The sequence below is a fragment of the Phaethon aethereus genome (genome assembly GCF_964289735.1).
Source record: "Phaethon aethereus genome assembly, chromosome: 2".
Lineage (NCBI taxonomy): Eukaryota > Metazoa > Chordata > Aves > Phaethontiformes > Phaethontidae > Phaethon > Phaethon aethereus.
The window spans coordinates 146,568,700-146,640,788 of NC_138582.1; the positions used below are offsets into that span (position 1 = coordinate 146,568,700).

At 38.9% G+C, this 72,089-nt stretch overlaps 3 protein-coding genes across 3 annotated transcripts; 1 reads left to right on the forward strand and 2 right to left on the reverse strand.

The window, feature by feature from the left end:
- Window positions 1-4,636: 4,636 nt before the first annotated feature.
- On the forward strand, window positions 4,637-5,041 carry FAM237B (family with sequence similarity 237 member B; the record flags this gene model as incomplete). Its single annotated transcript, XM_081996512.1, has 1 exon — window positions 4,637-5,041. One exon carries the CDS (start codon window positions 4,637-4,639, stop codon window positions 5,039-5,041), a length of 405 nt encoding a protein of 134 aa, XP_081852638.1.
- A 4,888-nt stretch (window positions 5,042-9,929) lies between these two features.
- CFAP69 (cilia and flagella associated protein 69) lies at window positions 9,930-40,017 on the reverse strand (the record flags this gene model as incomplete). The annotated part of the gene is given in 24 exon segments (XM_082014613.1): window positions 9,930-10,106; window positions 12,176-12,280; window positions 14,002-14,088; window positions 15,068-15,262; window positions 16,129-16,205; window positions 18,508-18,645; window positions 19,255-19,447; window positions 20,451-20,532; window positions 21,614-21,732; window positions 22,193-22,311; window positions 23,585-23,749; window positions 24,606-24,822; window positions 25,309-25,430; window positions 25,515-25,563; window positions 28,096-28,219; window positions 29,192-29,369; window positions 29,494-29,643; window positions 32,537-32,635; window positions 34,026-34,102; window positions 36,742-36,851; window positions 37,918-37,983; window positions 39,392-39,454; window positions 39,789-39,957; window positions 39,959-40,017. Coding segments are annotated over 24 exon segments (2,940 nt in total).
- Window positions 40,018-48,698: 8,681 nt separating this feature from the next.
- Window positions 48,699-60,856, reverse strand: STEAP2 (STEAP2 metalloreductase; the record flags this gene model as incomplete). The annotated part of the gene is made up of 4 exons (XM_082015226.1): window positions 60,207-60,856; window positions 57,999-58,526; window positions 56,167-56,331; window positions 48,699-48,983 (listed from the first exon to the last, which is right to left on the reverse strand). Exons 1-4 carry the CDS (start codon window positions 60,696-60,698, stop codon window positions 48,699-48,701), a joined length of 1,470 nt encoding a protein of 489 aa, XP_081871352.1. The 5' UTR covers window positions 60,699-60,856.
- Window positions 60,857-72,089: the final 11,233 nt, after the last annotated feature.

A 72,089-nucleotide genomic window follows, 5' to 3' on the forward strand; every position in this document is an offset into this window, starting at 1 on the left:
CAGTTGATTGATAGTGCATAAAACAAAAAAAGGAAGAAAAGCTTTTCTTAACTTGAAAACTTACTGGAAGCTGTTTTGATTAATGACATAAAGGAGCTTTCTTACAGGTAGGCTCTTTGTACAGCCTTCTTAACGCTTTGATCTCCTTGGTTATGAATGCTGCTTTAGAATTTCAAGGAGTAATTACATCTAATACCACTTTAGCTTCTTTCAATGATACCAAGAGTTCAGAGGTAAGTTAACTATTTTCCAGTCTTCCAGATGTTTTCTTCTATTTAGGTGTGTACGTTCAAATATGGCTTATTTTTTTGAAACGGTGTTTACTTTGCTTAGCTGGAAAGGCTTCCAGAAGACAGCTAGTTATCCTGCATGTTGTCATTTCAGAGCACATTTGTATTTGCCTTTAAGTACTGTATATATTGTTTTCATGACAGGAATTACTACATTTCCACTTGAAAGAACAGGTTGTTCCTGTCATGTTGTGTTCCACCAAAGCATGTTGTGAAACCCTAATAGACCAAATTTTACTGCATATTTGTCTTATGTTCTCATCAGCCATGCCTTCCTTTAGAGAGAGGAGGTTCTCTGGAACTGGAGCTATTAACAGTTTTACATGCTGAAGTGATTCAGACATCACGATTCTGGGTACATTATTTTTCTGCACAGAAAAATAAAGTTTAACGTACAGTCCTGAGCTGTTGGGTGACACTTGAATTTAAGAAAGGAGCAGCTGCAATTTAGTTGCATCAGCCCTCTCCTGATGCCAAGCAGACCATGTTCCTGCAGGCAACATCTCATGCAGCGGTTACCAATGTTGGTAACACATACCGTATACACACACATCCTCGAAGAGGGCTGTTGGTTTTGTGCGTAGGTTCAGCGGGGTTTGATTTCTACATGGACCCAGTGTTGCAGAGTGAAGGGATTTTCTGCCATGTGCCAGGTGCAGCATTTTCATTGTATGTTGAACATTAGCCTTGTGAAATTCCATGTCTTCAAAGAGAAGGAGTGAAGCTGTGAGGGAGCCCAAGTCTTGCCAATGCCTCAGATACCTGACATTTACTGTGAACCTTCGAACAGCCTTTACAAAGACTTAATTTCTGTGAGGCATTCACCAGACCGGTGACCTTTGGAGCACTTAAGTTGCCTGAATGCTACTTGCAGACAAAGTATTTGTCCCCACATTGTATTAGGATGTTTGGATAGGAAAAAGAAACTTGTCTTCTGCTTGAGCTTTCCATGCAAGTGTTTTCTTTCGGTTTTCAAATTTGGTTCTATAGAGTAACCCTGTTTACCACACCTCGTGCCATAGGTCTCCGAAACAATTTCCATTCATAGATCCTCATGCCATGCAGGACAGACTCTGATCTCTTAAGTTAATAGATGAGGAAATCACGCTGGTAAAAGCCCCAGGTCTGCAAGTTATTCTTTGTAAATGGTTGTCTAGACTAAAAGATGAAGTAAATCAAAAAACCCACTCCCGAGCACGTAGCGTGGGGCCACAGGAACCCGCAGCCTCCTCCTCTGGGCAAGAGCCATTTCCAGCCCACAGTAGATGAGGAGGGAGTAAAATGACTTCCTTCCACTATATGCAATAGGAAAAGGGCTGGGACATCCCTTATGCAGTGGTTCTCGGGGTAGGAACTCCTCTTCCCTTACACAGTGATGAGCTGCACTGAGACTTAGGCATGGTCCTTCACTTCAGTGTCTGATGAGACATCATAACCGGTGTGTCATAAGAACATGTATGGAAGAAATAATTAGAAATCTAAGTAATCTTCTTCATAAGCTTCTCTCCCTCAGAGGAAACGGAGCTTTTCTAAACATCTGCATGAGCCTGCTTCCTTAGCAGAGAAAATAACTGGCCAGAAACAAAACAACAGAATTCTGAGTCTTTAACCACTGGCACAGCTGGGCTGCTTCTGGCTGCAAGATGTGGCATGTGAACACCAGTGCGCAGCGGCCGGCGCTGGCATCACTTTCTGGAGGGGACATTGTCAAGTACAAATGGCATCGAAATCCTCGCTGGCAACCAAGTTATGGGAGATTTCCAAAAATAGTGTAAAACTGATCTCAAGTCAGGGAGTTTCTGCAAAAAGGGAACTGGGATAAGCGGATGCACATTGTGCCAATAAATTCTGGGCTGTATGTCCGTTTTTCATTATTTTGAAATGTTGTCTTTGATGGGTGCGTGTTCTGGTGGGCAGACAGGATTGCAGATGGAGACCTGGGTTCATAAAACGGGGAAAGTGTTCATGTTAACAGGTAATCACGTCAAGATTTGCTTTCCCTCCCTCCGGCAGCCCTCTGCCTCTCCCCTTCCCTCACCAAACACACCCACCCACCCATACAGACGCAGGCTCCCCTGGAGAGACCCCAGCCCAGGGCTCGGCGGGCGCTCGGTGCCTGCTGCAGAGAGAGGTGGGGCTGCCACAGCCACATCCCTCCCGCCTTCCCTCTGACCCGAGTTCACGCTGCTGCTGCTGCTGCTGCTTCGCCGGCAGCAGAGTCGTCCCTGTGCAGTGTAATCCCGACATCCTCGGAGCATCCAGCAGCTGTGGGCACTTGCAGCCCCCTCAGGAATTCCTTTCTTTTTCTCCAAGTGGCTGACTACCGTTGTTTCAAGGCTGCTGTTTTCCATCTCGTCACAGAAACACGGTAAGTGTAACTTCAGCTGTGGCTCTTCGGTTATTGCCTTTGTGAAAGTCATCTGTCATCTACTGAATAGCAAGAGTTACCAGTTCAAAGTCTCTGTGAGGCTTGTTGTGGTCTCTGCTCCTGCTCGAGGTGTTCAACTGAACCCTTGGCATTTTAGTTTTTAGCTAGATTAAAACATGAAATCCAAACAACTCAAAATGTTGGTGGCTTCCTGGCTGCTGTTTTCATACTTTGTAGCCAAATTGCTCGTGTGTCCTTCCTCTAAATGCTGGTGCCTCGGGAAGTGGAAGTAAGAAGAGAAGCATTTCCATCCCTGCTTGTTGGCTGGTGCCAGTTTTCTAACAACCCAAGGAAGAGACACTTTAATGCATATTCATAAACTCTCAGGATGCTGAGGCAGGTAATCCTGCTGCCTGCTGAAAATGGAGAGAGCAAGTGGAGTTTTAGAAAGGAGTTAGATTGGGGGGTATCTGTCTGTCTCATCCCCTTCAGTCCTGAAGGTGAGGTAAAGGAACACATGAGTTTAGGGACCCCAGATGGCTGCAGCAGTGTAATGGCACATTCAAACAAAAAAATCATCCCAGAACCACAGCAAAAGGGCCTATGTCAAGCTGTCCTGTTTTCTGACCCAGCTTGGTATGACTGTGAACTCCATGGTGTCACCTCAACTCTGTCTTCTTATAGACAGTTCACATATATGATGTATTATCCGTGGGTTATCTGCTCTTTAATTGCATCACTAAAAGTTGCAGAGAGGATGTCAGGGCATTAACACTTTGAAGACATCATAGACTAACTTTTCATATTGCCAGTGCCCAAAGATGTTCTGTGTGGGAGAGCACACTTGCAGTTCTGGCCAAGTTCCCAGTAAAATTTGCACAGTTGCACAAAACATCGCCTTGACTCTGCACAAAACCTCACATCATTTTGTAATTGTATTTTACATTTTGACTGGGGATCGGAAATGGTGGGAATGAGCATGGCACCAACTATTTGACATGGAGTTGATTTAGGACACCAAAATATGGGGCACTATCTGGGAGTCTTGACAGTCATCTTTTTCTTCAGACTTCTTCCTGTGTTTGCTTGTCTTTTTTTTTTGGTTTGTTCTCCCCTTTTTGTTTACTCTTCTCTTCCACTGCACTTTATTGTGACAGGAAGGACTGAGAAAAAAAATTATCAGGTATTTTAGTGATGTTCTGTCTAAATCTGCTTCGAGCATATGGAATATGCATCATAGGAAAACTGCAGCTTTCCAGAGGGAATCCATATATAATAATAACTACATATTCTGTAGCATTTGAAGTTCTCATTATGCCTCCTGTGTTATTACTCCTTCCATCTCCAGTTCTCCAGACAGTTTCTGTGTTTTGTATACATGCCAGAAATAACTGCCAAACGCTTGCTTGATTTTCTAACATTAAGCCAGAAAGGAGTATGCCTTTTTCTGGTCTTGCAGCAGCTACTGAATGAGTTCATAACCTGCCTATGCTTATCAAATACCGTGTAATGGTCTGGTTTACTGTTCCTTCGTTACCACTTTTCTGAGTTGGACTGCTCCATGAAAGACTGGTTATTTATAACTCTGTTACTTCTTTGCAATCGTTTAAAAGAGAATACTACTAGGATTCTTTCAGCATCTGCTATTAATCTGATTTTACTGATGATATAAGCACAGGAGTTTAAGGGAAGAAGTCTTGAGCCCAAGGAGCAGTTGTGACACAGGTTACGGTCACTTCAAACTTTCTGCTTCAGGTTTTCATGTTCTAAGCAGCATTAAGAATTTCTAGGTGCAAATCTAGCTCCAGCGTTAGGGTTCATTGACTGGTATTTGTTCCATGGTTTGAAAATAAATATTTTTCTGTATATATGCATAAATCATCTCTTGGGGTATCCTTGAAAGTTATAGGAGAATGAACTACATAATGGCAGAATCACTGTGATTTTGTACACTTTCTTTCAGATATCTTCTTGGAGTATGGAATCCATATGGAAACGAAGGTGGTATCTTCAGCTGGGCTGTATATTGATACTGAATTTGGTTTATGCCAATCTAGACTATCAAAAAGAGACTCCTCCAAGCCTGGGTCAGATTGACCATCAGTGCTGGGAGCTGTCGTCCCATGGGCTCGTGGAAATCAAGAAACTCAAGGTAGCAGATACCGTCATTGCTCTCTGGGACTTCATGATGTTCCTAAAGGAATCCCCTAAGCCCAAGCACAATGAACTCTTCAATGATTTAGCCCAGAACTTCTGGGATATGTATGTAGACTGTGTGCTCTCAAGATCCCATGGAATGGGCAGAAGACAATTAATGTCTCCCAAATATTCTTCCACATACTCACATAGAACTTTAGAAGGTAACTACAGGTTATGGTGTTAGTCTGTTATGTACTAACATTAAACTGAACCACTTGTTCCATCTTCGTCCTTGATTATTTAGACAACTCAGTATAGTAATTTCCAGTTTTCTGTCTCTATTTGTCGAAAGTATTTGCGTCTTTCAGTGGTAGCTACTTTCACAATACCTGAGTCAAAAATAGTTAGGGTACTACAAGTGTAAAAGATGTTGGGTAAGCATGTGCGAGTGTGTGGAAATGGATGTTGCATTCTCTGTTTGTCACTGTGTGCATATAAATTACATCACAACACTAAAAGTTTCCTGACATTTGGTCTTCAGTCTCAACTTGGGGGAATCAACCCTCTGTGGGAAGGGAAGCCCAAATCCCTGACTGCTTGAACCCTGTTCTTCCCATTAAAACTATTGACACATAGTGTGATCGCATAGTCACTGTGAATCATCAAACAGTGACAAATTCTGGTCATCATGGTTTGTGATGAACTGAGATCACATAGGTGATTGGCTTTATATCTTGTTATAATCCAATCCTAGATCTGTGTGCTTCCTTCCTCCTCGGCAATAAACATTTTTCTGATGTACCCAGTCAGATGTTCTAAGTTTCCATACTGAACATGGAGATCATCTAATCCTAGCATTCCTAAACATATTGCTTGGAAAATAACTACCTTTCTTTCATAATCTTGCAGGGTCTGCTTTCACCAACCCATTTTAGTCCAAAAGGGGAGAAAATGAAGATACCTCAGCAAGGCAACATCAAAATGAAGAAGCACAAAAGCACAGCATGTACTGTAGATGCTTAGACAAATCCATTGGCATGGTTCAACCTTTTTTTTCCCCTCTGTATAAAGTACTTAATCTGCTGAACTGATAGGTACATGGGCTCCCATACTGTCACTTTGGCTTTCCTGTCTTGCAGTCTACCAAGGTTGCCTTTTCCCCACTGCATGTGTGAATGCTTTTGTGTTTTGAGTCAACATCTTTGTTCTCTCAGGTAAACTTGTAAGTCTGAACCAGTGTCGTATTTTTGTAGAGGCTCATCTTTTCCAATAATTACCTTTTTTAAAAGTTAATTTTGATGGAAGCTCAATATATTTTTATATGTTAAGCAATGGAGAAAATGTCAACAAACATATTTTATACAGTGTCTTGCATATACAGTCAACTTTACTTTTAAGAATTGCAAAAAAGTGTGACATCAAGCTAGAGGGAAGGATTATGCTCATTGTAATGTTCTGTGCAGTCTAAACTTTGCATTTTGTCACTGCTTAGTCTCAGCTATGGATTAATTAAAGTATTTTTCTATGCAACAAGGTCTGAATAGTAGTCATTTTCTTGTCAGCATGTTATTTGCAAAGCCACTACTACATTACATTAAGAAACAGTAATTTACACAAGAATGCTCTTTATTTACACATTCTTACAGGTAAATAAGGTGATACAATCCGTCCCTGTCATAGCAGGGATCACAGCTGAGAAGAGACCCATGCATCAAGTGGTTTGAAAGAGAGAGAGACTGGCTTGACTACTGGTCCCATTGTAAGAAACCATCCAGCATGGGTAAACTAATTCCAGGAGATTAACCATCTAGTTAATCCATTTTCTTCTGAGTACAGAAAGCCTAAGAGCAAATGGGAACACTCAAAGATGCTGACTGTTCTCAGCTTTACTTCTTGGGAAATGCAGTTTGTTCAGTCCCTGTTGTGTTCTAGCCTTTTATGAGATCCCAGCTGGGTTTAATTATTGTAGGAAACAGTATACACAGTAACAGCATATAAACTTTCATAAGTAACAAGAAATCCATCCCACATAATGCCTAGCTCGTACACTGTTCGTAAAATATCCAAGAATTCTCATAGATTTTAAATGTTCATTTAGGTAAATACAGTATCGAACTGCGTCTTGTAAAATATTTCCCCTACAGTATTCTGGAGAGGGCACAAGTAGTGAGAAATTTCTCCTACCCATGAATATCGCTGCAAGTTCTTGATATGAAAAATATTTTAAATACACCTTTTCTTTTGAGCAGAGGGAGTCATGACACACTCAAACCCAGCAGTTTCAGGAATTGATACATCATGATGAGCAGCTATTTGAGAGCCATCATCTAATCTGTTCCAGCAATATCCAGTTTATAAAACTGTGTATTGTGTTGTATTGCATTTGCAACAAATAAAGTGTTTTAACTGTCATAAACCAGATAAATAAATTCCCCTTGTTCACACCTACAAATAATTTTATTCATCACCTACAGAAGTGCAAAACTATAATAACATTTTAAAGGTAATGTTTCCTGTATTAGTGATCTTTTAATTGAATGCCAGAGCAAGGTAGCCTATGCGGTTCTACAAGCTCCATCTTTCCTCAGATTTTGTTTTAATTCTCTAGGAGACAAAGGTGCTTAGCACCTGGCTCCAGAATGCTTGAACAATCTATGGCTATGGTCACCCTGCAGCATCTGCCAAAGGGGCAGGTGATTGTGTACAAAACAGGAACACAGAGCCGTAAGCGGCAGCAGCAAAACAAATTCCAGGTGGACGTACCCGTTTTGGCTATGAGAGTGCCATGGAAAGGCAGCTGGCTGCTCCTGGGGTCTCTGCAAGAGGGATTCACAGTGAGTGGGATGATCTTTTCCTCCAGCAGTACTCAGCACTCCTCCTCTTTCCATCCCTGGGTTGCAGCAGGAACAGCAAGTCCAGTTTTCTTGCATTCCCCCCGACAGCCAGACCATAGTTGATGTCTGGCTGGCTGTCAAAATCAAATGCTGTCTATGCTGCTGTGAAGCCTTGTGTTAGCGTTCACTGATGAGTATAAATGTGAGCATTTCAGGAAATTCTGTCTCCTTCCTTCTCCAGTCTTTATTAGAATTAATGAGCATTTGCAGCTACTTGCCTACAATGTCAGGGTGTCTGCACCAAGAGCACAGTGCAGCTGGGGGAGGAATGCTGTGGGGGCTCACTTTGTGCCTGATTTAAAGCTTTTACATAAGCATAAATATAAACTGATTTCTAGTTAAGAGATCTCTTATATCCATGTCTTGGCTACACTGTACTGCTGTAGCTTTTGCTTAGAAATTGGAAGGACTTACATGAGTCCTGTATGTTTTTTTTTAAAAAATGGGCCAGTGCCTTGCTGCCAGTAGTAATGAGTCACCCACACACTGACATGTACACAAGCATATAAAAAAATCTCTGAATTTCACAGTCTTTGTTCTCCTAGTTAAATATTTATTGCTTGGTTTTAATTGTGAAAAGACAATGGAGCATACTTTTTGTGGCTTCAGTGTGTAGATGTATTTTCACATTCTCTAAAACAGTAATAAAGCAGCATAGCTGCTGAAGAGTTTTCAGAGAAATATAAACATCAACAACTGAGCAAGACTTTACTTGACACAGAGGAGTTTAGTAAGATAATCTCTATATACCTTAGCTTACCTTTCTTGCTGGCAGGCAAGAAATACACATACAGGCTTGTTTAAGAAAACATACAAAAACTTTACGCAAATAATTTGGGGGAAAAAAAGTCATAATTAAACAAGATTATACTTAAAAATTATCAGTTAGCAAAGGGCCAGCATAAAAATTAAATTGAATTAGCATAACTCAATTTAATTTCTCTAGCTTTAAGTACTAGCTGTCTGTCTTACTCTACAATGTCATGTTTAACAGACCTGCTCATATGAAAATGCTTCTGATCTTTGGAAACTAAACATGTGGAAATTTCTCTAAAGTTTCAGTACCATTTCATATGGCTGTTTTATTTAAATATTTTCTTTGGGTTCTCCTCTTCATAGAATTTAGGTTGGCAATTTTTAAACAAAAATCTCTGCACTGCTGTTTTGTTACAGGGACAAACATTTTTTTGAGAAACGCTTATACGCATTCCCCCCATCCCTCTTTCAGGAAGTAAAAAAGGGAGTTGGAAGCTAAGTTCTACCTGTTTAGCTCAAATTTATTTCCATTTTTCAAGTTGGCACTTAACAAAGTGAAAGTTTGTACTTTTCTCAAAACATTGCTTACAGGCAAAAATGACAGACTTCGTGCCAGAGCTTGTGTGTCACAGAACCCCTTGCAACGTCACAGCAATTTATGCCATAGCACTGGATAGCACCTGGTTTTAAAATGAAGTAACAGCCTCAGGGAATCTTGCTTTACTGTAATATAGTAAATTCTGGCTTTGCCCAAGTTAGGAAAGGAGACAACCACTTAGAAACTGAGTCATCCACAAAAAGGTCTGCTGCTCACAAGTTTGTGTTGGTATTCTAGAGGTGCTAGAGTAGAAGAGGATGAGTTCTTATTGGAGACAATATGGGCAATAACCCAAGAAATAGTTAGAAGAATAAGATCAGTTAAAGAGCTGTAAGAAACCCATGAGGAGCAGGACATTTCAGCATGTCTCTCCAGTAGGCTCAGAGAAACTGTTGGCACAGACAAGCTTCTTAGTGAGTCTTTAGATTAAAACTGAGGGAATAGAAGTCAGAAGTCCTGATGCTAAAGGCAACAACTCAAGAAACAAAATGGACTCAGGAAAAAAAACACATGGGTATGGTATCCAGGAAAAAGAAGAACTGAATGTGTTTATGTAAAGGTTCATCACCCTGCTTAAAGAAAGATATGCTTAAACTGTAATATGCGGAATGTGTCAACAAGAGCTGGAAATCTAAACAGTGGAGCTACTGACAGTGGATGAGGGTAACCTAACACAAAATTAGACTCAACATACCTTTGTATCATACTGTACAGGGTACTTTATTAATAAATCATCCCCACGTTTATATTAGTTATGACAAAATGCAATTTTAGTCTCAAGATGTTCTATGCAATTCATCAAAGCATTACAAACAGATTTTATCTTGTATCTCAACTATACATACAGTTAACTAAAATATTAAAAGCACTGTTCAGAACGCTGTCTATTCTACAGGTACCGAATCCTTCTTGACTGAGTCTAACGTTTTAACTCCTTTGATCTTTTTTAAGGCTCCTTCACAAACAGGGGGCTTTCTAAGAGCAAGGTCTGTAACAGGCAGTGGCCCTCCAATTAATTGAGGAGGTGTACTTTCAACAGTTACTAAGCGACCAGATCCAATCTGAAAAACAAAATAAATGTATTGGTTGACATTGATGTTAGCATTTAAAATGAGACGAGAGTTAAATCATTAACTGCCTTTCAAAAATATTATTCAGCTGGTAGAGAGGCATGCTGAGATTTCCGTGGTCCACTCAAACTATCCTTTATACTAAATTCACAAATTGTTCTCATCAATACAAAGGAAAAGACAGAGTGTTTTTTCAGTAGGTACCTTTATGTACTCTGCTTTTGTGCCGTCATGTCTGATCTTATGAATAGAGGAAAAGAAAATCAAGCCTTTATTACAGTAGGAGTTTGTTGTCCAATGTTATTTGGATTTGTATATATCAGCCACAGTTTTTGTCCTCAGAATTTCACTATACATTAATACTTCAAAGAAAAAAAAGGTAGCAGACCCTGTTTCTCTCTGCTTCAAGAAAACTCCAAGACTGAGAGAGACATACACTTTGCAGTCTCATTACTACTTTTTATACTGAATAGGTATAGGCCTTTGAATAAAAATCCCTGAGTAACACCTCTATCTTCTAACCATGACCTACTAAAACAAATAATGTGACTCTTTGAGTGCATGTGGCTCACAGGTTTTATTACTTGACCTTGACTGGTTTGCAACAACCATATTAGCTTAATTTTCATCTCTTCTACTATGGGTGTTTGGCAGAGAGAAGGAAAGAAGATTGTTCCATGAAAAAAATTGCCAGCCATATCTGTCATTTGTAATCCTTCTAAGCAATGTACCCAAGGAATTTTATCTGATATTGCTGATGTGTTTGTTTTCTTAATACACTTATTTTGCAAAATGGACTAACTTTTACCTTGTTTTTGTCTACAGTTGTTGAAACATTGATTATGGAACCATGAAGATATTTTCTTGTTAAACCTTCTCCCTCCAAATAAATGAATAATCTTGGCTCGAGGTCCAAGTCTTTAAAATAAAATCTAACAATCTATTTCTCTCTACTAACAATTTCTAGAATACTTATGTTTAGATCTAAACTTATGAGATACTTTCTGCAAAATATTGCTGATTAGCAGTCTCCCTGATATACGCATGTAACTAAATAATTTTTCCAGCCCGCTTCATCTTGCATTCACAGATGTGTCCCTCCATATCTTTCAGAAGTTTAGGGCAAAGATAATTTGATAAAAATCCCAGTCCAGCACTCTGACACCATCCTCTTGCTTCCTATTAAGCTCCTCCTTTCTTCATCACATCAAACAGGAACTGCCTCTTTTCTTTTTGTAGGGTGCAGCCACCTTAGTTGTCACTAATCATTCATGGGCCAGAGAGCCCATGATAATACAATCTTTTGCCTTTGTGCAAGTTTGAAAACAGCACCTCATATTTTTTCTTCCTTGTTTCTCCTTACATGTAAGAGCAACTTATAAGCAGCCAGGAAGCTAGCCCTCCCCCTAAAATCCTCCTTAGCTGTGATGCTTAAACAGAAGTCATCCAGCTAGCTCAAAAGCAGTTACTAACTGGAATGGAGATTCTCCCACGTCTTACCCTAGCTTTTCGAAACTCAACATCTCAATAAGCTGTTACACCTGAGTAGGATCTTAACAATGGCTTTTATTTTCTCACACTTCAATTAACTAATAGAAATGAGAAAAAAATAGTATTTTCTGCAGATGCAACAAGTGGCTTATCTGCAGACAGTCAGGAACAGGTTTACTGACAAAGGACACCTCTACCAACATATTAGGGATCACATAGATTTACCAAACAATAAAGGATGGAGGTCTTGACCTCAGCAAGGTTTTCATGAAAGGCTGTCCCACAAGATGTACTTGTCAAGTTGCATAGGGACCATCTTGCCCACACTCTTTATGAGTAACTTCCAGATCTGAATCTCATTCTGAACAACTACCTGTTGTCTGAGGATACGTCAGAAGGGGAAGTGGTGCTTTGCAGGAGATACAGATTCTTTCTTACATACTTGGAGCTTGTCAACATAAACGTTATTAAAGAAAGAGTAAGCAGCAGCACATATACAGCCAGAATAAACCCCAAACCATTCACTACACATTAATGAAAATAAAACAGCGTCATTGGGGATTACTTACCGTTGTACCAAGGCCTTTAATATCAGTAGAATGAACTGCTCTGTTTTGAGTCTTTGATTTAGATCTGGAAGCCTCTATTGATTTTTCCTGAAGCCTTTTTGCTTTCTAAAGACAGTTGGAAAAAAGGCAAAATTGTTTTAATCAGAATGAGTTGTATCATTTGCACTTGTTAGAAAATAGACAAACAAAATGACAAAATGAATGAGGTGATAATTCTATTGGGCTTTAATTTTAAGTACCCTCCCTCTGGTTTGTGACACTCTCTTGTACTGGGGATCTGAAAACAGGATAAATGGGCATGGATTTACAAGGGTGAGAAGGGAATAATCACTTGCTGTGACCTGTGGGCTGTATTTTTTCCAATGTAGCCATACATGCTGTTAGCCTTCATCGCCACAAGAGCACACTGTTGCCTCATGTTCAGCTTGTCACCCCGTACAAAGTACACATCTACATAGCCAGTCAGTCCCCATGCTGTACTGATGCATGACAACCTTAATACGTCCCAGATGCATGACTTCACATTTTCTTTTCCTGAATTGCATAAGCTTTTGGTCAGCCCATCCCTCTAGCTTGTCAAGGTCCTTCTGAATAGCCATCCTACCTTCCAGCATATGGATTGCTTCTTCAAGCTCAGTGTCATGCATGAACGTGATAAGGTTGCATGCTGATCCAATGTACAAGTCATTAATGAAAATGTTAAACAGTATCAACCCTAAAATTAACTTTGAGGAATATAACTCAAAACTGACTGCTAATGACTAACCACTGTCCTTTGAGTCCATCAGTCCAGCCAGTTTTTCATCCAAGTTGTAGTCCAGCTGTACTGGACAACACCTATATGTATTCCAGTCCATCTCTCCCCAATTTGGCTACAAGGATGCTACACAAGACAACTGGACAACACCTATATGTATTCCAGTCCATCTCTCCCCAATTTGGCTACAAGGATGCTACACAAGACTGTGCTGAAAACCTTGCTAAAGCCAAAGGAAATAACATCCATCTTCCTCCTTCTCCAGAGCTAATAATTTTATCACAAAAGGCAACCATATGGGCAAGGCATGATTTGTCCTTGTGTCCTAAAACATGTGCCTAAAACAGCCTTCTAGGGACTAAGTTAAAACTAACCAGCCTGTAGTTCTCCAAATCCTTTTTCTGGCCCCTTTTAATTTCTAATTCTGGTATAGATCTTTACCACAGGCCAGTGAGGTGCTTGCACATGGAGAAAACTGTTCTCTTCTGCACCTCCTTTGGGAAATTAAGAAAAATTAGATTTAGCTGCCAAAGCATTTATTTGAAGTCTGATACCATTCGTTCTCCAACTTAGTCTGATTGCCTAACCAGGACTCTAATATTTTTTCTGTTCTTTTGGAAAAGTGCAAATATTGCTAGGAGAAAATCCTTTCATTATAAAATATTTTCCATCTTGAAAGATGGCTGCTGTATTAAAAATAGGGAATTAAGTATTAGGAAAAAAAAAGAAAAGAATGACCATACTTTTAGATTCAACAATTTCAGGACAAATATACATATATACACATACCCACCCCCCAGTTGCAAGTGCATGAACAATATTGATCCCCAATTTGTGACTGTCATCAAAAGAGCAAATCATAGAATCATAGAAGAGCGGAAGAATCAAAGATTGCGCAGCTTTGCCAATACATCTTATGGTTCATTCTTCTATATCTGTGTGAATATAAAATTTACTATGACTTCTACTTGTATATCTTTGTAATTCATTAAGAAATGTGTTTGTAAGTTCCCAATTATTACAACTACACCGTGAATGTAAATTTTACTCCATCATTCTTATTTCTTACCTTCAGTGCCTCATAATTTGATGTCCGAGTCAAGAAATTTTCCCAAGATTTATGTACCCTTTCTCTGTGCTTATGGATACCTTGGATCTGTAATATAAGTGAGATTTACAAGATGCAACACAATCCTGTTCTCATGAGCTTTCCTGAATTCTTTGCTTGTGCTGTTTGGATAGTGTGTTCACCTATGCCCCTTTGGCTACCTTAGCTCATCCCTCTCACTTGAGATTGGATGATAATGCTGTAGTAAAGTACTTGCCCTTTAAAGACTTCACTTATGCATTGCCTTTAAAAAAAAAGGGCTTACCTCTGTTGCAAACAAATTTTCCCCTCTTCCAACAGAGATGTTGGAAGACCCCTAACTCTTTCAGGAATGCTTTTTGTATATTCTCACTCTCAAATGCTGAATAACAGAGATGGAATCAGTTCTGGTGACAAAAGTGCAGGCATCATAATGCATGACAATCCCTCAAAAACACTAGCATGAGATTTTAGACAAATGGACCAACTGATCTTACTTCTCAGAAAGCAGGAGCAGATAAGACAGCAGATGAGCAAAAATGCCAAATGCTTGCCTTATAACCAAAGCTGGAAAATGCCTATACCTACTCACTTGCAGCATGCTGGGAAGCACAAAGCACTCCTTTGTGAAGTAATGACGCTTTGTGAATATGCAGCCAAGGGAGTTAACAGAGACTTACGTTTCATTTTAAAAAGTAGATGTAGTTGTAATAGGTACTTTAAATTGTTATCTGCTACAGATGAACAGAGGTGCAACTCTTATAGTAATGTAATGATCGTTTCTCATACCACTGCTGATGCATCACTGATGATACTGCTTCATTTTTTCATTTTGCTCTCTAAATATTGGCAAAATTATACAAATTGGGAGAACTGAGACTAACCTGATTTAATTTAAAGTTAAAATTTTACTGCTGAGACAGATTAAGATATCTTCAAGCAGTGTACACATACAGAATTCTCAACATTATATAATAAGAAAATCTTCATTTAAGTTGACAAAAAGGCTTTACATGGGCTTTACTTGTTTAAATACTCCTTGCCTTACCTTTGTATATGTTTTTGCCTCATCTTGGATTTCTTGGTGATGCTGACTTTCAAGCACTTCAGTCTGCAGAGCAGCAACCATTCTTCCAGTATCTTCTGATACTTCTGAAATAACTTTCAAGGCTTCCTCATCCGATGCAACAGGCCTGAATTCTTCTTTTAGTTCTGCACACAGTTCACTCCAAACTTCTCCAACCTGTGCGTGAAACACACACACAATTTGGTATTTATCTCTCTTTTCAGTTCCAATTATTCAAAATTTAGAGTAACAATCTCTCTCCTTATTGTTGTTTCACTTCCCACAATTTTTATGCAAGGTTAGACTTCAGTAATGCTATGCCAAATTCATTCACGATAATCCTCCCTAAGCCTTCCCAAACCCAAGCTTGACTCCACAGAGCAATAACAGGAATGCTGACAACTACAGAAACTCAGAAGAAATAGAGATAGCTACAAGACACCAAATTAAAAGAGTGAACTGTTGTGTCCTACTGGCTTCTGTAAAATCTCAAATTGTGCACATTATCAGGGAAAACTGCAACATAAGACATAAATGGAAGCTGGAATTATCAACTATAGATCCAATCTTGCTAGTTCCTGAACACTTCAAGCTCTTACAGACTTTGTTCCTAGGCAGAAAATTGTCATAAACTGAAGCATCTTTTGAGCAGGATGGCTCCCACAAAGCTTGTTATCCTGTTCTTGTTTTCTACAGGCACATCACTCTCAACTTTTGACAGCATGGATGGATACTGCAGTTGTGTTTCTTGAGCTGGCAAACAGTCTGAGTTATTCTTAACTAGCATTGGTTTCTAGCCTGATTTTCTATGCAGTCACAAGCATTTGGAGCAGTACAAAGGAAGAGTGTGGGGAGTGCTGGAATCATGGAAGTGGGACTGTTTATTTTGATGGTAAATACTGGCTTACACTCTGCGAAACTATAGATGACTTGTGACATCAGTGACAGCTTTTCAAGGTTTATTTGTTTGTTGTGTCCTGAGATACAGTTGCTGTTTTTGCAAACACAGCTACAGTAGTAATATTTTCTTCCACAATACTCACTTTAAAGTCAATATAACGCCGTATGATAGCAAGTGTGACAAAATCTTTAGCAGATAAGCCAGGTAAATTTTCAAAACCTAAAGGAATATTAATCATGTCAGTATTAACAGCATGATGAATTTATCTTAAAATAAAACATTCTAAAAAAGACTACATCTTATTTGTCACATAAAAAGTCTTCATCACACATACACCAGTCAGTCACTCTTCTAATCCTGAGCAGGATTTTGGTGATAAAAAAATTATTTTCTCCGTAATAAATTCACTCTACACTAACTCTTTACTTATGAGTATCTCCAGTGAACTTCCAATCACTTGGAAAGCCAGGATAGTACTGCATTTGCTATGCTTTTGTGGTAAGGGTTTGATCTTCCGTTAAAACCGAGAAAGAACTGAGGCCACAGGTCACACTCTAAAGAAGCAACTCAGCACAAATAGAGTTTGCTTTAGCTGTGAAGTAGCCAACAGGAGAGTCGTATTAGAGGGTCTCCAGTAGTTTGTTTCAAAACTGTGTAATGAGGGTCTCCTCCATCTCATAGATTTGAGCCTTGAGCATAGTGACTCCATCTTTTGAAAAATAGGTCCACAATACGTGTAAAAGAATAAGGTAGAGAAGTATGGTCGCTGAGACTATGCCTCTTTTTTTTTTTTTTTTTTTCACACTGAATGTTAATTATACTTGATTTAAAACCCCCCACCTATATAGTCTATCAAATCTCATTCTAGACTTCATCATACCATCTGTGTGGTAACGGGGAGTGTGGCATCTACCTATTAGAGTGTAATCACATCATGTTTTGAAGTTAAGAAATACCATAAATAAAGACCAATTAACACTGGTTTCCTAGATCACCATGTTACAGGCTGTTATGGAGCTACAGTAAGAGGAAGATCCTGAGAAAAGACTTTAAAAATCTTTCAATTTTTTTATTATCCACTTCCATGTCATTTCAGTACTTTACAGGAGACATTGTAATGTATGTAACTAACATAAGAGGTATGTGAATATAGGAGAAAGCTGGAACAGAATCTCATGCCTTTTTTCTCTATTAAAGAATTTAGCTGTGATCCAACATCTAATACAATTAACAGTAATAAGAATTAGTAAGAACCTGGGTTACAACAGAGGAAGAACTGGCTATAGTTTATTAGAGAAACTAAGGATGTTTTCAAACCAATTGGTTCTCTAGGTTACCCAGGGAACTGGTTGAAGCAATCTCAGAACAATTATTGACCACCTTTGAACTCGTGGAGGATGGACTTGAAAAAAAACAAACGTAATGCTTATTTTTAAAAGGGGAAAAAGAAAAGCCAGAGAATATAGGTTCAGTTCAGTTCCTGAAAAAAGACTGAAACAAATAATTAAACAAATAATGTTTATGCAGTTAAATGGTAACAGTGAAAACATTATGCAACATGAATTAATAAAAACAAACCATGTCATTCGACCTAGCTTTTGCCTACAGCTAGATAAGAAATCTTACAGATGTGGAAGTTTATCATGTATCTTGACTTCAGTTTAGGTTTTTAGACAAGGATCTAATGAGTATTCATATTCAGTGTGCAAACAACATAGAATTAGGAGGGACTGCAGCATTTTGAAGGAAATTATTAGAATGAAAATTAATCTTACCAATCTGAAAAATTATCTAAACTCACAGAATTTACTTCAGTAGGGACAAATAAAAAATTCTAAATGTACGAAGAGTCATCTGCACAAATCCAGGATGGCAGATGATTGTACAAGATTCTAAGTCAAATGAGCAAACGATATCATGCCACTGTGAATATAGCAATTGTTATATTAATGTCAGAATGTTTATTACAAGATGAGTAGAGGACTGTAGTTCTACTTGGTTGTGAGGCTTCTGCTGGAGTACTGTGTTCAGTTTTGGGACACTATAGATCAAGAAGAATGTGAACCAATTGGAAAGACTCAAGAAAAAAACAATGAGAATAATTAGAGCTTATGCTAGAAAATGAGATCTGTGAGTAACATCTGCAGAAAGTAGTATTTCTTAATCTAGATTTCTTAATCTTCTTAATCTAATTTCTTAACTCCTAAAAGTGTTAAAATATGTGAAAGACATTGTGTGTGGGAAAACAAGTTACAGAAAATTTCAAGCAAACGTTAGTCATAATTCTAAGAAAACTATTCCTAATGGTAGGGGCAGCAAAGTGCTGGGGAAATCTTGAAATCCCCATCAATAGGGACTTTTAAGAACAGGATGAGCAAGCATCTGTTACTAGGAGAGTGTTGATGATGCATCTCAAAGTTTCCTTTGGCCTTTTTTTTTAATAGTGACTTTATTGATAGCCAGTGAACAAGTTCAGTTTGATGACAAATATGACACTGACAAGGCAATTCACTTGTCTTACCTAGCTTGCACAATAATGAATAAAGTTTTGCCCGTATGTTTTCTGAAATTTCCATGATGGCAAAGCTGGGACGGTTGGCAGGCATGGGGATGACTTTTTGCTGTTTCTGGAAGCTGCTAGCAATAGGATTCTTCATGTCTAATAATTTCAAAATACAAAACAAGAATGAAGAATGAAGAGGTAGTATGTTCCCAAGGCTACTAAACGTAGAGGAAATTATAGCTATGCAATGAAGTATGACGATCTTTATCATGCAGCTACAGACATATTCTTTCCTGTGATGACTCCTCCAAAGTAAGGCAGGTCCATCTTTGTGGACACTATGTAAATAATTTTGATAGTTTGGCCAGGAATTCAAACATAATTTGGGCCAGGAAATATTATCATGACAAAAGATTTGCAAGACCATAGCACTCTCCTTACTTCTTTTTACAACATAAAACAAAAGACAATGCCGTTTGTGGAAGAAAGTTTAACTGTCCAGCATTAGAAAAGCTGTTCAAGATACTAGTCATGGCTCTTGTTCATTACCTGGTTCATTCCCAGCTAATGTAGAAAATGCCATCTAGTGTCCAGACTCTAACAAAATAGATACAAGGTATTCTGGGTTTGGCAAGAATTACAGCATAAAGCTATAAATATTGTAATTTACTTTCATCAGGATTCAGACTGCAAAAGCAAATAGTATCTTTGTTTTACTTTATTCAGTGAAACTGCTCACAGTTTTACATGCATCATAAAACTTACCACCAATCCTTCCATATCGATCACGTTTGACTCCTAGCTCCAACTCCTCCTGTCTCCATAACTGTATTAGAAGGTTAGCTGCTGTTTGATCTTTCTCCCCTCGCCAGGTACTGATGTGCAAAGTGGTTTTAGGGTTGTCACAAAATTCAACCAAGATTCCAAGAATTATATTGTACAGGTTCTTTTGCTTTAACTTGGCAAAGGGAAAAGGAAAAAATGTTTTAAACTGTTCAAAACACAGTGATGTCTACCTTCAAAAAAACAGAGAAATTATGTAATATGTAATCAAGCAACTGCAAGCTTTTCGTCACAACTATTTGCACAAAACTGGTGTGTAAATTTGTAAATCTTTCAAGCGTCTGGAATCCTGCCATGCAAAGTTCCATAAATCAAGGACCATGAGGGGAATGAGTGTAGGATCATATAAGATGTGCATACCTGTGTGTAGAATTACATAATAGGTTTTGTATACATGCCTCCAGGCTCACATGCTGGAAAATGTACTACTTCCAAGATTTATTTTTGTAAGAAACAGACTCTGAAGGCAGTGGCTGAGCGGTAGCAGCACCTGTTCTGTTTTGTGGCCAGATCTTTTTGCAGCAGCCTGAGAGTAGGGAAGGGTCTGCACCCTTGCACTGACAAAGGCATCAAGCGGCTGGTAGTATGACTGGTGAGAATGAGGAGGGAATGAAACAGGGAAGGTGCATTGCTTATTTTGTGAGAGATGAAATGCCAGTGCCAGGTTTATGTCCAAGACCCACAGAAGTAGCTATACATACAAAATACATGTAGAAAGTTAACTTTAAACATCAAAACTTTTAAAGCCTTTAAGTGTATATTAACTCTGCTCTTACTAACTTCAATATGAAGTAAGAACTGAGGTGCTCTTCTAAACACAGATGTCATCCAAAGTAAGAGCATAGTTTGAGTTTTCTTTTTAAAAAGAGTGTATTTTTGGTAAATTTAAAAATCCCTCTGTCAAATACTTATTTTTAAAAAAGATACATGGACAATCCATCCAATCATTTCTAAGCAGATATCCTGGTGTTTGATTACCTTCCTATCCCAGGGAATTACATACGCTGATCTTTTTGTTAGTATTATAATAGACTTAGGAGATAATGTAATAAAAATAATGCAGTTTTCCATGTTGTTTTACTCCTCTTTCATTCTGTAACAATAATAGAAATACCTACTGCCAACAAATCCAGAAGAAGAAAAATGCCCTTTTTTTCAAGAAAATAATCCTCTGCAATGTAACATCCAATGACACAGGACCTTAAACAGAAATAATAATTTCATTGTGTAGAAGCATTTTTATGCTTTAGAACACTCTACAAGCATCTCATTTATTTTACTGAATTGCATAAAAATATTTGGTAAGCAATATGCTTCATACCTTCAGGGAGTAGAAAAATCACGTTTCACATGCCTTTTCATTTACACAGTATAACTAAATATACCCTACTTGACTGCTCTTTCTTCTCTGGCAGGTGGCACACCTTCCTTGTAGCAGCCCAAGAAATTTGGCAGGTTCACAATGAATTGGATCAGAATATGGATTTGAACTAAAACTAACTCAGAAAAAGCGGTTAAAATTTACCTAGATCATGGCCCTGATCTGGCTTATTGCAGGACTGTGTGAATATTTCTGCCAGCAGAATCAAGAGGGTGAGACAAGCAAGACTGTTTTTTTGGCAACAGTGTTTGCTTCTCCCAGTTTAGAATGATCATAAAACCAGCATTCATGTTGCTATTGCTTCCTTCTCTTATTTCCTGACTTATGGTCATTAACACAGAAATGGAGGGAGTCTCCTTAATCAGTCTTTTCTCCCAGACAAACATATTATTTGGCTTTCAATATATTTATCAACTTCTGCCTTAGAAGAAATTAACTTTTGGTCCTCCTATGTATTGGCATTCTCTGCTAGCAATCTTTAAAATATTTATAGACCAGTATCACCAGTTTACAAACACTTCTTATGCTTATGCAGTTTTTAGCTAATATTGGTCTATTCTTGCCTTCTGTTTACTTCTCTGAAGTTATTTACAGTCTCTAACCATACACCTCTCTTAGAAATTCTTAGGTAACTCTGCATGTCATCTCAGGTCACTCTGTGTGGGGAATTAGACTACTATGTAGGGAGTTAGGTTTTCATACTGAACCCCTATTTAGAAGAGAATACATGAGAACATCTGTTTATTTTTATAATTTTTACTTAGTCAAACTGTATGAAGTATTTTTATACATTTTAAATAGAAGGCCCATATGTGCAGAGAAAGGCCATAGTATTGCAGACCTAAAAAGTACAAGACTTGACATTTTCAAGAGTTACTGCTGCTAAAATACTTTACTAACCACAAGCAGTCGAGTGCACTGAAGAGGAGACAACTGTGGCCCAATCCACTATATAATTTCTTTGGATCCATCTGAATGAATGGGGTAAGTAGATCCACTCCTTCATAGCTGAAGAGTTCCTGTTGAAATGTTAATTAAAGCAATATGTTTCTTAAATAATATTTACTAAATAGCTACATATAAGAAAATATAGAGGCAACTGAAAATTTTAAATATTTATATTGTAATAGATTTGGCCCACTTGTTAGACCAGGATATATTCCTTATGACACACATAAGAAAAAGAGATTTTCAGCTTTTCCAAACTGCTAATCATCTCATTCGTTAACACACTTTCCTATACTAATTTAACATCATGTAAATTAGCAATTAAATAGGCGAGACGCTTCCTAGTGGATTTCTGAGTGATTTTGCATTTTAACTGTCACTGTCACAGAAACCAGTTATCAGACCTGACTTGTTAGCGATGAACTACAGTGACATCTGCTTTTGAATAATAAAAAAAAAAGCAGCATCCTTTACATGAAAATATACCATTTTTGACATTTTCTGCACAGTATGAAGTAGAAACATACATACCTTTCTGTGGAGATCATTTTCACAGAGAGCGGACAAAAGAAATAATATATCAGCTTGGATTTCCAGTAGAATGGCATCTTCTTTCTCTTTAGATTTGTTTGCTGCATACTTTAGGATGTCTATAAATGAATATATTTTATACATGTGAATGTCATATACACAAATCAGAGTTCTATTACAGCTGCTGCTTTTAAAATCTACACCAAGGGATTTTTAAAGGAATCTACTCATGCTGTTTAGTTTTATCTATCTATCTCCTGTGTTTATAATAGCTTGCAGAAGTGCAGCACTCCGATGCTGTGGTTTCATGGACTTGGTGACAGAGTTAATGATAGCAGCTTGCACCGACTTCTTCCTTGTTCAGTTTCTGTGCTGCCCCTTGTATTGTGACAGTGCAATCAATTCAAGGAACTGATCTGAATTGAGAAACTCTTAGAAAAAGGCAATGAACTTACTGATTAGCTCTACTGTACAGCCTCAGACACATTTGTACTGACAGTGGAAATGTGTGAGAGACATAAAATACCACCGTTGCTGAGAAAAACAGCCTTGGAACTACTATGTGAGAGAGGACATTCAGACAGAACTCCCCCAAAGTAAGGTTACTTGAATCCAATATGTAAGGTATAGTGTCGATTTTGCCTTCACTAAAATCTGTAAGTTTCCACAGAGTTTTCACTGGCGTTCAACTTTCAACTGAGGATATAAAATCTTTTATTTCTAGGTTTTCTGTTAGAACATACTCTTTGAATTCCAAAGGATCTTACCAATTTTGTTTCTTCCAGTATGACTCTTTCTGAGTACTGGAAACTTTTTATTATTGTAAGAAAAAAGAACTTAAACCAGTGTGTACTGGAACTTAAAACCAATTGTAACAGTAGGTATGTGTAACTGAACAAGAAAATGCCGTAAATTTGCAGGAGCAGTGGTTAAGCAGTTTTATTCTGCTCTCATTCTTCATGATGTTATTCATATAAAAGTACCTTGTTATTAATTTTCTTCTACTCTAAGGAGGAGTTATGGGAAGTGACACCATAATAGACTTAGGTAGAATAAGACTCATGGCTGGAGTTCCTAGGGGCTACCACAGTGAAAATAAGATGTAACAAATGCAGTATAATAAAGGGAGAAGGGGCAGCTTTCACTCTGAAATTAAACACCTAGGCTTTTACAGCTGTCTGTTTTAATTCATTCATTCAATTCTGTGTGTTAAAGTGTAACAAAATTAAAAATAAAATAAATTCCATCTTGGATTAATTGTTTGAGGCTTTTTAGTTTTTCAGCAGTCAAAGGAGTAACACGTTGAAACCACAGCACACAAAAGAGCACAAACATCCTTAGTGTCAATAGAAGCGTACTAATTTAAGTACAGCAATATAAATTGTGCTTTACCCAGTAGCTGGCTAATTGCTCCCTGGTCACACAAATTAAGATTCACAGCATCATCATAAAGGGACACAACAGATCTCAGTACTCTCAGGCTGTAGCGCATTTGTGCAAGTTTGTTGCCACGACCACCTGTTCCATGGAAACTGTTACCTTGACCAAAGAAAGGATCTGTGGAACAATCACAATGCATATTTTTTGAGGCAGACAGTGCATGTTCATAATAATAATATGCTCGGGAAAAAAAAAGGCTTATTAGTGTAAGTTAAAAACAAACAAACAAAATCCCTTAATGTTAGAAAGGCTTCTTGTTTAAAACCATCTAGTAATAAGCCTTTCTGTGTAGGGCTATACTTTTTACATTCATAAGAAAGGTGTGATTTTGGTGAACATTTAAAATTATTACAATCTTTTTAATCTTACTGGGTTAATGAGCAGTCTCCAAACTCAAAATATCTTCTCTAGCATGACATGTAATATCAACCTTGTGGTCTCCATTAGACCAAAATGAAAAATTCTTCCTAGTAAAACATAACAATTTTATGATGAAAACTATCCCTCCCCAGAAAACCGGTCCGTGAAATTGGGTGCAGGTAGTTATCTTTTTGCTTAGCGTATACTCTTAGCTGATGGCCACAACACATCTTTAGACTGGAAGCTGTCTTACTGTATACAGTTCTAAGCTTGAGTTAATTCATCCTGCCTCATGGCAGGAGTTACTGGTTGGACTTGTTGCCACAGTAAGTGCAGCTGACTAGCTTAAAACATGGGCGGTAGAGATGTGTGGCTGCCCACACAACTGACGGAATATCAAAATACCCAGGGAATGGGGCACCAGTTTATCCTTCAGTAGAAAAAAAACGTTATGGTAATTTTTTTTAGAAAGATTAGTTTCCTAAGTAACCTATGGAAAAAGAACCATCCTCACTTCACCAGTTTTACATTTTTCCTTCCTGTCAAAGAAACTAAGTTCAGCTGAGTTGTATTTTGAGGTTAGTGTGTATGAAAGCCATAAGCACCTACTGACCTTGGCCTATACACCATTCTAGAAACACAAGGAGAAGAGTATTTGCTTGGCACGACAAATATTTATCTACTAACAAAGGAGCCACTGAAGCTAAAATAGCAATTGCATGAAGCTGTAATTCTTCATATTGGGCAGCAGACCAGTCATGAAATCCAGGCTTTTGATTTGGTTTTACATAATAAAGCAAAGCTGGCATCACATCATTTTCACTGAGAAGCTGCAGAGTCAAGACAAAGAGAAAAAGAGACAGCTTACAGATTTCAGATGCAAATAAGAAAAATCTAAAGCAATGAGTCAACTTTATCTGTCCTACACTAAGAAAATTATTTTTTATTGAGAAAGTATGTCATCAACGCTGCAAGTACAGACAAACTCTGTTTATATTCTGTAGCATTCCCACAGACTGTGGTTTGTTAAACATTATTATGTTCACATGTATTTCAATAATGCTTTGCAGTCTCTTGTCAGCTAATTTTCCTAGCATGGTCTAGGTTTGTAACTTTTCTAAAATAGAAACTGTATGCTGCTTTCAGACGGCAGGACTTGGTCTGAAGCTATACATGAATTCTTGATTTGGAGAACAGCTGATTTCAGTCTACTGGACTATGCCAGAAGGACAGCTAAATAATACTCCTGTGATTTTTTTTGTCTTTTTTTGGTTTTTTTCCTTACTATATCTTCCTTCTGTTCTGTTACAACTTACCTGTACAGCACATGTGTCTTTGGATAAGACTCCTATTAGATTAAATAGTAACTTCTTCAGCTCGAAGTCCTCATAAGAGTAAGTAAGTTTAAGACCTTTTACCAAGGGGTTAGGAATTTTAACTATGAAGGAAATTATAGACAAGTTACAAAAAAATAATCATTGCAAGTAAAAATAGTGTAATTATGCAGTATGAAATCTCTTACCTTCAGTAAATGTTGCAAGTACTATTAACAGCTTTGCAAATCCACTTTCCTAATAGGCGTTCAAAAAACATATGTTAATTAAATTAAATTGCAGTGAAATTAAGACTTATGATTTAATTTTACTTTTGTTTTTTCCTTCAGAACACAGAGTTTAATGTATCCTATGGCAGAATAAACAGAATTTTATCAAATAAGCAATCAACCATTTGGACACTGTACAATACTAACTAACTACAGTCCTAAGGGTAAAATGAGTTAAACCCATGTCTCATTCAGTAAAAGTCTGAACTTGTATGGGGGGAGTCCGAAACACATGTATTCACTACTATAATCTACCACACAAGAAAACCGTATTCTCAGTACCGTTAGAGTTGTGTTTCTCAAAACGCATTTGTGCACATGTAAGCTTATACATCAGGGTCATCAGTACATACAATCTTGTGCCTTCAGTTGTGTGTACTAATACACTTATATTCAACTTCAGTGCATTTACAAGTAAGCACATGAAAACTGCATGTATGTGCAACATACATTTATAAATACTGCATATTAAAAATCCAGAAAATAAAATAATGTAATTCACAGCTTCTAAATGTCTAATTATATTATATTATGTCTAATATAACTACGGAGCACACTAGAGGCAAAAGAGCTTTGTTTCTGAGGTGATTAGAAACCATGGTTACCAGGACATTGCTCTTCTTGAGCAACAAAATACATTAACTTAGCATCAGTGCTTCAGCAAAGCCACCACAGGGCTTTCCACCAGCTCCCAACAGGAGCAGAGCCCACAGAACACTACACAGACACCCCACAGAATAAGGTGGTTCTATTAGTTTTGCAGCAGCTTCTTAGAGGTATCCCCAAAAAGTTGGGCTCAGATTTGTTCGGTCTAGCTCTTTAAGTTAGCATATACTCAAATGATTTTAACAATCAGAAAAATATTGCAAAAGTAATTTTAAAGAAATATTGAAGTACACAAATATATTGCCTATTAGCTTTTGTCTTTATGGTATCTATTCTCTGTACAAAGCCATTGCAAAGTGGTTAAATAAAGAACAACATTAAAACTTATTAACGTTTTCTCCTTGCTGATTAATGCAGTACTAAATTCTGATGGAAACCAGTAAGCAATTACCAAACAGAGAGTTTTGTTCTAACACAGAGATAATCATAATTAATATCATTACAAGCCTTACTTTACATGTATTTTCCAGTTTACTTGTGGTGAGAAAATAATTTTCCTTTTCAAAGGCTCAGACTCCTGTGCTCATTTCTGAATTACCTTAAATACAAGACTGAGTTTTCTGAAGTTGCTTGGATAGTACATTAAGAAAAAAAGAGAACATTTTGATGAAAATTTCTCTGGTATTATCTATGAGGCAGGATTCAAGGGTAATGTTAATGTTTTTGTCTACCTGATATTTATACCTTTTACCTTATCTCCACAAGTGAAGTAAAATCTCTAGCGAGGCTGAGGATACAGAATCTAAATTAAACCTTTCCATTTCTTCCTTGCACTGAACAATTTGTCTTCCTTGTAGTATAAGGAATTAAAAATATGTGTCCTGGTTATTTATCTTGCAGGAAAAACCTGCCCTATTTCTACAGCCAAGTTTTAGACATCAAATATGTTGCCGCAATAGTACAACAGACATTTCATAATGGTTAGTGATAGAACGGAAAGCTTGAATGAAAAATCTGTAATCAGATAATTTTACAGATTATAAAATCTATTTACTAATACAGTCAACTGTGAAATTTCTACTCAAGTTGAGAAATTAATTCCCCAAAAGTAATCCATTCCTGAACAGCCAATAGATCTACAGGAATTTGATTGCTTAATTATTCAGTATGTATGTCACATCTTCATTTAAAGTTCTAAATCTCAACTGTAAACCAAGAGAGTAAAAGAATATGAACATCTATAAAAAATTAACTTATCTGTAATTTGCCTCATAGAAATTCTGGAATATTACAGAAGAATGAGGCATCCACTTTTTAGGTAAGTCATGATAGTGCATTCTGACTACATTTATGTGACCTAGTCTTAGAAAAAATTTATGTGCCTCTTATTAACTGGGTGTAAGTAATTATTTTCTCAGCATCTTATTTAGATCTTCTGAGCTGATTTTTGGAGGACCCTTTTTGTTCCTGGTTATGAGGCACAGATACTTCAGTTGAATTTGGGCCATCTGAATATAGCCTGTACTCCTACATCTTCAAACAACAAATGATATTTAGTGCAAAACTCATTGTAACAGAATGGCACATCTGAGAATCTGTAAAGAACACAGGAGTTAATGTTAACTTTTGCACATGAATAGTGTTAGTGTAATTTTCTAAGTATTAAGTAAGGTTGATGCTAGTACTCCAGGCTGATGACCTACAGATTTAAAGTCTCTTTGAGACAAAGGGAATTGCAGAAAGAAAAATGGTTTCTTGCTCAGCAAATCTAAGAAACAGGAAAGCCCTGGAGACAGAGTAGAGCAAATATTAGAATCCTAATGGGGGAAAATATTGAGTATATAATAGCAAAGGAGAAGTTATTAGTCTCTGGAATATAACTATAAATACTTACAACCATAGGTGCTTCAGGGTTTTCAGCTATTAATGTGGCAATCACCAAGATGTCATTCCGTAGCTGACGATCATAATGCCGGAAACCATTCATGAGAAGGTCCACAAATACTTCTTTCAAAGCACTTAAAAGAAAGTGAAATGCATTTTACCTTTTCTTTTCATGTTCTAATTTTAGATAGTTCTAGGTATATGAATCCTCATTCAGCATAATACTTTTCAAAGCCATAGGGTTTAAGTGCAAGAGAAATAACTTAAAACGTTATTGTGAAATGGATTCTTATGTGTACCACTAGAATCCAACTTACGCATGTACGCAAGATACCTAATATTTACTCAAGCATGGAACTGTATGTTGTTGAATGATTATTAAGAAGAAATGGTCTAATCCTAAATAGTTAAAACAGTGTAACCCACTAAGGGAAAACCTGTTATTTACTCCAGCAGAGGATCTAGAACTAAGCTGTGTATATCATAGTATAGAATTTCCTACTAATTTTACAACATAAGCATTTCAACAGTGCAGTAATACTGGCCTACCAAGCCTAACATGTAAGTTTGAAAATGGTGGAATTAACTTTTTCATCACACAAAGCGGTAGGGCTATACCTCCTGCACTACGCAGCAGAGCACCTTGATCTCCCTCTTGCCCTGTAACAGGAACAACCCGTGGTGGATCGCTGGGTACATGAAATAGAGAGACTTGACAGTGAAATAGTTTTGAAGTTGACTGGATGTGCTTTTAGTTGGACCCTGGCCACTGAGTTTGCAAGCTACGTGGCAGGCACCTCTTGGATCATATATCATTTCCTGGCATCTCACATGCCAAAGTGCTATCTAACTTGCTGAAACAGAAACAGATGCCTGAGGGGTCTAAATCATGGGCTGCTTGGCTATGAGGTCTGATCCAGTAGTGCTTCCATTCTGGTGAATCAGATGTGCTAATACTGAAAACTTAATGAGGACTTAATGAAAGACCTCCAGTCCCCGTTTGTATTTTCTCTCGATTAATTTCAAAGAAAATGCAACACAATAGCAATGCTTTAGATGTCTCCAAAATTACAATATTAATTAATAAAATGCTTCCCTGTACTTACTGTACACATTCCAAGCTACTGAGCTGATTAACAACTTCTTCTTTCGAGGTGTTTTCTAACAGGTTCCATAGGATTTCTGAGGAGCGGAACACCAGCTGTCCTGAGGGATCAACACCATTTAGATACAAACAGAGTCTGCTGGCTGCTTGGACCTTCATCATAAGTCTGCAATTTACTTCTGAAATGATGAAAATCTGAATAATTAATTCCCTGTAGGTCAGTAATTGTTTTAGGCATGTTCAGAGAACAAACGATCTAAGATCTGAGGTAATGAGACTGTTGAAAGAACAGTTTATACTAACCAGAGCTGGAGAGATGCTGGAGAGCTTTAAGTATCCACAACTTCTCAATAAGTTGATTTTCAACTAATGCTAGTGACAAAACGAGAGTTTCTGCTAATCCTCCTAATTCAGCCATCTGAATTTTATAGTTGGCACTTGTTGGTTGGTAACCTGAACATACAATAGGTTTAGTTATAATGCAGTAAATATTCAGAATTTTGGTTACTTCATAAAATATTTATCCTTTCTCAAGAAAATTTTGAGAACAAAGTGTCATATTTCTTTAGTCCTAAAAACAATTTAAAAAATCTAATAAACAATAAGAGCTGCTTTTCTTCTATCTGAGTATTAATAGTGCCTAAAGCATATCCAACAGACTTAGCCTTAAGAAGACTAAAACTCTATATAAACAAATTAAATGCTTCCTAGAATTTACAGAATGAAAGAACAAGCAGGGTTACAGACCTTCTTCAGGTCATGCAATAAGTTGTTGGTGCAGGACTTAGTTCTCTTCTGTAGCCTATTCACTAAAAATTAATACCTCTTATCATATTACTTAAAATATATTAATTCAGCCTTTGATTTATAAGCTTAACTTTCTAATGTGTCCCTATTTTTACTTTCATCCATACATATGCAAATCCATATTTCATTACTGAAATACAGGGGAAGGGGAAGCACTGAGAAAAGAAATTTGTATCTGTATTTATGTCTATATTTATATATGCTAACTCATGAAAGTAAAGTTTATCTTAAATAGCTCAAAAATATGTATCAAATGACATGAAATGCAGAATTGGTAAGTGCAGATAATGCACATGGTAAAAAGAGTTTTAACGAAACATAAACTCTGATTGGCTCTAAGTTGGTATTACTTTATAGGCAACATAATTCTGCAGGATCAAACTTCGGCAAGATTTACATATATGCTTAGAGATGAAGAATTTGACTTAAAAAAATCAGACTGAAATACATTCTTCATTTCTGAGATAACATATCTTATTTTCTAAATCTGGAGGAGAAGAATAAAATCTCTCAACACTTAACTTACTTATCTTGATGGAATAATTTCAGATATACAACTAAATGCACACATAGCTGCTTGCAGGATTTGAGTCTTGTTTGTAAGGTAAAAATATAAATGCTTTCGTATTTCTAGAATCTTGTCAGATTCTAGAACCTGTCAGGGCTGTTGCAGCTGCAGCTTCTTTAGGCCTCCTAAAATAAATGAAAACTAGCAAGAGGGCACAGGAACTAGTGCCACGCTGTAGGAACACAGCAAGGGAGCACAGTAACATCCAGCATGCTCCCTCACCTGCGCTCTAGAGCAACAATACTGTGACAATGTTAATCTGTAGCTTGGCTGCCTATAAATCTAGTGCTGTCTCACAGCATGTGATCCTGTGCCCCTCTAGGAGGGGATCCATGACTGACTTTCACATAATCACAGAATCACTAAGGTTGAAAAGGACCTTCAAGATCATCAAGTCCAACCATTAATCCAGCGCCACCATGTCCCCTAAACCATGTCCTGAAGCGCCACATCCACACATTTTTTGAACACTTCCAGACACGGCGACTCCACCACCTCCCTGGGCAGCCTGTTTCAATGCCTGACCACACTCTTGGTGAAGAAATTTTTCCTAATATCCAATCTAAACCTCCCCTGGTGCAACTTGAGGCCATTTCCTCTTGTCCTATTGCTGGTTTACTTGGGAGAAGAGACCAACACCCTCGTCGCCACAACCCCCTTTCAGGTAGTTGTAGAGAGTGATAAGGTCTCCCCTCAGACTCCTCTTCTCCAGACTAAACAACCCCACTTCCCGCAGCTGCTCCCCATAAGACTTGTGCTCCAGACCCCTCACCAGCTTTCTTGCCTTTCTTTGGACACGCTCCAGCACCTCAGCATCCTTCTTGTAGTGAGGGGCCCAAAACTGAACACAGTATTCAAGGTGCGGCCTCACCAGTGCCGAGTACAGGGGCACGATCACTTCCCTACTCCTGCTGGCCACACTATTTCTGATACAGGCCAGGATGCTGTTGGCCTTCTTGGCCACTTGGGCACACTGCCGGCTCATATTCAGCTGGCTGTCAACCAGCACCCCCAGGTCCTTTTCCGCCAGGCTGCTCTCCAGCCACTCCTCCCCAAGCCTGTAGTGTTGCATGGGGTTGTTGTGGCCGAAGTGCAGGACCTGGCACTTGGCCTTATTAAACCTCATACAGTTGACCTCTGCCCATCGATCCAGCCTGTCCAGATCCCTCTACAGAGCCCTCCTACACTCCAGCAGATCAACACTCCCACCCAACTTGGTGTCATCTGCAAACTTACCGAGGGAGCACTCGATCCCCTCATCCAGATCATCAATTAAGATACTGAGTAAGACTGGCCCCAGAACCGAGCCCTGAGGAACACCACTTTGTCTGATAACAGCCTCTGGCACCATCACAAGGGGCAAAGGAATAAATAGGAGTGGATTTTGATGACAGCTTGCATGCCTATCTGTAATACCAGAGCATCATGCTTGAGCTCATATGCAGGCATCATCAGCCTCTGTCTGCAGAGACAAGTCACACAATTTATTCAAAGCCTATGCTCAAATGTGTCCATATAATATGCTCAATCAAATTTAGATGGGCTCAGATCTATCCCTCACAAGCAACCCAAGTGAAACCAGAGCTGCCTCTCTCCAGGCTACATACACAAAGTTGAAAATTACATTTCCCGTCTTATAATTCTGATCCTAACTACTCTTTCTTCCTCCATTATCCTCGTTTCAGAGAACTTATGACCACTTCACATTTTCTGGGTACTATTTAATCCTAATCCCATAAGTGTAATATTTAATTCCTTCTACATTGATGAACTAATTTCAGATTGCGAGTATGCATTTCTATAAAAACATGTTCATTGCACATTTGCCAATGCTATATATTTAATATGAGATACAGTAACTATAGTTATAAAGAAAAATTAATCCATAATCCAAAAGAACTGTTTCAAAGTAGCTCATAAAGGATCATAAACACTTGATTACTTGTGACACTTGAAAACACTGTGCTTTACCTGAAAGTAGTTTTCTCGGTAGCTCCATATTATAAAAGCTAACAACACACTTACAGATTTGTATTCTAACTCTAGAGCTTGGCACCCTCATCAAATAACCTGTCAGAAACAGAAAAAAAAGAAATTTAAAAAGTTTGTAATCTTTTTAGAAAGTAATCTTAATACTTCTGTTTACAGTACTTTGGTCATACCCCCTACACATCTGTCATTTCATGCAAAGCTTGATTATAAAATACTCAAGGGACAGGGACTCCCTCACTGAAGCAACAAAGGGGTCTTGGAGGAGTAGCATACAGTTAATCAAAAGGTCACCTCCTCTGCTTTATGGCTTGTAAGAGACTGGATGTAATTCCAGAAGTTGTGGAATTCCGAAGAAAGCTACTACACTACGCTGTTGTCATAGCTACCGTGTCAGAAAGTCTTCTTCTAGCAGACATGATATGACATAAAGGGAGCACAGAAGGAGATCTTTTTCCACAAGATAAAGAGAATTCAATTGAGAGCTACCAGTGCCTAACATGGGTAATATAAACAACCTTATGGATTTTTGTGTCTTTTTGGACATGCTACTCTAAAGAGAATCTGGAACTATCTGAAACCAGGAGGCCACTCTATCTACTTGGACCTGCAAAAATAAAGACTTCTAAAATTATTTTTTTCTCATCCACTTCAAGGACAATCCTTTTTTCATGTGTGACAGGCTGATTGTGTTATCTCTTTATCATTTAAATCTTACCATTAAGTGAGCTGATATATCACTCCTGCTCTATTCTGAATCCTTTTTGATCTACAGTACTTGCAGTATTTTCTTTGAAAACCACAAATGTGGCATGCAAAAAGATATTTTGGTACTAAGAGGACCAGTGACATTAAGACATGACTTTGATACCTTTTTCTTGACAGGTCTCTTAAAACAGATTTCTGAAAGATAAGAAGATCATGGCTCAGATGCAGCAGGAGGCTGAAGTCAGAACTGCCACTCCTAGTAAGGCATGACACTAAACTGACTTGTATTTTGCCTTTGTAGGTGATAGGTCTCAGGCTTTTGGGTTTTGAAGGTTTGAGCTGGGAGTCAAGAGTTAGTATTTCTCACTTGTTTCTTCCACTTGGTTTCAAAGAAGCAGGAAGGATACATGCTCTCCTTACCCCAGGCTTCAGTGTTCACAGTAATACACCAATTTCTCAGAGCAAAATGAAATTAAATAGGCTATAGACAGGTTTAGTTCTTCAGCTGTACTGATAAAGTTATCTCACGTAGTATTTGACATTGGCCAATAGGTAATTCTGCTACCTAATCTGCAGGTTAGCCGCACAGCAAAATAGGAATGGTTTCTAATACTAAAAAGCACAGAGGACTGAATGAATAATTGAAAGAAATTACTTACATTTACTAAGGAGGTAACAAGAAATTCAAATAATGCTAATAATACAGTTAAATTTATTATGGCATAATAAATAATTTTGCTGTGGCATACCAGTTTACACTCACCTAGTTGTGCAATGGATTTTGAAACTGCCACAGAATAGCTTACTTCATCAGATAATTTCTTTTTTTGAAATGGTAACCTGCAAAATTATATTAAAAAATATTACAACTACGCTTGAAATACCACAGGAAGAACACTTTAATCAACTCACCAGAAAATCTCAATAGTTTTTCTCTTCTTCCTTGACATTTTTTGCAAAAAAGGACACTTTTCTGAGGACAAATATATTCTTTGCAATGCTGATTCTACACTGAAATTTCCTGTTCCGAATCTAGCAATTACATTTTAGCAATTAGTGGTACATGCACATAGATAGTATTTTCATAATTTATATTTGATGCAGTAAGAAATACTGAATAAACAAATGTCATTTAAATGTGGAAGATCAAATCTTGGAACCTAGGCACTATCAGGCTATTGCAGAGCTAAACTATGCATACACATGTGCAGAGGTGGAAAAAAAGGATCATATCCCTGGGCAAGACCTCCTGAAATTGCTAAAAATAAAACCAATAAACTGACTCCAAATAGCCCAATGACAAATTTAGTTTTAAAAACAGGATATTAAGAAATATTCAATAATATTTGCAAAATACTCAGATATGACATAAACATGTAAGTGCTAAAAATTCTCTAACAGTAAACATTAAAATATTATGCCAAGGTCTCTGCAGCTCATAGTGTAGAAGCAGCTTTCTGGTAGGTTTACCTCTGTAAACATACTCAGAGAAAAAGAAAGGAGAGAGCAAATAATGGACTAAAGCGGGAGGGGGGAAGAAAGAGACAGAGAAAAAAAGTGTGAAGACAACAGGTAGACAGAAGCAGTTACGAAAGAGTGGAAAATTTTAATACAGGAATTCTAGTATCTGAAAGGAAATTTTAAATAACAGCCCCTGCCTCTAGTTAGAGGCTCCTCTTTGTCACATGAAGTAGTAGTGAATTGTGGGGGAATTTCCACAGTACAGAAATTAAAGCAAAACCCAAGGGTGCAATCTTCCAAATATTCATTGCAGAAATCACAATTATTGCTGAACTGCTGTAAGAAATGAAAAGTCTTACTCACAACTACATTTTATCAACTTTATACAGCCATTCTCAGTTTTGTCATACTTCTGCCAAACACCAAAGAAAATGAAACTTCATTATGTACTTTCTCATTCTCCACTGTGTGGCAGCAAAGGAAAGCAGTACAACTGATGGTGCCCAGGGAACTAAAAGATTCAGCTGAGAAATTCTATGTTTATTAAACCTAACAGCTGAGAAGCAGCCATGTAAAAACCTATTTGAATATCTGTTTTACTATGCAACTCATTTTCTGTCTGTCATAATTTTTCTCTTCCTTATTATCATAGAATCATAGAATCACAGAATCTTTGCGTTGGAAGGGACCTTTAAAGGCCATCTAGTCCAACTCCCTGCAATGAGCAGGGACATCTTCAACTAGATCAGGTGGCTCAGAGCCCTGTCCAATCTTACCTGGAATGTTTCCAGGGATGGGGCATCTACCACCTCTCTGAGCAACCTGTCCCACTGCTTCACCACCCTCGTTGTGAAAAATGTCTTCCTTAGATCTAGTCTAAATCTACCCTCTTTTAGTTTAAAACCATTACCCCTTGCCCTGTTGCAACAGGCCCTGCTAAAAAGTCTGTCCCCATCTTTCTTATAAGCCCCCTTGAAGTACTGGAAGGCTGCAATAAGGTCTCCTCAGACCCTTCTCTCCTCCAGGCTGAACAACCCCAACTCTCTCAGCCTGTCCTCACAGGAGAGGTGTTCCATCCCTCTGATCATTTTTGTGGCCCTCCTTTGGACCCGCCCCAACAGGTCCATGTCTTTCCTGGGCTGAGGGCTCCAGAGCTGGACAGAGGACTCCAGGTGGGGTCTCCCCAGAGCAGAGGAGAGGGGCAGAATCACCTCCCTCAACCTGCTGTCCAAGCTGGTAGCAGCAGCCCAGGATATGGTTGAGCCTTCTGGCCTGGGAGCACACATCGCCCACTCACCAGAGCAAAGTATTGTCTTCAATTATAATTAAATACAGGAGTAACTGTAGTTAGAAGCATTCCATAAGTAACTATTAAATTATTGAGGAGGAGCAAACTACTGACAAGTGTGGATAACACCTAAATTCTATTCTACAAATACTTTAAAGTATAGTATGACAATGAAGATGCCCAAAAGTTCATGCAATATGTTTTTAAATTAATTATAAATCACAAATCCTCCAGTTGTTGTGGTTCTTTCTTATCTGCAATATGGCTTGTCATTTTGTAAAGGTTACCTTCAAGTATTAAAGTGTCTTTGTGTCACTTCAGTTTTTTAAACTCATTTAAGAGAGCTTGTTTGAATCAGCAAAACACAGCAGGACTTAGCTGCTGACTCTTTTGAGGCCAGCAGTCCCAGAACAACTTACTGTAGGCAATAAGACACCTTGGGGAATCTTGCTTCCAAGCAAGCTGGGGCCAATTACAATATAGTTTTGAATGATGTAATACGTAGCTCCACAGATACTGAACTGCTAAAATGGGTCCCTCCTTCATGCCAACAGAAATCAGACTGAAGGAAAACACAGTTCATGAAAAGGAAGGGTCATATAATAGATGCCTTGTAGATATAGATGCCCTGTAGATAGATGCTGTATGGATATGTCAGTTGCCTTAGAAAACATATGAACATATTAATAAGTAGTGTTGAAATCTCTAAAAGAAGGGCTGAAGTACTTACCCACATAATTTAATAAGTTCACATAAAGGCTCAGTGAAAGCTTCTTGTTCATTCATTTTTTCTGCACACAGGTTAAGTATTTCAATTATTTGTGCTAAATCCTTAAGGGGCTTTTAATTTAAAGTTAAGGAACTCAGATTGTTTGTACTGCTATGAATCAGAAGAAGTTGAAAACTGTATTCATCATATTTCAGAGACACAACCAAGAAAAAACAAGGCCAATGCTTTGTTAGACACGTTAGGTGTCTAAAATGAAGCATATAAGTCAATACTTAGGCTTTTTGAAGGAGCCTTACTTTTACAGAAGTACAAGTCTTGCAAATCAGATTTAGCTTTCTTAGCAGCTGAACTCACTGGTCAGCACTGAGTATCTAAAAATATAGGATGAAAAGTTTTTACATCACAGTGTCAGATTTACCTGTCTAAATTCTGAGACAGCCTTGAGGTATTTAAATTCTTTCCTACTCTACTCCCAAGTGACTAAATCAAGTTTGAAAATCTGGACACAAACACATATTATCCAATTTAGGGTAGAGGCACAAGATCAAAAGAGAACAGATCACTGAGACTGAGAAGTTGCTACCAATCCACTGACTCATGGAAATTGCCTGTAAGTGCTTAGCCACAACTCAATTGTGAAGTAACGTGATAGCTTAAATCACTGTGGCAATTAGCTGAATTGTACAAAATTAATCACATTTCTCCATACGCCTTCACCCTCCCTAGTACTTCTGATTATTGGAAGCTTTTCAATTTGTACTGTAAATATGAAAACATTTTCAGATAAATTAGTCTGACTTTATTTTTCTTTAAAATGTCTTCTCACTGCAAGTCATTGTTATTTTATCTGCTGCTTCTTAAGTAGTGACAATTATTATGCTTGTCTATTCTGAATTCAAAGTACATTAATTACATTTTGAACACTTTCAACCACTGTACAGGTGAGGTCCCTCTACTGAATTTTGTAGTAAATTAATCTAGCATCCAATAACCCTGCTAACCTACCACCCTTGGTTCTGTGTGCACAAGAAGGCCTATGATGAGAACGTACGTGGACTACCACTGCTCTCCATGTGGAAGCATAGCACATCATAAAATGCTTTGCTGAAAAGTCCGAGTTTTATCGTATATAAAACACCATGACTTTAGAATTCTACAGAGTGGCAAAAAGGATACAAGCCCATTTTCAAAATGCTTGACTACCTTCTTGAGAGTTTTCAGCTGCTCTTTTTCCAAATCTTTCTTAAGTAAAAAAATGAAAAGAAAGTTTTAATTGCAGTTTGCCTTACAACATTAAATGATTATGTTTATCCTGTTAAGTTTAAATGAAAGTGGAAACCAGATTAAAAAATCACAAGACACGATAAAATTCTGATAGTGCTTTGCAGCAGGATTAGCTCCTTGATGAAGCCTCATTTCTAACTAGGGAGTCTGCGCTCTTGTAACTGAAGAGGCTTTTAAAAAGTCTATATTTTGTTCAAAACCGTGGGCTCTTTCTCTTAAATTCTTTGTAATTTTGTGAAAGACAACTAAGCAAATCAAACCTATGTCACATGACATAAATGTGTAAAAATGTAGACCTAAGTGGCTTAGAGTGGAGCTCTGCCACCACTAGGAAACAGTCTGCAAATTCAAAGTTGAAGATGACTGAAGTGAGGATTTGTCAGGGTGTGTCAGTGATATGCCGCATTCATTCCAGCTCTTCTGAGCACCTCCATGCTGGGCAAGCGCACTGCAACTCGAGGCAGGCCAGAAAGTTGTTTCAGGAATCTACAAGCCCAGAATCCTAAGGGCATTTTATCATATATCTTATACTCTCTAGAGAAGCTATTAACAATATCATCCAGCACATTTTTCTTCAGTCAGTAAGTTTATTCTATCAGCTCTGTATCAAAAGGGGGGGGAAAAAGGACACAAACTACTTCTCTGTGGGATATTAACTTAAAATGAGGTATGTTTCATCAAGTTCTTGTTTTAAGAATATAAATTATTAGGGTTTTAGATCAAAAATAACTGATGGATTAGTGAATTTAGTCTCCCAAATCTTCTTGTGGAGACCAAAAACAGTCTGTGGAAGCCCATGAGATGCTGCTCTCCTTTGTGCCTAGGTAGTCATATTTGTTCCTCAACACTGAACTTTGCATATTTTTCCTTCCTTTAAAAACACTTCCTTGGAGAAATGTTAGCAGTTAACTTGGGCAATTACATAAATTCCTGACATACTTTCTGTAACTCTGTATGTATTTGTGTTTCTCAGCTGTAGGTTTCAGCACTCAAAAACTCCCAGATAAGCTAGACACTTTGCATGTCTAGTTTTTAAATGCACATTCTTTTTGTTTTCTTTTTTTTTTTTTAAAGTGTCTGTGTGAGGACACACTGGGTTATCTATCTATCTATCTATCTATCTATCTATCTATCTATCTATCTATCTATCTATCTATCTATCTCCCTTTTTTTAATCTCTATTACAATGACCATCTTTAGAAGAAGCATTCCAATACCAGCACGAATACTTCAGCTTTGTGCCCTGTAGCGCCAGCCACCAGTGCCGCCCCGTTAGGGCAGGTACTAAAGGAATTGTATAAAACATTTTTTCTAAGCACCATTACTACCTGTGTACCTGAAATAACGAGGTATCAAGCTTACTTACTGAGTCTGAATCTTCAAGTATTTTGATGACGTGATTCAGATCCACTGGTCTTAACTGTGTAACCTGTAAGAGTCACACTTTTAACATTTTTTTTTTCACTGTTCTTAAAAAGTGCTTAAACCTTAAAATGTAGAAGTGCTGCATTCAGACAACATGAATCTACCCACGGACGGGTAAATCCAAGCTGTGTGTGGAGCACAAACCGGGGCTTGTTCTCAGCCCGACGTAGCGGCCAAGTCAAGCGAAGCCCAGCCAGGCCAGGGCAGGGCAGGCCAGGCCGGCACAGGCCAGGCCAGTGCAGGCCAGGCCAGGGCAGGGCAGGCCAGGCCAGGCCAGGCCAGGCCAGGGCAGGGCAGGCCAGGCCAGGGCAGCACCTCCCGGCCACGGGGGAGCTCACCTGGACGGCGCCGAGGTCCGCGCCAGCGTCCGAGGCGTTCCTGCTCCGCTCCCCGCGGCAGCGAGAGGGGCCGGGGGCCGGCGACAGGGCGGGGGAGCGGGCCGGGGTGCGGGATGGCGCCCGTGAGGCGGGGGGCTCGGCCACGGCCAAGGACGACATGGTGCCGATCCGCCACCGTTGCCTGCCTGCCCGCCCGGCCCCCCGCCGCGCCGTGCCGTGCCGTTGCCATGGGAGCGGAGCGGCGCCACCTGGCGGCGCCGGGACCCAGGCCCGTGGCGGCCTCGCGTGCGTCCCCCCTCCCGCCGGGCTGGGCCGGCTCGGCGGGGCTGCCGCCGGCCTGTGCGGACCGCCGGGTGCTCCCCGCGGCCTGCAGGCCCCAGTCCTGCCCCGCCTGCCTCATGCCGGTGCTACATCTGTACGGCTCTGCGGGGACACCCTCCTCCACCCTGCCAGTAACGCCATTTCATGCCCCATTATAAAATGCTTCTTCAGCCAGAAAACCATTTCCCCACCCATGTGCAGTGCAGAGGCTGGGCTCTTCCCACTTGCTGGGGAGCTGGAGTAGAGAGGCTGGTCAACCCGTAACTTCTGAACATGAAAATCACCCACCCCGAGAGATGACCGTGGCAAACCCTGGCATAGATGGGACAGCCCTGTCTGGGGCAGCCTGGCTGCGGGAAAGAGGGGGAAAGGAATCTTTCCTCTGCATAGGCTGATACAAAACAGATACGAGACCCTTTGTTGGGTTTATGCCTAGAGGAAGAGAGCTGGGTATCCAGAAGTGGCTGCAGCAAAACGTGACACCTCACGGTGTGGCCCCAGGCACTCTGCTGGGCTGCTCATTTCAGCTGCCCTTCGTGAGACTTGGACACACTTCGGACAAGTTGCAGTCTTTGACTGCAGGCACTGTTGATATCAACCTCAGTTTTCATTAACAAGTAATTTTTAACCTCTGTGATTCCAAAGAAACATTTGAATACGTGAATAAATTTATTAAATGCTAAGATAGCGGTTTGAATCTCCAGACAGCTTTTATAGGAAAAGAAGTGATTGATAACAGAAACAAGAAAGAAAGCTTTATGGCTCCAACTATAACCAACACAGTTCTTATTTTCATTCTTCCTTGCCTGCATGCTACACCCGTCTCATTTCACATCTTCCTTCTTCAGAAATAAGATGCATATCATGTTTAGTACTCACATATGCCGTATGGTTCTCCTTCCAGCAGAGGGAAAATACACAATACCCCATGTACACATCCACACTCTGCATTTTGTAGAAGTTCATCCTGTACAGAACTCCAAAATGATGGCAAAAATATAGCCTAGCGTAGAATGGGACTCTAATTTGGAAAATGCAATGACCACTTTGACATCCATAACATCCTGAGTTGCATTCATAGGAACACAGGACATACAAAAGCAGGACCTGTAGGACATTATAGCACATTCACCTAATGTGACAATGCAGCTGCCAGTCTTGGAGCTGGTGTTTGATGCTTTTAATCCATCCATGTACACTCACCTCTCCATTCCTCTAATGGTTTTACTAGCCCTTCCATGTTCTACTTAAACATTTGTTTCTGTGAACATTCTCAGCTGCTGTCTTGTATCGGGGCCTACACTGAGTGGAACAAGATTTTCTATTAAGCATTTGAGATTAATTGTAATGACAATGCTTACAGGTCTGCAAGCAGTTGGCACTAAAAAAAAAGTGCTAAAATTTGCTTTTGTTGTGGCTTAAGTGGTTTTAAGTTCTGTTGCTTGTGTTTTGAATGGCAAATGTATAGAAAATATACCTAAATTGGGCAACATTAGTCTGTAAACTATAAACTTAGGTCACATGCCATTTGTTGGCTGACTGTTCCAAAGATCATATTGCAGCGCTCCATTTGCTCACTCTACACCTTCTTCATAAATTAAGCTTTTAAAAATTGGGGAGAAAGCTACACTGTGCGAGTTTGACTACAGGGATTCTGCTGCCCTTGGCAAACGGCAAATTTCTACCCTCAAAAACCTGCAATCAACTGTGAAAATGTTTTCTTAACAGTTTTCTGCCCCAGCAGGCTTATAATATATTTTTATCACATCTACCTCTTCCATTGGTAACAAATTAACATTCAAGACATCAAGGCTATAGTAAGGCTGATAGCTTACTTCTGAGAGTATTAATTCACAAGTATTAAATGTTGTCTTACAAATGCTAAGAAATGTGTTTCAAAAGTAGACTTGATGAAGAGAGGATTTCTGTTTTGACTGAGGACAAACTTCTGGTGTGAAGAGACATTTCAGCAAACCCTATTCTTGAGGTAAAGTTAAATTTTGTAAAACTACAGGAATGTATGTGTAAGGCAACAGCTGTGCGTGAGAAGATCAAGGTTCCATATCTAGGTCTGCCATTAATCTCCTGTTGATTTTGCTGAGTGAATTATTTCTTTTACCACTCTGTATTTGCTGTCTTTCTTATAAATTAGGTTGCAAGCTTTTGAAGGACTGTTATTCAGTACAGGATACACCTTTCATGTGGTGCAATGGGGTCTTCAGCCCTAGTCAAGTGATGTCCTTTCCTTGTGTGTATTGAACCTGTGAACTTTTTCCAAAGCCAGCTGCACTGTTTATCAAATATGACACTGAGCTCTTTATAGTACAGAAATCAGAGTCTTTCTAAGAATCAGTGTGTTGACTCCTTCGTCTTTTCATTCTCATTTCTTTTTTTGGTCAGTAGGAAGGGGAAAAAGAAGAGGGGGCATAGAAACAGGAAAGTGCAGAACTGTCCTGCCAGACCTCCTGTGTTTGATATCCACAGAAAAAAGGAAAGACCTGTGAAGTGGTTGGCAGTAGACTCAACCTTAAACCTGTAAAGTCAACAGAGCTTCCAATATCTGGATTTACCTGCCTATACTATTAAGATACAGTGGTCAGGTCATTGGGTGATATGGATTTGAGGGGGACTTTCACACCAATCTTTATTATTGTAAGGAAATGCAGTAAGTCACATTAGACATAACTTACACTTTTGTACAATACAAGGTGCAACTGGACAAAGGTGTAAGTTTGGGGCCCCAGCCGCTAGCATAGTATGGACTCAGTAAAACAAGGACAGTAATATAAAGAAACAGGGTGATATTTAAAATAAAGCTAAGAAAAGACAGACTTCAAGGACCAAAATGTTACTCTTACATCAGTCATGGCACAAATAGATACTAAATGTTTTGAATTTTAAAAATACCTAAATTCCATTTGGGAATCTGGGAAGGCTGTGTAAGTCAATGTGAAAGCGATGCAAATCCTGCCAGCCTCACTGACTCATGCATCTTGACTTCTCTGAACTCAGAACAGTTTATGCTGCTGACCTCTAGTTAAGCAGGATTTTACCTCTCATGTATTCTTTTTCCTTATTCCTCTTATGTTGGCATACGCCTCTCTGGAAAAAAGCCATATATTTCCAAATGAATAAAGTTTGCAAAGCGGTACACCTGTTTTTCTCATTTAAACAGTAATGCTTTCTCACACACACAACCAAACAGGAAGAGTGTCTCCACCTGGCAAACCTACTTGTGCCTAGCAGTCTCACTTTTGCCAAACTTTTTGTTTGTAGAAGGAAAAGTGGACTGAATATATGCTGATAGTACCATAGTGTTCTCTGTGTTCTGAAAACATGGAGAATACCTTACAGTAGGATATGGGATATAGCTTTCCAGTGTGTCTGTATGAAATATCTGTTATTCAGACATTGCACAAGAAAAAACTTGCCCTTTAGATTTTTTTTAAAGGAACTTACATTCAAGTTCTACCTCTCAGAAAAAATGTTGATCAGAGCACACATGTATTATAAAGAAAAGCAAGCTAATATTTATTATGCATAAGCACAGAAGAAAAAGCCAAATACCTTGACTTTTTATTGATTTTTGTGTAAAACACAGTCTATGGAAAAATAGATAAAAGCATTACTAATAATTTATAATAGCCCTGTTCAGAGAGACAGCATAAACAAATTGACAAACACAGCTACAAAGGAGAATATTGCACATGGGAGACATACTATATTCACTGCAACACACTGCCAGCAAGGCATGAGAAAATATATAATGACAGAGACCGTTGCTCAAGTCAGTTCAATGTGTCACTTATTTTAAAGGCTGTAATCTAATTAATTCAAGCAGTATCATATAATGATACAGTATCAGTACTGCAACATTACTCATTACGTTGATAGAAAATACTACAGGATGTAGTACAGCCAAGAAATCAAAAGCTTGGGTATTAGGAGATGCACTGTCTGAAAGGAACTATCCATATGCATCTACTACGACTGCATATATGAAATATTATACTGAAAAACTCAATCTGTCTAATTTTTATGCATCTGACATATCTAACTTTCAGAGGAAATCTTCACATTCAGAGGAAAACTGTTCCCTAACCATATTCATACCTGTGAAATTTATAGCCACTTGGGAACTCGTTGCCTTATGTTAATTAATAATTTCCCTCAGTGCTAGCTGGGCAGCATGTATAGGTAATAACATATAGACACACACACACAGAGACACACTTTTTTATAGGTAATTAATGCCAAATAAAAATACAAATGTACTTTCTCATCTTGGCACATCATATACTGCATAGTGTTGGAACAAAAAGTTAAACGTGGCACCAATTCACAGTAACCATTACCACAAGCTAGATATGCAAAGAACTTGCAAAACAATTACAAAATAATTAATCTCTAAATAATTCAAGAACATGAGTACTTAGTTAACTTGTACATAGTTGCCACAGTTAATAGAATTGTAAGATAAAATTAAAGACACATATGGAACCTGTAATAGAAATGTATTTTAGAAAATGTTAAGAAAGAATACCTTAATATCCATTGAAAACAAATAACCTGTTTCTAAATACATAGAGGTCTCCATTTTCTAATACAATGTGTACAGTTCTGTATCATCTATTAAGCACTATTTTTTTTTTACTGAACAGTAATAATAAGAAATGAAGTTTATGTCATTATTCATTTTTCATTAGGCAGTAAGCAATTTATATAAAGTTACACAAAATATTTATAGCAGGCTATTCCTCAAAATATGTATTTATTCTCCTAAGTAACTAAGACGACTAAATGAATTTCGTTGTTTATATTTAGGCAAGCGAAATTAAGCTTTTAGCCTCAGGTCTTCTTCCAATGAGAAGTCCTAATGTGAGTTGTTCTACAGAAATCAATGTGTTTGATCACATGAACAAAGATTCCTTATCTGACTAAGCATATATATGATACATAATGTGTAGTAAATGCATGAGTGTCACTTTACTTTCAGACTTAACAGTGTCTTGTTAGAGTGAATTGGTCCTTAAAGAACACTACAAAATATTAAATCACAAGTCAACTTGTTATTCCAGTTCGAAGTAAATACATGGCCTAAGAGGAAACAATTTGTCATTTTGTAGCACAAATATTTCACAAAATGTCTTCATCTATTTTATCTAAAAATATCATATATTTATTGATACTTCAGTATTTCAACCATTCAAGTAACTTATAAAATCAGAACACATTTTTAATTTTCTACACACACAGTTTGAAAAAAGGAACAACACATCATTATTCTCTCCAGACACCTTTGGCAGTTCAAAATTTAACAGTTTAAACATTCTTGGAGAAATTAATGATGATTAGAATTACCATCATCAATAATCTTTTTTGCATAGGAAAGAGGGCCAATACATTTCTCTGTATACTGTCAGTGGTTGCATTACCGTACATTATATATGGACTTTGACAGTAATTTTCAATTAGTACACTATCTTAGTTCTGCAACATTATCGCTATTGCATCAAATAAATTAGATAATTGTAGGGAACATGAACGTTAATCACCTATTCTACAGAAGTGCAGAATTACTGTAAAATAATAGCAGCATATTTAATTTTGAAGTGTAATCAGATTGTCAACAGAAATAGTTTCTCACCAAAATTTGTTCAGAGGTATGAAATTCTGCTCTCAGTTATACCATCCCATTCTAGTGATTTTAATGAGGTTTTGTGCACAGGACTGGGGTAGAATGTAGCATGGTATTTATCCCATTAAAATTCTCCAAGACACTGTGTATTATACAGATTTTTAAAATTAATTTTATTTAAAGGATTGAAGAGCAAATGCCTAACCTTTTTGTGGTTTCCCTCTGCAATAATGGAATAGGAAACAGGCCAGGAAATTACGTATAATTCTGCAAGCCTTTCAATAAATATACAGCTTTCTGTATTGGAATGTATTTACAGACAGGCAAAGTAAATTAGAAATTGTAATTGTCATTTGCTCTTCATTTTTATGTGAAAATCTCATTTGTACTAGTTTAGGCTCCTGTCTATCTCCAACAATGACAAGTTTTTCATTTAATGTTGAGAATGTTTGATAAAATAGTATTGTGCTTGTGTATCACCACAAGTATCACTGAAATAGATGCATATTGGAGGAGGGACAATAAAATTAGTGCCTTGAAACTAACTGATTTGGTTTTGGAAAAAAGAAAGAATACTGACTTTTTAAATTAATTTGATAGACTTATTAAACTTTTTTTCCCCCTTCTTCCGTATTTTCCTTTCTTTTCCTGTAAAAAACTGGAAAAGTTTCAAATTTCTAAAAAAATTAATAATTTTTTGAGGAAGTAGCTATTAAATATAATAGCGCAGAGGCAGCACATGTCTCAAGTCCTAAAATCATGAAGTTCAACAAGGCCAAGTGCAGGGTCCTGAACCTGGGTCAGGGCAACCCCCAGTATCAATACAGGCTGGGGGATGAAGGGACCGAGAGCAGCCCTGCCAAGAAGGACTTGGGGTTCTGGTGGATGAAAAGCTGGACATGAGCCGCCAATGTGCGCTCACAGCCCAGAAGGCTCAGCCATATCCTGGGCTGCATCCAAAGCAGCGTGGCCAGCAGGTCGAGGGAGGGGATTCTGCCCCTCTACTCCACTCTGGTGAGACCCCATCTGGAGTCCTGCGTCCAGCTCTGGAGCCCTCAGCACAGGAAAGACATGGACCTGTTAGGGCGGGTCCAGAGGAGGGACACAAAAATGATCAGAGGGATGGAACACTTCTCCTGTGAGGACAGGCTGTGGGAGTTGGGGTTGTTCATCCTGGAGAAGAGAAGGGTCTGAGGAGACCTTACTGCAGCCTTCCAGTACTTCAAGGGGGACTATAAGAAAGATGGGGACAGACTCTTTAGCAGGGCCTGTTGCACAGAGCAAGGGGTAATGGTTTTAAACTAAAAGAGGGTAGATTTAGACTAGATCTAAGGAAGACATTTTTCACAACGAGGGTGGTGAAGCAGTGGGACAGGTTGCTCAGAGAGGTGGTAGATGGCCCGTCGCTGGAAATATTCCAGGTTAGGTTGGATGGGGCTCTGAGCAACCTGCTCTAGTTGAAGATGTTCCTGCTCATGGCAGGAGGGTTCAACTAGATGACCCTTAAAGGTCCCTTCCAACCCAAAGTATTCTATCATTTTGTGTTTCTATGATTTCGAAGAGGCTGAGAGGTTATGTCAAGAGAAGAATCACTGGACATATGCTCTCTTTTTGGAAGCATCTGCCACTTGTCAGCAATTGGAGACAAGTCTCAAAGACCTTAGTCTAACCAATTATAGCTGTTATTATAATTTACTTTTCAAAAAATGGTGAAATAAAATTATTTTTTTCCTTCCAATTGCTTCCCCCTTGTTGTAGCTTAAAAAGGATAAAATTGACTTTTCCAAGTATTTGAAATAAATCTGTGAACCGCAAAAAACTTCTCAAATTTCTGTTGACACACGTGAAATAGTTTTGAGTCCCACAGGAAATGCAAATGTCAAGCTTTAGAGATAAATTCATTTTTAAGTATAAGAATAATAATTTTGTTTCTCAAAAAGTCAGGCATATCCCAGAGACTTGTCAGAAAAGTAAGACTTTTATATAAAAATAGAAGATTGTATTTGCACAAAAAGATACTAAGAATGTAAGACAGACTCTGGGAAGTTCATATATAATAACTGAAACTCCAGTGTAGAAACATATAGAACATGAGTATTGTGATGCTTCCCCATTGCACCAACATATTGGAAGTTTCACAGTGAAAATGCATTTTTAGTGCTGCAGATTTCTCAGCTTTTTTTCCTAAATATTTCCTGATATTTCAAAACCATTCTAAAATGAAAAAATAGTTGCTTGCACACTTATCTGCAAGTCTTTATATACATGTATAACACTGTTTTGAATTTTCATTATACGATGTATGGAGATAAAGAGATGCCAAAGGTCTAAAATCCTATGTGATAAGTTGAAAAAAATGACCCTGTTAGTACAATACCATTTGCTTACAAGATGTACAATAACACCGTAATTGAAACTGGTTTTGCATATTCAAATCATGGAATGGTGTAAAACCACACACAAATAAATATACTGTACATGTGCAATACATCATTACAATTTAAGTTATTTTAAAACCTGATTATTTTGTAAATTATTAATGCTATTAGTCTATATTCTGAACTCATTAGCCCCGAAGTGTGGTTTTAATAAAAGAAACACTGCCCAGAAAATGTGATGTTAATAAATAGCACTCTGACACATATGCTCTAAGTCAAAGAAGCATCTGGAAAGCATGGTTATAATAAAATACTGTTGTGATATAACTGTGCAAAGGAGCATTAAAAAATTCTGATTTCATAATCATCTGCCCTCAAAAAAAAAAATTGTAGCTATCTGAAGTAGTAGTCTTTTAGTTATAAATTTCTCATAGTTTGGTTGAGAGCTTGTACTATGTGCCAAACAAGTCCACAGTGACTTTACTTATACTTTAACTAAACTCCTAAAAATACAAGCTTATGACAAAACCACCCCAAACGTCTACAACAGTGTTAACAAATATTAGTTTATCATCACATCACAGTTATCCTTTCTGGGGAGAGATGTGGAACAGACCCACTTGCTTCTTCTATAACACGGCTTTTCTCCCATCCTCTTCGAATTCTCCTCAGTTTCCTACTTACACATGGCAAAAGTAAAATGATCTTACCTAGAATTACAATGGAAGGCAGAACAAGGGCAAGAACAAAATTTGGTGGTGTATAAAATCTGTAATACTCCTCTTCAAAAGCTCTTTTCCATCCATAAATCAGTACATGGAAAGTACTTATGAGCAGAGCAATGAATCCAAGTGTAGACTTTGAAAAAAGAGAAAACGGGAAAAAGAAAAGATAATAGTACTTGGTCCTTCATCTGACAGCTCTAACCCATTATTTTAACATTGCTATTAGACATTATGTTAAAATCTCTTACCTATACACTATTTTAAATTAGCAACATGTGGTTTTAAGTTCACATGTTCTGAAACCTGTGGACTGAACGGGACGCTGATTTACAACGTATCTCTGCTAGCATCTATCAGCCTTAGTCAAAGCTGAAATGAAGATAATGTTTGCCCAAATTCTAAGTAATGGAAGTCAACTATGTGAATAAGGAACAATCCCAGTGAAGTTAGTGGAACAACATCAGTTGTGACTGAAAATTAAGTTCCCTGTTATTTAACTGTGAGGGGTAGATCACTTCCAAGATTAATGATTACGGAACAATGCAATTCTGCTGGAAGAGATCTGTGCCTAACACTGCAGACTTTTATCACTCTGAGAGGTGCAGTTTGCTTCTTCCTCACAATGGCCTACATCCACTTGTCTGAAGTTAGCATAAATCATCCCTTACCTTCCTCCATGAGCTGTTGCCTACTGGTTAATGGGAATATCTGGACTGCGGGACTCGGGCGTAATGGCACAAGGCAACAATGCAGTTTATCATAAACAAGTAGTGCTGGATGAAACATGATATAGAAGGTACCCACAGCACCCTGCAGAGGAGCTCTTATCCCGTAATCTAGACCATGCCACAGAAGGTAGTGCTAACAGGGGTCATTCACCATTTCTGTGAATCTGCCCTTTTAAGCACCCTGTAGCTGTATTGCTCTGCAGGCTTGAGTTAAATTTACTAACCTTGACTTTCCCAAACCATGGTAAAAAAAGATGGCTATGCTTTGAATTCTGGTGGTGAACAAATGAAGAAAAACTCTTCTTGGCCAAAACTGATGTAATGACTAGCTTGGTTGGGAAACATTTGTAGAAAATCATTGAAACAGAGAATGAATATTAAGAAAGGTAACTGCCTACCAAGTTTTGGGTTAATACCAGCAAACAAAGAGGCAAAGAAAAATGCAGCCTAAGGGTCTATAATAGTTAGTGAAAGAATTTATTCTTTCCACCTCAAGATTAACCAATTTCTAGGGAAAGAAGAATGTCTGAGATAATACCATTTCAAGGATTCACAGATATAGTGGTATAAAAAGGAAAATAATTTTGTTAATTACTAGAGATTGGTACCATGTTTTTTAACGTGCCAATATTTCTGCATTTTTTTGCCAACGGTTTCAGAGTCACATTGATACATTTTAGATGTGCTGCACTGTTTTTTTAAAGAGGACAATTTGCTCCCAAAATAGTCCATAAGAAACGGAACAATCAGACAACCACTTGTGGATATGAAAATGGCATATGCAGTATCTGAACGGAAGTTCTAGTAAGAAATCTGGGCAGCAAACAATACTATCAAATCTGATGTTTGAATGTGTTATTGCAGATTTTTGCTTGTATGACTGTCCTGTTATATCACTGCCAGCAGGGAAAAGGGCACGAGTGAATCATATCCCTCATTTCTTCATCAGGCTTACTGATGAGAACTATAACAATTCTTGAAAAAGAAACAAGAAGGAAATGTTATACAGTCTTCCCAGATTTAAAAAAAATATATTTTTAATGCTTATTTAAAGTCCATCTGAAAACTACAGTTTTGAGACAACTATGTATGTCTTTCTATCTCATGGTCAAAATGGAAGCTAAGAAGTACATCAGTACATTTATCAGTACCTTTAGAACTAACAGCACAAGGACAAGAAAAACATATGATGCACTTCTATTAAGTTCTTTTTTTACCCCTGTGGAAAGTTGCCATATGCTTCTTTAAAGTGTTGGTAGGGCATGTGCTAGTATGTACTGGACCATTTCAACCACTCATCTAAAAATCTGACAACAAAGACACTCCTATAGGAGCTTCTGTCAGCTACTCATGGTATTTTCTTCTACCAGGCCCTTAGTTGCTGTATTTCTGTGCTGTACTTTTGACAGTAGTAATACCACTTAGCTAGAAAAAGGATGTCCTCCACACCACTTAGCATTCTGTAGTCTTTGGTTTGTTTAGTCAGGCCAGATCTGCAGTAGAAAGTTCCATTAAGAGCATTTATCCTAGCTTGCAGCTACTGACAATGACTTTTCCAGAAGTACAAGCAAGGCTGGCTGCCTTTGCTACCCCATTGCAGGAGGCTGTGTCAGTACAAAACTTCTGTGTTTGTTATAAAGACTTGGATTTTCTGTATCTGCAAATGTTTAAGGACTACAGCAATAGCTGTAGAGTGGTAAAATGAGGAAACTCAGAACTGCCTCAAGCAGGCTTGGACAAAAAGACATCAGCTAGTGCAGGAAAAGGCACTGCTGGGCAGCTGAACAGTAAAAATAAAATCAGTTGATAGCACTGCATCATACTATAAATCTTGGCCAGTGGCAGTGTCAGAAAGCCATATTCCAAAGTTGACCACCCCTATGAATGCTAACTTTAAAGATGTTTCAATTATTGAGAAATAAATGAAGATAGTGCTGTGGGAGTTATTAATTGCTAGAAAGCAATCTGTTTAATACTGGAAAGGTGAAAGAGCTGCTATCATTCAGGTTATTTTGCAAGGTTATTTTCTTCTGCACAAGTTTATGACTCTACAATGTGGAGGCGGGAATACAGGTATTAAAGACAACGGATGTCCTAAAATGTAGTTGCGCTTCCGACGGAATATACATATTGCATTTCTGTCATCCTTTCCTGTCTTCTTAAGACACGAAAAGAATGGGATGAATATGCCTACAAGAGCTGGAAGATCACTTACACTGATGTTACCACAGGGAGGCCGGGAGTGGCACAGGATGCCAACTTCTTTAAGAGCAGAGGACTTTTGAAAGCAGCAAGAAGGGATACTTTCCTTTACTGGTAAATTCACGTTGGTGAGTGAGTAGCAGCTAAGTGTAAGTGAGTCTTGGGAACTCTCTGCCTAGGCTCTAGGATGGCTGTTGGGAAAAGGGAATAACATCTTTGGTAGCTTTGCTTCCTTATCTTCTAATACTATGTTTTCTGGAAGCTAATAGATTACCACATTTGTTATGGAGTCCCCAATCTTTTAGCTTTTCTCTAAGTCTTCCCTGTTTTGTCTCTTTTCCTTCCTGATCAAAGTCAGTTTTTTTATCCAATGTGGAAGATTCCCAGCCAAGGCCACTGATAGAGTGGACAAACTGGTGTTGTCTGGGGCAAAAAAAAAAAAGTGTTAGAGCAGTGGAAAAGATGCAGGAGAAAAATCTCTAAAATGTTACCAGGAACACATACATATATAGAGACATAAATCTGCTGTGGGATAAATCTGCTTCAGGAATTTCTACCTTCACAATGGTCGAGTATTTTCAAGCAATTTATATATACAAAAGGTATTTTCCAAAACCTACATTTATGCAAGGTATACTTCAGATTCCCCCAGTCACAGGATATTGCTAAACTTATAAATAGGCTGTAGCAATTCTGACTGGAGTCTTACCCATAAACTTGCTAAATATTCAGGCCTCCTTCTTTACTCTGGGGGAAAGTATCCTATTCTTGTGGGAGAACCAAGACAGGGCAGCCCGTCCTCAAAGACCATGCGCAAGAACAGCTTTAGTCATACTGCCTCCAAAAAACTTGCATGATTGTGCTTGCAGACAAAAGAAATGTCTACAAAGAGATTGGCTTCCTACTATGCAAATGGCAGATTTGTGCTGATTTTTACTAAGTAACATAAAGCTCAGCTTTCAAAGCCAGTCTACTCTGTCCATTGTCACTTTGAGTGATGTGCTTTGGACTTGAACTCTTAGACTGGAAAAACAAAAGCAGTGGTCATTTATGTTTACATTATATATTTATAGTTTAACTTCTTTCAGACGACTGAACGACCTGGTGCAGCACCGCTTGCAGACAACATTCTTCATTTCCATGTATTTTTTGTGAACACTCAAGGACTGGTTTCAATAAATGTCTTTTTCTGTTTGCAGAGTGTTGGTTTAGGCTAGTTATTCTGCCTGCTCTGACAAAATATTAATTCTTTTTTCTTGCCCATGTCTACCTGTGTTCCTTATCCAAATATGTTTAAAAGAGAAAAAAAAGAGTACTGAAGTGGGATTTAAGAAAACTGATGCATTAGTTTATCAGCCCCAGCTTCTTCCCTGCTTCTTTCCTCAGTAAGCTCCAACTCTGGGTCATGTTAAGATACCTGCAAAGTTTCATGCTGTTCCCATCATGTAGGATCTCCTACTGAGCAAACTCTTCATCACTATCTTGTCCTGCGGCTCCTCCATCTGGATGTTATGAGTGTTTCTCTCTGAATCATGATGAAGTAATCAGATATTTGTTTTGTACAGTGGTCAGCTCTGTCCCGCAGCAACTCCAAGTTTTCTGCAGGTGTCTCAGCTCCTGGTAGGGCTGACACAGTAAGTTCCTTTTGCACCTCTATTCAACCTTCTCATATCTCACTTTGTTCCTGTTCATACCCTGAGGGAATGAGTGGAGCATGCACTGCTTCTCCTATCAAAGTCCTTTTCCCTCATCAAGCAGGCCGGAATTTTTGGGGCTGCTGACACCTGTGTTGTGAAATCAGGCTAGGTAAGATAGAGGCATCTCCAAAATAATTGGGGATATCAAAGACAGCAATGATTTCTGGGCAAAAACATTCACAACTGGGGTTTCTTTACAGTATTAGGAAAACTGTGGTAGACGTCTGTTTGAACCACTGTACGTAAGGGAGATGCTGCTCAGGGCTTGTATCACTGGAACAGGGCTAGAAAGTAGTCTATACTGTGTATGTTAATAATTTGTTCATCGTAACCTCAGACTTTCCTAGTAGCACTCAAGACTGAATATGTTTTAGCAGTAAAACTCTTTAGAAGAGGCCAGACCCTTATTTTGATGAAACTGTATTTACTAAGATGAGCAAGTAATAGTATGTTGTTCTCAGTGGGAAGTGCTGAGGTAAGAAAGTGAGCGTGCTGACTGACTGATTCCTCATCAGTCAGATGCAAAACGAGTTCAGCAATTACTGTGGCAAATCATCTGAGATACAGGACCAAAGCTAGAGACATACTGCTTTTCCAAGCTAAAAAAAAGCAGCACTGAGATAATGGGCTAACAGTGCTACTGTTTGTCCTCTTGACTTACAGAAGATTCAGAAAATGTAATTCAAATTTACTTCATCATATTGCACTTCAGTTGAAGAAAAATATAAAAGACAGTAAGTATTATGATGTTTTATCTGTTCTAGTTGCATACAGTGAAGTTTGTGCAGAAATGCAGACTCCTTTTACTTTAGTGAGGGATTACGGAAAATCTGTTTTCTGACTGAATAAAGCAAGAGGACTTTTTTGAAGGACAAGTAACTAAAGGAGTAACTTACATCCTGAGAAGTAATTAATGACAAAGTAAAGTATCTTTAATGATCATTAACTTTAAGGAAATTTTTAGTAAGTAGTTCAGTATTTTTTGTGATTAAAAATTGCAAATCATCATAATTAATTACCAATATCAGTTCTGTTCAGCATGTAATGTAGTATCAACTGTAAAATACCTCCAGCGCAAACAACTTGTTCCCAATCAAATTCCTCAAAATACTGACAGATAATTCATTAAAGTTTATAATTGTTTAAATTTGGAACTATTTTGATTTTATTTACAGTGCAAATAACTGAAGTAAATATGACATAATAAAAAATGCCCTTGTAGACACATAACTATGTGATTATTGTGTGGGTTTTGACTCAGTCACAAAAGCCTGAAATTTTTAAATCTGAGTAAGGAAAAACAAGACACAAATGTTGGGTTTGTGGCTGGAAGTCATTACTGGATAAAGGCATCACCTCACTCACGAGTGAATACATATTTTTCCCTTGCACTAATGTTTTCCATCACCCAAAAGCAGCACTATTGTCCCCACAGAGAGAACTCTGGATGGCAGGATGTTGTAACAACATGAAATGGATATTATTTACTCCCTCTGAAGGTTCAAAACCATGAGTGAGAATAAACAGTTCTGTCAGTGGAACTCTAATTTGAAAAATTTTTCAGCAAACTTTTTGTAGGAGTACTTGGGGAGCGTTTCATCAATGGAAAACCTAGGGGAAGGGAAGACATTACTTTACAGACAGAAGACCTCTGGCAACTACAGCCAAAGAAGTGTTGCCCATCACTCGCTTTAAAATGTTTGTAAATTATGAAGTGCAGCTCAAGCCCTGAGCAGTAAAGTCAGTGCCTGTGTTCTGAAGGTAGGACTTTGTAAACAGTGACAGGAATAAGACTTAGGCCATATTATTACAGTGGCTATGTTGAAAAAAATGTTAATCAGAAAAGACTGAATTAAGACTAGAATACTGAATCCAAAGTCAGAGAACAAAACATAACAAAACTCAAAACTGTGTGTACACACTTAGGAAATTTATCACAAGGCTGAACCCTTATAAAATTTCTTATAACTGACTGCTGCCTAAAACTAATAACAATTTTGTTTGGAAGTAAATATTAAGCGATTTATTAAAGCCTATGTTTCTCAGTATTTTATGCTGGTTAGGTCTGCCTGTTGTAGATATGTATCTGAGGAAGGAGGGCAGCAGAAGGCATGCCAGGACCTGGAAGAGCCTCTGCCTTTAATAAATGAAGCTTCATATTTTACTATTGGGTATTTTCAGCAAATGGGAATAACACAGTTGAGAGCTGTATTAATTCCCACACAGTGTAGGGGAAGCAAGCAATGACACCATGGCTGTCAGAGGGCTGTGCAATAAAAATCCTACAGGACATATTAAGTCTTCAATTTTAAAAGTTGTGTGCACCTACATATAGTAGTATCTGCTAAGTATCATTGCCTTTAGTGAGTTTGTAAAAATTTATCTAATTTGAATTTAGCAAGAAATTCCAACAATGGAAAAGGAATAGATTAGTGTTCATTTGGTCTTAGCAATATTGGTTATTTAAGGCCAAAAAGTGTAAAATGCAAATTCCTATTCCAATACTCATGAAATGCTTAATGTGCCTTCACGGTAATATATTTGCTGAGTAAGGATACATTGTTTTTATTAACTTAGCAGAGAGAGGAAAAAAAAAGCTAATGTTGCAAAGTGCTTTTGTTCATGATTATGATCACTATCAAGGAATTCTTAGTAACAACAAAATCCCCTTATTTAAAAAGTAACACACCTGAATAAAACTGAACTCCCTCCAGTTTAAGGCACTGTTTACTGAAGGGATGGAAGTTACTGCCAGCAAAGAAAGCAATCCAAGACTCATTATTCCGAAGGAGATATACATTTCAATTCGCCACACTTCTTCCTCATTCCAAGAATTTTCAACATTTGCATGAACCTGATGAAAGAGCAGAAAGCAAGCACTTTATTCTACAGAATATTAAAAATATCAACAGAAGTTATTTTGCTGAGTAAAAGTCTACAGTTACAGGACAACTATAATATGGGGTCAAATATTTCAGAGGTTTCCTCATATCCTGGAGAAATCCAACTATTTCCTTACTGCTGGTATTAGCTCTGATTAGATTAAAAATATGTTAAACATGGAAACAGATCAGTTGTTAAAAGAAAATGTAACATTATATAATATTTATAACAATTTGTAACTATATATATCAATTATGTTATAAAAACAGATAAATCTGGGCATTCCTATATACTGCAGAAAAGTAGCTGTGTTCTTCAGACCCTGGGAACTGAAATTCTATAACATAAATTGGGTAAACCTGCACTTCATTTTTAGTTTGTTAGATTTAGAAGTAGTTTAGCATCATTTCCTGGTTTTGCTTCAGCTCCCTGTGCTGACTCAAAGTTATTTTGCCTCTTTCACTGTGGACATCAGATACATCCAAGATTGTTCTCGTTGGAGACCTTTACCAGAAAAAAGAAACAACTCGGGTCCTTTACAATTAAGAGGCTTGGATATTTAATTATTTTTCCACTTTCAGATGAACTATTGTGATATGGCATTTCTTGGAAGAGGTTCACTAGGAATATTAGCAAGTGAGAGTTTTACAATATTATTAAACCCAAGATAATTTCTTAGTAAAAGTATCAGTGGGTCCTTTGCTAATACTAAGTGTGAACAACTAGTTTCTTGCTGCCTTCTATAGTTTTGCTCTTCCTGCCTTTCTCTCAAGTTCAATTTTTCATGCCAGCCCTTTTAGAATTTGTGGACGCAATCCCCGTTAATTTGTTCCATTTGATCTGATTTCCTTGGTTTGCTTTTCTTTCTGTTCCATTGCATTCCTCTTTCCTGCAGATTTTATGTGCTGAATGGCAATGCTGTTTTTTGGCAATGCTGCTTTTCTGCCACTTTAAACATGACAATAAGCTACCTCGCTGACAGACAGGAGCATCAGTCCCTCTCCTAAAGGATGACAGATTTGTTGGAGCTTGTTTCAGGATTATGCAAGACCAATTGCTCCTGGGAACTGTGAGTCAATCTCTATTGCCTGTAATAGGTGATATTCACAGAATTTTTAATGAAAAAAATATTTTTACCACTGGTCCAAAATGTTACAAAGTAACAGCATTTTTGTTTTGTAAACATATATGTATCTGTAAGCATTACTACAGTATCCACCCTTATATTTCTCACACTTGTAAATGCACTTACGATATACATACTTCCCCCATATGTTCAGTATCCATAGAGAGGCACATACCTCAGAAACTCAGAAGTTTCCTGCTGTTGCTCTTCTCCTGTCTATTCTACATTCTCCTTGTGTATATTCCTACCAGGGATTTAAGTAAGACACATCCTTGATTCCCCCTATCACACAAACTTGACTGCAGCTTGACCCACGGAGGTGAGCACAATGGACAGATATTTCTTTTAGTCTTCCTTCTTATTTGGCATTAGCCGAATTAAGCATAAGATAACCCATAACATTCCTTGCTGAAAACAGTGAAACAGATCCAGAAAACATATGTATTGTATTCATGAGCCATATGCATACAGCTAAGGCATTTTTGGCTTAACTGAACTAAAGATTGGCTTACCTGTTGATATGCCATATTGAGGAACAAGTATCGCTCCGATCTCCTCATAGGTAAGCAGAGGCTGTATGCCACGTGCACTGTTGCAAAGAAAAAACTGAGCAGTCCAAGCTGCTTTCGACACTGGAGCCAGTTGTCCAGCCAAGGTGGAAATCGCCTATACTTAGTACCATAGTAAAGCTGGTAGGCAGCTGCAATAAGTCCTGATAAATACACTAGAGAAAGTAAAGTGATAGCAACAATTGGTAGAGTCTTGTTGACGATCTCAATGGGGATCTTGTAAAAGTCACTCTGCTGATTTCTCACATATGGATGGATTACATCTCTGACGAAGGAATAGATGAAGAAAAATGTTGCCAGGCTAATGGCAATCACTACAGGCCCCCTCCACAGTGTGAACAGTCGCAGAGGTAAGTTTTCAATCTCCCGTGAAGATGACAATGCCCCCAAATCAACAGGAATAAAACTGAGCTGACGGGCAAGCTCAATTACTTGATGGCGAGCCTGAACATTGTTACTGCATATATAGACCTATTGGGAAAGCCAAGTGAATTGTCTGTAGTCAGAGAAAGAGACTCAAAGGTAAAAACAAAAAAAACCAAACCCAACACAAAAAACCCTTAAGAGCCTCCAGGACAAAACCACAGCACTACTGCCCAAACTGCACACTGTTATCCCAGCTTATACCACCAAGATATAAGAATGAAACCATATACAAATTCAGATAAAGTGAAAATATGCAGCCTGATTTAACAACAGAATAACCAAAACAAAATTGTTTTTTTCTTGGAGTAAATAATGAGCTGATCATAGGATGCCCTGGTAATCTGCACACTGAAACCCCCCACACTGAAATGTCTACAGGACTGGATTGAACTTGAAACAATGGCTAAAAGCATTTCAGAAAATCATGAGTCTCTGAGAAATACATGAATCTTGAATGATGACCCTAAAACAGCTGTAGCATAAACAGAATGCAAAGCAGAGAACTGTGTAATCTCTCCATGTATAACAATTTTAGCTTAATTTCACAATCCAGATTTCCACGAAAATTAAATGTTTAACATAAAAGACAAAAACTAGGAGCCAAATCAGAACTCCTTCTAAAGACCAGTTTATTACATAGTGAAAGGAGTGCACTGCTACAAAGTACTTTAAAGTTCCTTTAAAATTTACAGTGGACTACAATTTGCCCAACACTCCTGATCATATGCATTACAGCAAACATGATCAGTTTTGACAGAAGTTAATCACTTACAGTGTGGTACTACTCTGGAAAGGGATAAAAATAGTATGGTGAGGTTATTTTTTAAATTATGCTAATTCTATATTAATTGCATTCCATTTAAAATCTACTTGAAGTGCCAGAAAACTCAATTTAGTCTCCAATAGTCATGTTACACCAGTCATTTCTCATGCATTTCTCAGAGTCCATAAAGCCATGAAGGACTGGGTTCTTGCATCAGCTTAAATCCTTTCTATCACTTCAGCAAAGCATGAAAAACATAAAGCTGCCTTTTCTATATGCAGGATGGATTTGGGGAACATACTGGGAAGGAATTTGAACATCATGTTCCCAAGCAGTCCTGGATCAAATGAATGATCCCGTATAAACATATGTGCCTCCTCCTGTTTCCTCATATTTATGATCTTGGGGCATTCTAAAGCTAGGTAATTTCTTTCATTCACTTTGCTGTTACATGGAATGCAAGCATTTTTAGAACAGCTGACTCCTGAGCCCTGGAATCAGGACCTCAGATTTCTGTGCATCTCTTTCATTAGTTTGCCCCATGTAAACTAATACTGAAACTAAAATAGACTGGAGAAGACTGCCTCTATCCTTGTACAGAGCATAAGGGTAAAAATTAACATACTTCCTACAGAAGACATTAAGACCCGACTCCTGTCCTCTGTCCGTAGTCAACTAAAGGTCAGCTGTCTAGTCTAAGCTAGTATCCACATTTCCTCTGCAATGTTTAAAGATAAGCAGGCATCCCAGGTGACAATTTGGACCATTTACTCTATACGTCTTCCAGTGGATGAACTATACTCTGAATGTTCTGTTGGCTACTAAAACTTAAAACTAAAGGCCCAATATTTTAGGTACCTTAAGTCAGGCAGGATGAATCCCATGAGTTCTGGCTGCTTACATTCAGTTCCTGTCATTTTCATCTTACAAACAAGTTAAATTAATACAAATATAACAATTACCTGTCTGCTGGCATCCTTTGGTCCTAACTGCAGCGACCAAGCTGAAACAACATTGAATCCTTTGACAATCAGGCAATCTGGAAAAAGTGATGCCAAGTACTCTGCATTGGAGTCCGGATATTGGTCTACTCTTGTATTATTGCTGACGTCAATCAGAATTTTACCAGCGAGTAAATGCTTGAGGTCCCACAAGGAGGCATAATGTTCTCTGTGTATGGCTACAAAAATGATGTTTGTTTTTGCTACTGCATCTTCATGGTGAGTGACATCAACCACGTGGGGAAAGAACTCGGCAGCAAGTTTGGGGTTTCTGCTTCCTACGACCACGTGGTACCCGCATCTGATAAGCCTAATTGTCAATGACTTGGCAAAGTCTCCACTTCCAATGATACCTATTGTGACCTTACTGGCATCCTTGATGCCATTGGCAACATTTGGTAGAAAAGTTTCATTGAGATTCTTAGGACTTCCCATCATAGAGATTGATTCCATAGTTCCAGGACACGAAACCTATAATGATTTCTTTGGAAAAAAATAAAAAAAGGAGAAAGCAACAGAAGGGAAAATGCAGCATCATACAATTTTACAAGACATTAGAATCCATAAACATCTCTTGGAGCAAAATATGTGGTTCTAAGTTTCATGTTATATTTCCTCCTTAATAAAGTATGTGCGAATCAATTTTGTTTTGCAATGTGTTGTTAAGGAGAAACATAAAATACTTGAAGTACTTCAATAATACAGTTACAGAAGTAAATTATATTTTTTCCATCTTCTCCTGTTCCCTATCTTCCACTGCCCTGGAATATTGGACCACAAGATAAACTTGTGCTCCTGAAACTAATGGTCAACGGAATAGTGAGAAGAAACATGTAAGGAAAACTGGGTAATTATGGAAAATATAAGCAGCAGAGATAGCTGGCCTGTGGCTGGCATAAGGACAGTAAGTTAATGGAAACCGAATTCCATTAAAAGCTTATGCAGGTTATTATCATGGTATCCTATATTGGCCAGGAAGAAAGGGATGCAAAAGTCTCAAAGCTGCAAATGTCATGGCTACCACCATGACACAGACATCCATCTGACAAACTCACCTGCCAGCCCGGAAAATGGGCGGCACATATGGATCCAATGGCAAAGACAACAAGGAAAATTTGTCAAGGCCTATTCATGAGATCACTAATGACACTGCTAGGTCAGACTGCTAAGTCTAGCCATGGATGTGTAAGGATTAACTGTGAGTGCAAGGGTAAAGGATTCAAGGCCATGAGTCACAAATATGCCTAACAGAATTTTTCTCACCAGGCAGAGAAAATAAATCCTGGAGATACACACATGGGACAGCATTCCAAGAAAAGCTAATGGCAGGAAGAGACAGATTTCATGCAATAATAAAAGGGAAGAAAGTTTTAGGACTCAAATTCAGTGCCGTAAGGGAAGCTTTGAAGAAGAACAGAGGCTAAGGCTCACAGAAAATTAAAAGAAATACTGCTGTTGCTTTGGAGAGATGAGGTCACAGAACTGCATTAAAGCTGTAAGACAGACAAAAAGACATAAAAAAGGAACAAAACAACCCCCAGAAAGGAAATCTTCACATGAAACCACAGTTATGACATAAGTGGTTCTGCACTGTAGAACAGGAATGAGTTCTGAAAATGAAGGAAGCAATGAGGAAAGGCAGGCTAAGAAGAAGCAAAGAGAAACCATAAGGTTGCTGTCCCTGGGAGCAACCAACAACAGACCACACAGAAAGGAAGAGCTGAATGAACCTCTTCCTGAGCCACCATCCAAGAGCTGATATGATGGTAACTAATGACCAGTTGGGCACTTTACCCAGCCATTGGCTAGGAATACAGTATGTGTGGTGAACAACCTCGCACAATTAAAAGTAGCTTTGTGTTTCAGAAACTGCAGGAATCTACTAGAAGAATGGGCACTTTTCATTTCAGCTTTGACTAAGAAGGGAGGAACTCACTGAAACTGGATTGAGACTCTAAAGATGGAAAGCAATATGTGAAAGTGACCACAAAATCAGTATTCTAAGAAAAGATTCTAACAGTAAATCTTTCTGGCAGAGGCAGACCATGCAGATTTTTATCCATGTACTGAAAAAACATTGACTTCTTTCTTAGCACATGACCTGAAATGTATCATCTAACACATGTCCAAAATACCAGTATTTCCTGTACCATGACAGGTTCTCATCCAGGAACATAATGAGAATAGCTGTATTTTGTTCAGATAAGAGATATACATCAACTGGATATGACAGAACACGTCTGCATTCACCATGTGATTACAGAGGCCCATTTAAGTTCACAGCATGTGACGTGAAGGTGCTGCAAAACTTTGCAATAGAAAGGGAACCGCCATGAGGAAATGGGCTATCAGTACCATTTAACCATACTGCAGCATACTTTCAGGTTTTGTCCAAAGGATCCTTAGGAGAGTGGGCATCAAGGATTTGGACATGATGAATTGCTCTGGTGAGCTGACTTTGGCTCATTGGCCAAAGTTTCTTACTGCTTAGGTAAAATAGAGTGTCCTAAGGTACATAGAGTGTGACAGGTAACAGGCTTCAGAAAAAAACGTCGGGGAATAGGCTGACATGACTCTTGGGTAAATAATCTAAGAGGTGGAAGAGATCAGAGAGCTGGCCGTTACTGAAAGGGACTATATTAAGTGCACAACAGCAATTCAGAGGAAAAAGAGTGTATAAGACTGCTTTAACTCCATCAGGAAAGCTTTAATAACCTGAAAAATCACACAAAAAGTAAAACCAAAAAGGGTGTGTGTATGCATGGCTAAGGGAGACAGTGCTATCATGTAGGGATAAAATCAGAAGAGCAACGGTACAGAGTTGATTTACAACTAGTGAAGGACATAAAGGGTAACAAGTAAAGGTTCCATAAATCCAATAAAAAAAGAAAGCAAGGTTTATAACTTTAGCAGAAAAGGAACAAATTATAGGTGACACAAAATAGGACAAAGTGTTAAATGTCTTTGGTTAAGCAGAAAGGTTAATTGTGAATAGATACTTAACGAAATTCTTTTTACAGGGAGACAGAAGGTGAGGTCAAAGTGGAAAAAGGTAAGTTAAGAGTAAAGGATAAAGTTAAAGATAAGATAAAGATTTTCAAGTCAGCAGACACTTATGAAATCCACCCTTGATACTTAAAATGCTGATTGAAGTGACATCTTGAGAAGTCAGAGAGCATACGAGAGGCAGACTAGCACATACATCTAAAAGAGGGGAGGAGGACTGAGGAAGGCAAAGACTCATTAGCCTAGCTTCAGCCTCTGGACAGATTTTACATCAAGTTATTGAGCAATCAATTTGTAAATAGTTAGATGGGAAGCAGATGATAAAAAATAGCTAAGGTGGGTTGTTCAGGAACAGACTGCAACAAAACCAACCAACTGCAACAGACCCAAATATCGGTCTTCACAGGTATAAAAAATAGTAGGAGTGATATAAATGCGACACTTGCCCTTAGATGAGCTAAGAAAAGACTACAGAGCTATGTCAGCCAGGAGGTGACCCAGACGGCAGAAAATGCTGTTGGAAAAAGAACTACTGGTGGAGAAAACCGAACGAACAGAAAGCCAGGCAGACACTGCATTTGTGACCACCCGCTCGGGCGGGAACTTACGGGGTGAGAGCTGAGGCGAGGGGCTGGCGGGAGGCCGGGTGCAGGCCGGTGTCCCCTCGGCAGGCTGACGGGCGGCAGCGCGATGCAGGTATCGACCCCAGCGGAGCTCGGCGGGGCCCAGGTCCTGGCCAGCATCTCCAGCTGCAACAACATCGCCCGTGAGAAGGGCGGCGACCCCACCGCCCGGCCGCCTCCGTCCCCCCGGGCAGACCTGGAGCCGCGCTGCCAGGCCCGGCCGCCGCGGGGCGGGAGGCACCCCGGCTCCCCTCCACCGCCAGACACCCGGGCCGCATCCAGCCCCGCCGCCCGACCCGCTCTAGGGGGGCCCCGACACCGCCAGGCCCGCCGCAGCCTGCCCGGAGACGGCAAGGGGCAGCGTGGAAACCCCCGCGGGGAAACCCCCGCGGGGCGACGGCGGGCACGGCTGGCCCGAGGAGGCACCCGGCGGGGATGGGGCCTCCCTCCCTCCCTGACCCGGACCCGGCGCCGCTCACCTCCCGCCCGCCAGGAGGACCAGCGCCGCTGCTTCTCCCCGTCAGACTCCAGCCCCGCACTGGCGGGCGGGCGAGCGGGAAGGCCGCGCCTCCCCTGCCGCCGCTGCCCGCCCCCTGCGGCCGCGCCGCCACCGCTACCCTCGCGGCCGGGCGGCTAGCGGCGCGCGCCCGCCGGGGCTGAGGCGGCGGCGAGGCGACAGTAGCGGGGGCCGGCCGCGTGTGGGGAAAGAGAGGGGCGCGGCCGGCCCGGCGGTGCCCTTGGCCCCGGCGCCCGGTCACTGCGCTCTGGCCCCGAACGCCCCGGCCCTGCGCATGGCCGCCAGCAGACGCAGAGCCAGCCCTGGCTGCCGCCGGCACGGCGCGGGGACCTCGCCGGTCCCCAGGGGAGCTCACGGCCTTGAGGGCAAAACGCACCGCTCGGCCCCGTCTCGGCTGTCCCGGCCGAGGTTTGTTCGTCGGCGGGAACACTTGTCCCGCCGCTTTTCCTTACTCTCTCCTGGCAGAAGGGTGGCAGGAGAGAGTAAGGCCCTCGACCGGTGGCGGCTGCAGGGTGGCAGGTATGGAATCATAGAACCATAGAATAGTTTGGGTCGGAAGAGACCCAAGGCCATCTAGTCCAACCCCCCTGCAATGAGCAGGGACATCTTCCACTAGATCAGGTTGCTCAGAGCCCCATCCAACCTGACCTGGAATGTTTCCAGGGATGGGGCATCTACCACCTCTCTGGGCAACCTGTGCCAGGGTTTCACCACCCTCATTGTCAAAAATTAATTCTGGCGGGGTCTTGGATGTCCCTGTGGCCCAGGCCGGCTTCCCCGGGTGTGGATAGCGGGGAGGTTGCTCCCCATGTTTGCTGTATACCTGGTGTACTCTGCGCAGGTGGGAGTTCTGTTCTGACTTCACTGTTACACAAAATGAGAGGACATATGGGGTTCAACTGCATAAAAGTGAAGCTAAACCCCAAGATCTGAATTCTACGTGGCTTGGCCAATGAAATTGCCAGTGAAGACAAATGGAGCATTTTACTGAAAAAGTGTAGCTTCTCATTTTAACATTTTCTGATTTACCAAATTCCATCTTTCATTAAGCTATGCTGTATATACAACGTGTAACCCTCACCTTTGTGTTTAACACATTTAAGACTGATCAACACAGATAATGATATATGTTGCTCGTATTGCAGCAAAAAACTAACACATTCCCAGATGACTGAAAAGCAGTCATGTGATCACAGTGAAGCACTGAACACACCTGTTTTCATCCTTTGTGTGTGCATGCTGACATGTTTCTGTAGTGCATTAACTGAGGACTTAAGCAGAGTGAATCATAAAGTCAGTTCAAGCATTTGTTTCAGTATATAATCAATCACAAACAGCTATGCTGTAGAATTTGAAAGGAGAGCTGAGAAACTTTTCCATTGTAGTTCAGAAGCCATTTTTCCTCCAGTTATTAAATAAGTTTTTTTCATGACATTGAAAACATGTATTTTTAAAGTATTTTTTAATTTGGTAAACAAGTGCACAGAAAACCTATTGCCTGATTTTTCAAACTGCATTTTTAGGTCACAGTTGGTGAGACGGTCAATACTCCACAGAAGTCAATGGAAAGGTGAATCTGTTGACAGACTACTCAGAAACACCCTTTCCATGGTGAGAAGTAGCATTTCAACCCTTCAGTTTCTTGTTCTACTATTCTCCTCGTCTTTGCTGTTGATTCAACGTTGTCATCCTAGGCTTGTTTTTCTGTAGCCAGTACAACTACAGTAGCAGGAGTTCAAAAATTTGAGTCCAAACAACAAATGTATCAAAAGAAAAAAGCAGAATATTATTTTCTGCATTATTTGTTGTGGATTCTCCTTATCTGCTACTTTATGTGACTCTTGTAGCCATAAAAGTATTTAAATTAAACAGGCATATATAGTCATGAGACTAATTCATGCACCTTAAACTGATAGTGCATCATACATAATGAGAACCATCATAATCCTATAATTCTTAATTTATTTGAATTATAGCCTTAATAAGAAGGCTGTAAATCTGAATGCTTGTGATTGTTTTCCTGTGGGATTTTTTTATATTACTGCAGCATAGAGTCTTGAAGTGAAGACTCATACTTGTAGGAGATGATGCATTAGAAGACCTGTGTTGATTTTGTAACAAGGAGAGGGCTTTTTTCTTATGCAGATAGTATGGTTAATGATCCTTGAATTCTGTTACACGTTTCTTATGCAGCTGGCTGGCCTGCGATTGCTCACTAGCTATGTTTTCCATGTGAAAGCATCACAGGTTCTGCCTTCCAGCCTGCACTGTGTAGGTTGTGTCAGCACCAACCCTAGTCCTTCATGCCTGACCCACCTGGGTTTCCACAGATGTCATTCAGTGTCATTTCTCACCTACATTGTTCATGTCTTCTCCAGTTGTTTCTCCTCTCACTAGGTGCAGACCTACCTAGCTTTAGCCTTTGTGCACAGAGGTAGATGAGGAAACTTTTGAGTTGTGGTAATTTACCAGCCTGTTCAACAGACACCACTAACTTGATATCTAGTACATTTAAAAATTAAAATCAGGGCAGTTTGGAGGATTGCACTTGATCCTATGTTTTCCTTGCACCTTTTTGAGGTTTTGCAGTTTGAATATCCTTGTTTGAAATCAGGACTAAAACATCTACGGCTTCCCTTCTATTTCTGTGTAACTGATCCATTCAAGCAGGAGAAGTATAAAGAGGTCTCCGTTTTGCATAGAGTTTAGCATGAAAGCAAGAGTATGTACATACCTTTCATATACTTAAACTCTTTGCAAAACTGGGACATGTATCTTTAGTGAGATGATGAAATTGGATAGTTACAGTTCTCTCAAACTACATACAAAGATCTATGGGCAACATAATCCTTAGGTATCCTGTAAAAGGGATGTCTTAAACAATCTGTTAAAAAGGGAGATTATTTTCTCTTAGCAGGTGTTTTTCTTTCTTTAGCAAAGTCCAGGGCAGCATTATTATTTGTTCCTTTAAGGAATGGAACATAACAAAGGAGTTTCCAATTGGCAAATGGAAAGAGATATTCTGGTTCTTCCTCTTGGCAAGGGGAAAGCAAAGCCCAGGGGATTTCCCTGTGGAAAGAGAGTAAAAACAAACACACAAAAATTTGCTTCCTATCAGGGCAACAAATCCAAATACAATCGTTTCTGATATACCAGCCTCAACCCAGCTAATTTCATAATTTAGCAGAAAAATACAGTATTTCCCAGCCAGGAACATTGAGGCCAACTAATTTTTTCTTATGGCAGCCTGCAATTACTCTAAAAATAAAACTTACACCTCTTACTCGTTCTTTATAAGGACAAAATGTATCTGAGAGATTTAGAAAATCGAAACCTATTTTAACTTTTTTTTGGTAGAAACAAATAGTAGTTTTGTTCTTTGCTTCCTTCTGATCTTTTAATTAATCTGATGTCATTGTTTACTTGAGAAGATGTTGTCTTTTTAAAAAGAAACCCTAACCACTAACTAAACAAAGAACAAAAATGAATGGTAAATACCTCAACTAAAACCGCTTCCCTTCCTTCACTCTTTGGATTTAATCAATTTGTCATGTCCCCTTTTCACTAACTGTCCAGGTATCACTACTTCTTTCAGACCCTGCAGGATCTGAATTTCAGTAGTCAAAAGCAAGGAAAGAAAGACCAACTGAAATAGGTAAATAAAAATATTTAGATATTCTTTTGAGGAGAGGAGAGGAGAGGAGAGGAAGAAAAGAGAGGAGAGGAAGAGAAGAGAGGAGAGGAAGAGAAGAGAGGAGAGGAAGAGGAGAGGAGAGGAGAAGAGAAGAGAAATAGGAAAGAAAAAAGAAAAAGGAAAGGAAAAAAGAAAGAAAAAAGAGAAAGACTGGATGAAGAGAAAGAAAGCCTTTATAGAGCACATTTAATAAGCCATAGTTGAGAAATCCTAGCAAATCATGCGAAACAAGACAAGGTATTTCCTTCTTTCCAAGAGGAATTACAAATTAAGTGCGATTTGTCCAAAACAGAGGACCCCCACAAAAAAACCCCAAAACCCAAAGCAAACAAAAGTACAGGAGAACCAGGCTTACAATTCTATTTCTGAGGAAATCTAAGTAGAAAAACATTGAGGATTGTTTCTGCTTTTATGATCTAGCAGATTATTCACCAGAAAGAAGCTGAAGGAAGGAAACCTCTCCTAGCTTTCTCAGACTCTGGTTTTCCATAGCTATTGTTGAAGCCCGGTGAAGGGGTATCAGGACCTTTGTTCTTGGCTTTGTATGGATCACAGAGTCATGTATGACCTTTCCACTTCTCCCTATAACTCTGAAACAACATTTGCTTTGTGGTGTAAGTTATAGAAGGTCAGATTATTTCTTCTTGGTTTGTCACTGTTCATCTTAGAAGGCATCTACAAAATGAGACAGTAGGTTCTAGAAGTGTGATCTTGTGCCTGCAATAATTGTTGGACCCAAAGCCAGGGGAAAAATAGATGATTTTTATAATGCAAACAATTAAATCCAGAACAAAACTTTCAGTCAGTTGACTTGTTAACTGAGAACAGATGTATGTCCATCCTAGAGAAGCATGGCTATTGCAAAACTGAAAAGCTAATTTAAAAGACAATACTTGCCTGAATACTAAAGTAGCTGAGGGAAGCATAGGCTAGATTGCGGCTTGACCACCATTTGACAGCCTAAGTCTAATGTGTTTGTTTTTCTAACAGATTTTAGTTCTTTGAGTTCAAATTTCCTTCACAATGCTGCAGAGACCACAGGTTTTTCTTGAGAGCAGAAGTGAAATGAAAATTAATCAAGATCACACTGTGTAGTACGTAGCATCATGGTTGTAAAAATGTAGAAATATATAATCTAATATGTAAAATATTTGTAACCTTCTTATTACATGTATGTTGTCATAGGTTAGGTCTTCAGTTCGTTTATTCTGAACATTTTGTTTCACTGAATGGGACCATGCCAGCTATGCAAGATATTCCCTGACAAATAAAAATGTGATAATTCAACAGCAACTGAGCACTGTGAGATGAAAATCTGTATCTTTATAGAACAATGAAACACTAATTCTGTTCCCAGTCCTGTGAAGATTTATGTAGTTAATTCCACAGAAATGAACTGAGGCCAGTGAGTTGCTACAGAGCCTGAGAGTTTTTAAGCAGTTCTTTTCAAGATCAAGACAGTATCTTTTTCTTCAGGATTTAAGTTGTCATTCCCAACACATTTGTTTTCCAGCCATAAAACTTAGAGGAGTGTATCAGTCTGAGATATTTCCTCTCAAAGTATACGAACATAAGAAACACCATACTAGGTTGGACCAATAGCTTATCTAACCCATTAGTACATGTTAAAGAGCAGCAAAACAAAATGCTATTTAAGGAGAACATGCAAGCCTGGATGGTCTATTTTGCACTCTCCTCCCAAATCCATATTTGTCTTAGTAATAGGGCACACGCCTGAAAAGTCCTTTTAGTGTTGCTTTAAGTGCTGTTGTTTCTGAATTTGTCTAACCCCCTTGTGAACCTGCTGATGCTGTTTGCCTCCACAGCCCTCCGTGGCAGCAAGCTCTAGAGGCTCTCTGCCCACTGCATAAAGATGCACTGTCTTAGTTGTAAACTGATGTCCTCCTAGTTTCACTGAATCCTCTCTAGTCCTGATAATGTTGTATGAAAATTATTGTGGGCTATTTTAAGGGGATTGTGAGAATGTTCCAGACTTACTGTGGGATGTTTAGGGAGAGGACCAAAAGTGGGGAAAGGGATGGATCAAAGGGGATCAGGGAGGAATGAGAAAACAGAGGGGAAAGGGCATTAAAAGGGCCAGTTAGTACATGATACACCCCCCCTTCCATCTCCCAAACTTTTTGTAGGCTCTCAGTTTCCCCCTGCTCCATCCACCCACCCTCACCTCATTCTACTAGCTAAGTGTGTCCCATTCCCACTTACCCTATGTACTTCATCTTCCTTTTCCTCACCATTGGCATTCCCCACCACCAATTTTCCCTTATTCTTTTAGCATGTTTGTGTCAGAAAGGTGTAAGAACCCAATTATATGGAAGAGTTTTCAGGAACTTAGAAATAACTAAGCAAGCATAGGATGTTAAAAGAGGGCTGAATGAGGCTGGGCAGTTGGTGAGGAGGAGATTTCATGGCTCCGCCACTGTGTTGTGATAAGGAGTGCTCCAGGCCAGGCTCCGGTAATGGAGGAATGGTAATAAATTTTAGTGCTCTTCCCTTGATAATGCTGTCTTGATGGAGGGTATGCGGCAGAATAGAGTTCATCCCAAGCACTGGAGAAGGTGAACAATTTATTGGTAATTGTGTCAAGGAGAAGGCAAACCTGAAGTATTTGTGTGACTGCAGGGGACAAACCTGACTCCGAATAGCTAAGTAAAAGTCCCATTGTTTTCACTTGGAATTTTGCCTCTGCAAGAACTAAATGGTGAGATTTGAATATTTGCAATAGATTAGTGATATCAAACAAGGATAATACTGAAGTTATTAGGAATTACTTTCCTGAATGTAGTCTAATGCACCATCTAATTCTCTGGTTTCAGTTGGTTCCTTATTTTGCTTATTTTTAAGAGTGGCTTAGCTTCATTGTGTCTTACATAAATGTTTCCCTTCATTTAGCGCAACATACTGTATACTTTACCAGGAAGTAAAGCAGTCATGTCTGCTCCATTATTAGCACAATCTATGTGAAGATAACTCAGTTTATATTTAGATTTTTATGAAATGTGGAGCAATATCTATGACTCATGTTTCCCCAGCTTCAGAAACAGAATGTTCTTAATCCATAATAAAATCATAGGGCTCCATCTCGGAGAATAATTCCTCCAAGTCACAGAACCACTTATAACCTTGCTGGTGTACATATCAGTGGAATTTGAACAGATTTCCCCAGAAATGCCTCAAATGATATTTCAGGGATGGAGAAGTGGTTGCAACTTAATAGGTTCTGCAGGCCTATTCTGCACACACTGGGCAATTTGTATTTGTTCATTCCATTCCTCAGCTCCGTGTGGATAACCAACCCTCCCATCCCCTCTGTTTCAAGGATTCACTTTGTTTTTTTCACTCTCTCCCATCTGTCATTCACTTGTCCTCCATTTTACCCATCTCCATGACCAAGGATTTATGTTCCCTACTACCTTGATGATGTTGCATTAATCTCATTCAGTATCCTCCACCTACCTATTTTTCCCTTTAACATCCATTGGGCTCCTTTACTCCTCCTTCTCGCAAGAAAATCCGAGTACTTGCAATGTCTTCTTTCCTCTTTGTCCCAGATCTCCAACTGTCCTGTTCCTTCCCATTCCCCGTTAATGCCTCTTTGCATAGCTTCATAGTCCCAGCCTTCCTCTGCCCCACAATACCCTTTTGCCTGTCATTAATTATCTGGGAATAAATAATTTAGGATGTTCATAGCCTTGTGAATGTACTAAGTCTATTGCAAATTAGAAGGCAAAAGAGAAAGCCATCATTATCTTAATTATGGGTGTCATCAAGACTGCTAAACTGTTGCAGAGATGCTTTAGTGCCCTGCAAGTGGGTCGTTTTTTTCCCATTCTGGTTTCTTGTTTTTTTGTTGGGGTTTTTTTTTTTTCTTTTTAAGGATTTCCTGTTAGAACACTTAGAATATTTTTGAATGAATGAGATGCACTGTTCAAAAGTTATTCTGGTATATGCACAGGTACAGGTGGATGAGACAAATGCTATTCAAT